This window comes from Primulina eburnea, chromosome 15 (assembly GCF_022965805.1).
Source record: "Primulina eburnea isolate SZY01 chromosome 15, ASM2296580v1, whole genome shotgun sequence".
Lineage (NCBI taxonomy): Eukaryota > Viridiplantae > Streptophyta > Magnoliopsida > Lamiales > Gesneriaceae > Primulina > Primulina eburnea.
The window spans coordinates 24,194,019-24,266,107 of NC_133115.1; the positions used below are offsets into that span (position 1 = coordinate 24,194,019).

A 72,089-nucleotide genomic window follows, 5' to 3' on the forward strand; every position below is an offset into this window, starting at 1 on the left:
CAGAACTGTGTCTTCAAGTTGTTGTACATCTTTCGGCCACCAGGGTGAATGCTAAACCGACTACAATGTGCTTCTGATAAAATCTGATGTTTCAAATCTGAAACATCTGGCACGACAAGACGGTTATTCACATACAGCACATAATCACGTACCTGGTATTCTGATAAATGCCCTGATCTGACCATCTGAATCGATTTCTGCACATTCGGATCCATTCTTTGTGCTTCTTTAATCCTCCAAATCAAATAAGGTTCAACATGAATGGAAGCAAGTCGTAGTGGCCTACGTTCTGTATCAAATTCTAATCAAGACATATAGCAATTTTCAACTAATTTTGTAACACCTATCGTCGATAAAGATAGGGAACAAACCTTTCGACTCAAGGCGTCCGCTGCTGCATTTGACTTCCCTGGATAGTATTTGATCTCGCAATCAAATTCTTTCAGCAGATCAAGCCATCTACGCTGCCTCATGTTCAGTTCTGATTGAGAAAATAGATATTTCAGGCTTTTGTGATCGGAGTAAATCTCAAATTTCTCGCCATAGAGATAATGACGCCAGATCTTTAATGCAAATACGATAGCCGCCAATTCAAGATCGTGAATGGGTTATCGAACTTCATGTGGCTTCAGTTGTCTCGAGGCGTATGCGACCACATGATCTCGCTGCATAAGAACACATCCCAAACCTCTGTGAGAGGCATCACAATATACAACAAAATCACCCGTACCTGAAGGTATCGTCAATACTGGAGCACTAGTCAACTTCTTCTTCAATTCCACAAAGCTAGACTCACAATCCTCAGACCATATAAATGGCACATTCTTTTGTGTCAAATGGGTGATTGGTTTTGCAATACTGGAGAAATCTTTAATAAATCGTCTATAATATCCTGCCAGACCCATGAAACTGCGTATTTCTGGCACAGAAGTCGGTCTTGGCCAGCTGATCACAGCTTCCACTTTACTTGGATCTACAGCAATACCATCTCCAGATATGATATGTCCCAAAAAGACAACTCGATTCAACCAAAACTCGCACTTAGACAATTTAGCATACAACCTTTCATTCCTCAATGTCTGCAACACAATTCTAAGATGCTCTGCATGCTCATTTCTGTTCTTTGAATACACCAGAATGTCATCAATAAAGACAATCACAAAATCATCTAAATACCTCTGAAAGATTCGGTTCATCAAGCTCATAAATACCGCTGGAGCATTTGTTAAACCAAAAGGCATGACAATAAATTCGTAATGTCCATACCTGGTTCGAAATGCTGTCTTCGGTATATCTACATCTCGAACTCTGAGCTGATGATATCCGGATCGCAAATCGATCTTAGAATAAACAGAGGATCCTTGTAATTGATCAAATAGATCGTCGATGCGCGGCAATGGATATTTATTATTCACTGTCGCCTTGTTCAATTGCCGATAATCTATACACAATCGCATCGATCCATCTTTCTTCCGCACAAAGAGTACTGGTGCACCCCAAGGAGATACACTAGGTCGGATATATCCCTTGGCTAGAAGATCTTCCAACTGTGCTTTCAGTTCTTTCAGTTCAATAGGCGCCATCCTATACGGGGCTCGGGATATAGGGACAGCACCTGGCATAAGATCTATGCTAAAATCTACCTCTCGCACTGGAGGTAATCCTAGGATCTCCTCTGAAAACACATTTGCAAACTCCCGTACTACTGGTAAATCTGCCAATGCCGGGCTCGATTTCTGTACATCTACAGCATACACAAGGAACCCATCTGCTCCTTTCTGCAACAGCTTATTCATAGTCAAAGCCGAAATCAAGTGAATCCGAGATCTGGAACCCTTCCCGTAGAATTTCCACTCTTCTGCCATTTCTGGTCTGAATCTGACAATCTTGTGGAAACAATTCACGGTGGCTTTGTACTTAGTTAACATGTTAATCCCAACAATGTAATCAAAATCATCTAACCCCAATACTATGCAATCTAGATCAATTTCATGACCCTAAAATTGTAAGATGCAATGTCTAACCGTGGTCACAGCTATCAAACCACTTCCCAACGGAGAAATAATAGATACTACATCCGACAAAGACTCAACAGGCAGGGAATGCAATAATGCAAATTGTTCTGAGATGAATGTATGCGATCCACCCGTATCTATCAATATATAAGCAGGATAACCGCAAAGAGAACAGTTACCTGCTATGACATCATCTGGGGCATCCTGTGCTTGCTCCTCTGTCAATGCAAACACCTGAGCCTGTTGTCGAGGGGGTTGGCTCACGGTCTGGCTACCTCTGGCTCTGGGCTGCGTCTGTGTCTGTGGTGGCTGGAAGGAATGGACCGATGATGCTTGTCTTTCCAGCTGAGGTGCTGAACCAGATGCTCATCCACTTTGCATTTTCTGTAGACCTTTCTGTGGACAGACTTTGGCAAAGTGGCCTGGTTGCCTACAAAAATTACATCGGCCCGTGACTCCTTGGCACTGTTCAGTCGCATGTCTACCTCCACAAGAATTACAGTAGACACCTGTATATCTTGTACTCTGATCAAAACCATTCTGTCTGGATCCACTGGAGCTCGACGAACTGCTCCCAGGTCTTTTGAACTGCTTCCCCTTCGTTTCAACTGATCTCTTCGCCCGCTACTGCTACTACCGCCGCCATCAAATCGAGAAGAAGGTTGTACTGGAGGTAGTGGCGGTCTCGGACTCGGGACAATATACGGAACACTCCGTTGCCTAAGCAATCCTGCCTCTGCTCCTTTGGCACGGTTCAATGCCTCAGCGAAATTGTTGGGTCTTCCAGTATTTACCAACGTAAAGATATCGGGATTTAAGCCGTTTATAAACTGATCTGCTACGGCCTCATCACTACCTGAAACATGAGGTGCAAAGCGAAGCAAGGAAGAAAATTTAGCGACGTACTCTTCGATGTTCAATTGCCCTTGCCTCAAATTTGCAAACTCAGCGCCTTTATCTTTACGGTAGGATATCGGAAAGAATCGCTGATAAAACTCTGTCTTGAACACTTTCCATGTAATCTCCGTGCCACTCTTTTCCAACTCTTTTGATGTTCAACCGCCAATTCTTAGCCACGTCTTGCAGTTGATGGCCAATGAGTTTCACTCTTTTCTCATCACTGTATTCTAGAGACTCGAACAACATCTCAATATCCTCCAACCAGCTTTAACATTCGATGGCGTTTTCTGTACCTTTTAAGGTAAGGGGTCTGAAGGACTGGAATCGTTTTAACAGAGTCTCCATGGATGTGGCCGTAACGTCCATTGGATCCCCGGATGTGCTACCCTGCTCTGGTGCGGTGGGTCGCAATGGCACTGCTGCTCTTCTAGGAGGCATGTATCTGCTATTCAACAAATTAGTATACAATTATACAAACAGTCTCAGCCCTCCTCTGATCATTTACTTCTGATCCAGAATTGGTTCTGATTCAGTCTTTACTCATACATACTGTAATTCAAGTCAGATAACAGTACAACGTGCAATAATGAAAGCAATAAATCATGCTAGCACATCATCAAGCAAGGAAGAAGACTCGATCTACCCCGCTCATTCTATCTTATCTTAATCTAAAGGATCTATCGCTCTGATACTACCTGTTGTGGGGACTCGGGCTCTAACTCTTTTCTTTGGGATTAAATGGATCATTAATATAAAAAGTGGGTCAAATTTTTTGCTTTACAACATTAATTCTAATGTATGTACACAAGCACAAGTTCTTTATTTATATTACATCATACAAACATATCTTGTTCTAGTACATTCATCTAACTAGTGTTTAATACAACACAGTAAAAACAGATAGTCCAAGTCTACTAAAAACCACTAGTCCTCTGCTGCGCCCGTAGTCTCCACGCTATATCAATCTCGTCTCTGTCTCGACCCAGATCCTGCCCCACCTGTTGTTATGCACACATACAGACATAACAACAGTCGGAAACTCCGGTGAGAACAAATCCCAGTATAAACATGTATACATGCATATAAATAATCTAAAACATGAAACATGCTATTATGAATGACATCCATATAAACATGCAATGCGAATCAAACCATGTCTGGACTCGACTCGACTCGACTATAACTCTAGGAATCTCGGTGTGAATAAGACGATCTATCACCTACCCTCCCAATCGGGGTGACGGTACGTCTTATTCCTAGACTTCGGCCTGATCTATATCCACATCTACAATAGGAGACTGATCTTCCCCTACGCTGTGATATACCGAACGTCTAGAAGTTTGACTGTTCTGTCAAGACTCCCTATCTTAAATGCAATGATTAACAATCTGTAAACAATGCATAATCAATTCAAAAGATTTGAATACAAATTCTATAAACAAATCACAATCATAATTCAAGATAAACAATAAATCTAGTATGTGATTTTGGTTGGGAAACTCAAATGAGATCTCATTTGAGTTGTATCTCCCCAAACAAAACATGCATTATACCTTTCGTTGCACAACTCGGTCGTAGTCGAAGTCTCGAAGACGAATCTTACCGATATCAATCTGAAATGGCAATGTTGATACATATTCTATCAATCTCTAACTCAACCAAGACATTTATACCATCTATATCTAGTCTTGATACAAGTTGACGGCATAACAACGTGTTCTCGTGATACTAACAAATTCGAATCTCAACATATATCAACACATTATCAATCTAAACTCATCAACTCATAATCATCATTAGAGGCACATGATATTACTCAAAATCTGAATATTTTACTTCTAAAAATGCTAGAAAATAGCAACAATAGCATATGACATCCGTTCTTTGATCCGTTTGCGAATATATCATGTTCAATATGTCAAGAACACAATATAACTATCATATTACAATTCCCTAATCCATAAAATCTGAATCATAGTGGAATTGAAGGAAACTTACATCACTTTGAAGCTCTTACTGCAAGGATCAATAATCTAAGCTCGGATTTGAAATCAGATAACTAAATCTTGCACAATCTAATTTTTACGCTATGAAAACTTAAAGCTCTTTCATGGACTTCTCGGTTCTCTCTTGCTGGAATGAAGCACTGGCCGAGTCATGCACCAAATATATATATATATGCCATGTGTCAAGTTAAGAAGAGATGGTGGATTTCTCGCATGCATCACCGCGGGTGCGGTCTCTGCAGCACCGCGGGTGCGCTCCTGTTTCGGCAACCCTAACATTTTCACAAAATAGCGACCGCAGGTGCGGTCTCTGTAAGACCCCGGGTGCGGTCTTGTCACCGCGGGTGCGGTCTTCCTGCACCGCGGGTGCGGTCTTCCTGCACCGCGGGTGCGGTGATGTTACGAATAAAATTTGCCAACTTTCTGTCCATGCACCGCGGGTGCGGTCTTGGTTGCACCGCGGGTGCGGTGTAGCTTCGGCTTTTCTTGTTAAAATCTACAATTGCATGACCGCGGGTGCACTCCCGTTCTGGGCGCGGGTGCGGTCTTGCAAAACCCTAATTCTCATGTCTTTTCTCCTCTTCGTGCACGTCATGCATTTCCATATCTTCCGGGTATCATTTTAATGAAAACTAATAATCTCGAGCCTTACAGATGCTGAACCTAGTTAGATAGATATCTGTAGTACATACGTTATACTTTTGTACTGACATGCATATTAAATAGATTACATTACATTTCCGCATTTAGAATTTAAAAAGAAATTTTTAGTCCCACTTTTCGTAATTGTTATTTGACCTTAATAATTATTAAGACATGAATTAGCGTCCGGGTCCCCACTGTTAGTTGGACTTTTCGAACATTTCATCACCAAGGCACGCCCGAAAACCTTCGTTTCATCATTTTAATCGATCTTGCATGCCATATTATAGATTACTGATATACAATTGTTCCACATGGTTTATCCATGAAAATATTTTTTCCCCACTTGCCTTGCACGTTTCTTTGACATGGTTGAAGGGTTGCCAGGTTGTCAATTAGTAGACGATCTACTGCAGGTTTATCATGGATTTAGGTGCAAACATCCGAGCTGGAACACGTTCTTGTAAGTGGCTGATTGGATCTTCATGTTTTGAGAAAAGGGTTGGCTCGATCAGATGATATGAGGGGTGCAGTGGTGGAAGGGTCGTTCCAGGCCTTGGATTAGACCCTGGGGGTCTGATACGTGACCTAGGGTGGCTCGTGCACAGCTGGTCATGGGCTAGGAGTAGATCGAGGAAGCTAGGCGTGGTTGTGGCTCGGTTTTGGGGTGTTCGAGTGAATTGCGCACGACCGCGTGCATGGGGCTAGGAGCCACAGTTAGTTCTGTAGAGCCCAAAATCAGTACATGTAAACCCATGCATTTATTAAATGGTTAAATTATTTATTTAATTTTAAAATGAATTTAACGATGCATGATTTATGATTTTGCATTATTTTAACTTATTACATGTTTATTTGATGCATGTTAAAATGTTTTCTTGAGTTTTATATTTAAGACGAATATTCGATACGGGATCGCGAAAAAGAGACCGAAAACGATTTAGGTGATATCTGTTATTGTGGTATTTTATTTCACGTCAAGAAATTTAGTATTTTAAAAGATTTATGAAATTTTGAGTATTTTAAAGCCTGATTTAATTTATTATTTTATTTTAGGATTTTAACGTTTTCAAAAATACTAATTTGAATAGTTGGAGATTTTAAATCTTGAAAATTTGGCACAAGTGTATTTTATTAAAATAAAAGGTTCTAGTAAATTAGTGGGTGATAATATTTTAATTATCATGTTAATTAGTTATTTGTATTTTTATTTAACTAATTAACCCTTAATTATCTCCCTAATCAACACACACACATACCCCTACATGTTTCTACACACTCTCACACACACTTGTCATTCTTTATTTTTATTAAGTAACTAGGATTCTTATTATTCAGCAGCAGCCACCCCTTCCCTTACAAATTTATGGGGATTTACATTCATTTTCTAATAAGAAATCATGTAGCAAGCGTCTTCAGGTCATCTCCCATAATCCATCGTGTTGGTATTCGTTATCTTCGAGCGTTTAGACGCAAAGGCATGTATATTCTTTCGTTTATGTATCAATCTTGTCATATTATATGTTTTGATGTTTATTGTGTACAAAAATCCATGTATGTTATGCAAAGTTTGAGCAAAAAATGGTTAGATTGATTTTTAAACGATTTTTAGATCTCAAAAACCGAGTTTGCTGTCATTTTGATTAATGTCAATTTTTGGTTGATTTTCTCTGAACACTTTCAACATATAAAATGTTATACTTTTTGATATCTTTGATTTGACCGTAAATTCGTAATTTTCCGACAAGAAACGAGTGAGTTATGATTATTTTCGTGTGATTGCTCGAACTGTGTAAAAATGTGTTTTTTTTTTGGATTTTCGAGCCCAACTGGTTGGGCGGCGCCTGAGCGGTAAGATTTTACCGCCCGCGAGCCAAGCTTTTCGGGGGAAAAAAAATATATGTTTTTTTAAAAAAATTTGTCTTGGGCAGGCATGCATAATGTATTAGTATGTTCGACGTGCAAAGAAAATATTTTATGATTTTGAGGTATACTACTTGTCTGGTGACCAAATATGAAAGGGTTTGGAAGCTGAAAAACGTGTCCGGGGACCTCTCCACCTCGGTGAAGTATGACCGGGTTTTCATCAAGATTGGAAAGCGGTAAAGTATGAACATAGACCAGTCCACCAAGTAAAGTATGACCGGGGATCTTATGTATGCGGTATTGGACATCCCTGCCAGCCCAGTACTGTGATTTAGTCTGATCAGGCGCACTATGTTATGGGTCAATTACTTTGAAACATATCTCTACGTAAAATGATGATGATTATACATGTTTAAATATGTACGATACAGGCACGTTTATGAAAATATTTTTGAAATGATGGCACGTCTATGCTTATATAAGTACGTTTATGTAAGTATGTTCAGAGTTTAAGTATGTATGGGATACTTTAAAATGAATGTGGTTTTATCACTACAAGAAAATAGGCATTCAACAACACATAAAAGACAACGGTTTTAATATGTGTTTTTCTTTTAATAATGGTTTCATAAAAAACCATTGTCGTAGCCTAAAAAACCCCCTTATAGAATTTTTTTTTTAAATCCGTTGTCTTTAATGTGACTACGACAACGGTTTTTTAAAAACCGTTGTCTTTTAGCTTTTTTTGGAGGTCAAAGATAACGGTTTATACGTGTTTTTTTTGGAAAAATGGTACCGTTGTGGATTTTTTTTGGATAAACGAAAACTGTTTTAGTGAACCGTTGTGAATTAGCGTGTTTTTTTCGGTTTTAGTGAACCGTTGTTAAAATAGCGACGGTTTAAACAAAAACAATCGCTATTATGTCGCTAATAGCGACGGTCACTAATTTAAAATTGTGACGATGCAAATTTTAAATTAGCGACGGTTAAACAAAAACCTTCGCCAATAACGACAGTATTTTCTTATTATTGACGGTTTAATAAACAAACATTGCTAATAGCGACGGTTTTACCAAAAACCGTCGTAAATTGTCTATAAATGCTCACACTTTTGGTCCATTTTCTTTCACACCTTCCACATCTACAATACATTTTCCTCTCTTATACGATTTTAGTTTCGATTTAGGGAATGTTTTTTTTTTTTGTTTCAATTCTCCAAGTGTAATTTAAGATTATGAATTTTATTAGCTTATAAAGATAGTAAGTTTTTTTTGTTAGTAAAACCGTTGTCGTAGAACGCACTTTCAACAACACTGACAATTACAATTTTTTTAAATGGCTTACGACAACGGATTTTATCCTTCATCGTTTAGCGTTTTTGTTGTAGTGTATTATGTATTACTTGCTATTCTCAATTTATACATATTGAATCTTTAGACTAACTAGACTTGATCGATGCAGGTAAGGACGAGTTTGAGGAGACGAGAGGCGGGGATCAGTGAGTTGGCTCGGATTGTGCAGAGGCCTAACCGAGGACCGTTTCAGTTTCAAGAGTTTTATGCATGATAAAATTGTTTACTCTGATTTTTATTGAAATTACTTTATGTTGTTTTAAACAAGTACTCATTGCAAGTTTGTTTACATTTCAAATATTTGTTGCATTTTATTTTTATGGCATTTTAGAGGAGAATTACTTATTTAAGAAATAAAAATTATTTCCGCAAATTTTAAGTATGTTTAAAAATACGGTACATTACAAGTTCACTCCAGGAGGGTCCAGTGCTGCACTAGGAAGGGCTGGTGAGAGTCTGGTTCAAGCCGGTTGGTCTAAGGTCGAGAGTTTGAGGCTAGGGCAATGCTGGGGTTAAAGCACTTTAAGGTTAGAAAATTCCAGAAACTTCCAAGTTAATTTTGAAGGTCTTAAAAGGTTTTGTCTAGGTGGTTTAAGGTCTGGTAGGGCGTGGTTAAGCCATGGTTTAATTTTGGAAAGTTTGGTTGTGTTTCTGTCTGATTCAGATTGAAACCGATTCTGGTCCAAGTTTTAAAACAAATTATAGAATTTAATGCATGTTCCTGAGTTTACGTCTAATAAACGATTGTAAGTATTTTTCAAGGTCTTTTAAACAGTTTGGATGGATTCGGATCAAAATATTAAGGTTTGGGGGTAAAACGGTCAAATTAGGGTTTCAGGAGCAAAGCAGTCATTTTGCACTCGAGTTGAGTTAGCAGCTCTGGTAGTGCCCTGAAAACTGAAAATACATGTTTAAAATGTTCATTTTATATGAATATGGAATTTAAATGAAAATGCTGAAAATACGTAGCATGCTTGTTTTCAAGAAAAATTATGTATATGCATGAAATTTTATTAAGTGATGAATATGATGATATGTTTGAAGGAGGTGACTTGGTTGTGACTAATACGAATACGAACACGAACACGAAACAAGTAAGGCCAAGGCTCAGTTGACGGGTGAGAGTGTCGCTGATGGATTTATCGAACAACAGCTGATAAAAAAGTCATAACTAATGATCTGAATTCAATAAAGAAAAAAAGAAAACGTATATGATGACGTGATTTGAATATGTTTATGTTCTTGGTTATGTGTAAGTTCATGCTTTTGAAGATCATGAAAGTTATTTTAATTACAGTACAATTCATTGTCGCTTGACATGTATACGTACTTGTTATTACGGTTCAGGTGTGTTGAGTCTTCATACTCATTATGTGTGCTTGATGCAGGTGACTAGTTTGCTGATGAGGAGACTGGAGGTGCTGAGGACTGAGTGGATTGGCTTGGTGGCACACTGGAAGCCCGAGGACCTTGTGTTTTTCCGCATTTCATGATTTTAAGAGGACATGTTTAAACATTTTTAAAAAGTTGAGGATTTTTGTGCGTTGAGGATTTTTGGTAAATTTTATTATGCTTGGTATTTTACGTTTATCAGTAAATTTCAGCCGATTACACTTTTGGAATTTTTTAACCGCGATTATTTTATTCAGTAGTTGGGTTGTTTGGCTAGTCGAGTGGCACGAATTTATATATATATATATATATATATATATATATATATATATATATATATATATATATAATTCGACCAAGGCTTTTACTTTTAAAAAATAAAAATAAAAAAATTCAGTAATATTCTAACAGTAGACGTTTCATATTTGTTGTCTAGTGAACAAGGGTTATTAAATATCTATAAATATACATTGATCACTAGGAGTTTCAGTTTGACACTGATAAATCATAATTGAAGTGAGTTGTTACAAAGATGTTGTAAATCCAAAGTCTTTTAATGAAATATTCCCAAGTGGAAGAAGTGGTGGAAGTTTTATTTTCGAACATCCATAAAATACTTGTGTTATTATATTATGCACTTTTATTCTTCTAAACCTCATGTCAAGTCGTTTATTGTCAAATATAATATATCACTAGTCTGCTCAGATCTTTTAATGCACTTACATATTTTAGTGGTCCAATGAATCTATTAGTTCAATAATATTTTTTTAACAGTCTAAAAATTGTTAAAAACACTTCTAAAAATTGTTAAAAACACTTCAAATCAAATAAATTAAAAAAAAATATTCATACACCTAAACTTCAACTCGATTCCAACGAAAACAAAATCAACGGCAGCCAATTTCGCTCCTTTACCGATCTTGGATGCCCAATAATACAAGTGACTTGCCTCCAAAAAAGCCCTTGGTAATCACGAATCACTGCCATACTAAACACAACCATAATACATACGTTATAATGCAAACAGTCCCATAGGAAAAAAGACAAATTGAACACGTATGATGCCACCTCGAAAAACCCCAGTTATCGGCTTTGCATATTTCAACATAAAAAATATCCCAATTTGTGGCTGAAAGAGCCAATTGGGATTCTTGAGTGGCACGTGGCAAAGCCTGTGGGAGAGAATCTGAGGAGATATCTAAATCCCACGTACGAGCCAATAACCAAGTGCCTATGTGTAGATATTGCAATCCACAATTCCATCATAATTTCATGTATAAATAAACAAGCAAAACTCCGACTCGAACATCCGTACCCGCAAACTCCAAGCACCTCAAAGAATGGCAACTTCTGCAATCCAACAGGCCGCAGCCTTGAAACCTCAGAATGAGCTTGTCCGAAAGGTCGGAAACGCTGCCGGAAACGGCGTCGGGCGCTACACCATGAGGCGTACTGTCAAAAGCACTCCTCCCAGTATCTGGTATATATACTTTTTCTTGATTGAATTTAACTGAGTTTCAAGTGCTTTTCTATTATGTTTATTGTTATTGGTCAGCTTTTTATAATTATGTGAATAATGTTATAAATATTTTTTATATGTAAATTAATAGAGCGAATACTTTTAATAATAAATTTTAATTATTATCTGGACAAAATATTTTCAATCTGGTGCAATAACTACATAATTCGATGCATCAAAATAAAATCATTCCAATCGATTTGGAAATATTTTTAAATTACTCTTTGACGATAAATGGGAGTCTAAAATTGCTTATTCAATTTTGTTATTTATTTTTAAATGATTTATTAATCAAGTTATATTGTGTTATAATGTTTTTGAAACTGGAATTAGTGGAGTTTGAATGTGGAAATAGGTACGGACCAGACAGGCCTAAGTACTTGGGCCCATTCTCAAGCCAGACCCCATCATATCTGACGGGCGAGTACCCCGGCGACTACGGCTGGGACACCGCCGGCCTCTCGGCTGACCCCGAGACATACGCCAGGAACCGCGAGCTTGAAGTGATCCACTCCCGCTGGGCCATGCTGGGCGCCCTAGGCTGCGTCACTCCCGAACTCCTCGCCAGGAACGGCGTCAAATTCGGTGAAAGTGTCTGGTTCAAAGCTGGATCCCAGATCTTCTCCGAGGGCGGGCTCAACTACCTCGGCAACCCCAACCTCATCCATGCCCAGAGCATTCTCGCCATTTGGGCCTCCCAGGTTGGATTAATTTTTGGAGTCACCTGTTGCACACTCTAAAATAAAAAAAATAAATAGAGCAAGTTTGGAGAGAATTTCATCCTCCATAAGGACGATTGGAGATGTCCTTACACATTTATTTTTCAAATTAATACTTAGACATTTATTGTTCCTTTTACTAACGCATAACATTCTTATCTGTAGTTATGTAAAAAAATCTTTATATGTTTATAGTGGAAAAAAAAAATCTGATGAATTTCATTTTTCAAATTTATCTCTGACAGGTTGTCCTGATGGGATTCATCGAAGGGTACAGAGTTGGTGGTGGGCCGCTCGGCGAGGGGCTCGACAAGGTGTACCCTGGCGGAGCATTCGACCCGTTGGGTTTGGCCGATGACCCGGATACCTTCGCCGAGTTGAAGGTGAAGGAGCTGAAGAATGGGAGACTGGCCATGTTCTCCATGTTCGGATTCTTCGTGCAGGCAATTGTTACAGGGAAGGGCCCGATCGAGAATCTGTACGATCACCTTGCTGATCCCGTGGCTAATAATGCTTGGGCTTATGCCACAAACTTTACTCCCGGAAAGTGAGTGAGGATTCGAGTGTTGTAAATTGTAATGGTCTGAGTTTGATGTAAGGATCGATATGAAACTTCAAATAATTAAAGTCTGTTGTTTTGAGTAATAAGCAAATTCAGCTTCTGCTGAAAATGGAAGTAATCAAATTGGAATATTTTAAAAATTGGTTTTAGTATTCATTGAAATTTATAAACTAAAAATTGAAATATTTAATTCATACGAGGGAACAATAATTTAACAATTATTACTAATTTTTTCAACAAAAAAAAAAAGATTGAGCTTTGATCAAATTGGTTCGAGTTTAATGTAACTAACGCTTTTTATTAGTTTTTACAAAAAATTATTCTCTAATCTGACTCAATATTCATTTGAAACCTTTGCTTCTTGTATTGTTCATCATTTACGAAAAGTTCATTTTCGGAGCAACATACCACTTTCATGTTGATTATTTACTTTAAAATTATGTAAATCGCATTTGAAATAATGTGGAAGAAAAAAAATATAATGATGAGAAATGCAAAATTGGATGACGTTGTTGAGTAAAAATGGTAAGAGAGACAAGTTGGGAGAGAGAAGAATAAATATTGAAAATAAAATCAAAAGTGCACACATGATTTAAAATTTAAATCAATATGATGAAGATGATTAGGAGTTAATAATATAATACTAATTATAATTATGAGAAAAAAAATTCATATCTTCCAAAATATTAGAAATAGAATATGGATATTATAGTAGTTCCACACATTAGTATATTTTAATAATTTAAAAATATTTGTCATGTCATGATTCTAATCTGGATATCATTGTAGTTCCACTTAAAATCAGAACTCTAACACATTAACAAAAAGAAGACATACTACTAAGATAATGGATTCGACATAATTGGAATTTAAATTTTAAAAAGAAGGGTGATACCCATAAGTGCTCGGATCATGGATGACTTGAAAAATTAAATGGATAGCCCAAATCAGAGTCAATATGCAGAGTGATTTTTTTTTTCAGCAGCCAGGCAAGGAGATGCTCAGGATATTTTCTACCCGTACAATCATGAGCTCGGCCTCTCATGCAAGCTCCTTGTAACTCTTTGTCCGGACTACCTCGAGAAGCACACCACACTCGAGTGTATCCGAATGAGCTATCTTATGCTTGGCAATCATTATGGTCAGAACTACATGGGTTTTACATGTCAGAGAAGTCATTAAAAGCAGGGTATGAGCAGCCATATTACCATACTTAACAGGTGGGCACTGAAAACAAGGTAATCATGAGATTTTATCCTATAAATAACAGGTATTCATCTCATTTACAGGAGCTGGAATTCTGAACTTTCAAACACTAACGTAAATTCATACATATACAGCAATTTTACCCTTCTTCTTCACCTGATTACTTAAGCATCAGAGTTGCTACGTCAGACACTCATCCGACACTCATTCACGAGTTCATCTTTTGTATGCAGGTCATAATGGAAGCCACATCTCAAAAATATATCACTTGCTCATTTCCTTCAACACATCACTTATATCATCATCCGGTGGATTGCCTCGACTCAGCTCACCCAATTCACCAGGATCACATCATTGGCGCCGTCTGTGGAAAATTGATCTTAAGACGTTGATATGGCTTAAACAAAAAGAACTAATCAAGATACTTCCCGAGTTCCAGGAGATGATGCACTTGTTTCTGGACAAGGCGGTCTTCTGCCCACAGGACCTCCACCAGTCATTACTTTATCCCTAGAGGAGTTGGCTCTTATTATATCCGATGTGGTGGAGAAAGCTGTGGCCCGAAGAGACCCTTCTCATCATGCTACATAGCCGTGAGGAGAGGAGGAGAGAGAGCAGGAGGTCGAGTAGGAGGAAGCAAGGATGGAAGAGAGGGAACCTAGTGCCGGCTCCAAGTCCCCGACAGATAGAGGGTCGAAGTCATTCCCGGGTAATCGTCAAAAGATGCCCATTTGCTGAAGTTGTTATCCGGGAACCTCTTCCTGGAAACTTTAAGTTTGCCAAAGTCAAGGATTATGATGGACATGCAGACCCCGAGGAACATTTGGCTAGGTTCGAGAAGATGGCCATGTTGCACTGTTATTCTGACAGGATCAAGTGCAAAGTGTTCTTGACCACCTTGGTTGACTCGACTCAGAGGTGGTTTGAGGGATTGGCACCTCAGAGTATCTATTCTTTTGAGGATTTTGAGAAGGTTTTTCTGCACCATTTTAGTAGCAGCAAGAAGTACAAAAAGACTGTAGTTAGTCTTTTTGAAGTCAAACAAAGCCTGGAAGAGAGTTTGAGGGCTTATATCCGAAAATTTAACAGAGTTGCTTTGGATGTCCACTCTTGTGCCCCCGAGACTAAGATTACTGCATTCACCCAAGGGATGAGGGAGAGTGAATTTTTTCGATAACTGACAAAGAAGACGCCCGGAGATTTTGAAGATTTGCTAGCCCGGCAGAAAAGTTTATTAATATAGAGGAGGCGTAGAAACATAAGAGGGAGACTGTGAAGAGAGAGATGGGAGACCAGACATCTAGACCCGAGGAGAGAGGGCAGAGGAGGGGTAACCCAGGGTATTTTTCTCATTATGTGCCTTTGAAAATTGCCCGGGACTGGGATGTCCAAGAATGTAGCAGGGACATGCCCCCACCTCAACAATTTACCAAGCCTGAGAGGGATTTTGTACCCTTCACAAAGTGTGTTACCACAACACAGAGGACTGCAAAACGCTAAAAAGAGAGTATGTCCCACCAGCTGTCAGGGATATAATCAACCAAGCAAGAAGCCGAGATTGCCACCTTGGGCAGCTCGGCAGCTTGGTCCCAGTACCAGGGAATATTCGAGAAGTGCCCCGAGGGGGGAAAAGAAATCCGAAGCCCAAAAGGAAGAAGTCTCCACCCCTTGTCTTGGGGGTACTTAAAATGATTTCCGGAGGATCTACTGATGGAGACTCCAATCGGGCTCAGAAGTCCAGGAGTAGGAGGGATTGTATGGAAGTGGAGGGAATGAGGAAAAATGAGGCAGTCATTAGCTTTGGCCGGGAGGATATTAAAGGCGTCAATCTTCCTCACAATGATGCCCTGGTAATTCAAGCCACGGTAGCAAATTATGACATCATGAGGGTCTTTGTCGAATCGGGAAGCTTTGTAAATCTCATTCTTAAGGATTCCCATGTACAGATAAATTTACAGGGGTACCAGTTGGAGACAGTGGAGACATCACTTTATGGCTTTGCTGGCCACGGTGTCTATCCGGAGGGGGAGAATGTCATGCCCTTAACTTTGGGCATTCGGGAGTTGAAGAAAACTGTGATGACCACTTTCACTATTTTGGATGCCCCATTACCATATAATATCATCCTGGTGCGGCTGGCCATGAACGAATTAAGAGCCGTGGCATCTACCTATGACCAAAAGATAAAGTTTGTAGTGGGAGGTCAAGTGGGAGAAGTCCGAGGAGATCAACCTTCTTCCTGAAAATGCTATGTGTAGGCGGTCCGGGTAGACCGGAAGAAGGCCTGGAAAGTTGAGAAAAGAGCTAGTGGAGGGGAGGAGGCGTAGAGGATAGTAGAGAAGGGAGATGTTCAATTTGTGGCAGAGAAAGAGCAAGAGGTGGTGGAGATCGGGCCATGCAAAGAGATTCGATTGGCTCGAGACCTTGACTTACACACCCCAGTCAGTTTGATAAACTTTTTGAAAACTAATCTTAATGTTTTTGCCTGGTCCCAGCAGGAATTGATAGGGATCTCACCCCTGATAGCTGAGCATCACTTGAACATCCTCCTGGGATCTCAACCTGTGAAGCAGAAGAAGACACACTTTTGTCCAGAGAAAGACCAAGTAATTGATGTACCAGTTTGAGATATGCTGAAAGTCGGTCACATTCTGGAAATACACTTTCCTACCTGGCTCTCGAATGTATCTACCAAGAAGTGGATGACGTGTGTCGATTTCAGATATCTCAACAAAGTCTTGCCCCAAAGTCCATTATCTCCTGCCCAGAATTGATCAGTTGGTAGATTCCACCTCTGGCTATGAACTGCTTAGTTTCATGGATTCTTACCAGGGGTATCATCAAATTCTCCTGGCCAAGAATGATAAAGATAAGGCCACCTTCATCACTTCAGGAGGCACATTTTGCTATGTTGTCATGCCTTTTCTTCTTGTATTGTTCATGATTTACCAAAACTTCATTTTTGGAGCAACATACCACATTCATTTATTTGGTTAATTATTTAAACGTTTTATATATAAGTAATGATGTGATGGGTATTTTGTTTTTTAATCTTGGTCAACTATTTATTTTACAAATTTCTCCTAGTGACAGATACACACGCTATTAGATATTTCATAAATTTCTTAATCAATTTATAAAATGAACTTCGATTATTAACCCAATGTTTCAGTGTAGGATAAAAATTTAAAAAGTTAGATAGTTTCTTTTTTGAATCTTAGTATTGGAATATGATGCTGTATAATTTAGAAATAAAAAAAATATGAATAGTTCTTTTAAAATTATGTGAATTGCATTTGAAATGAGTGGAAGAAAAAAATATAATGATGAGAAATGAAAAATGGAAGAAGTTGTTGAGTAAAAATGGTAAGAGAGACAAATTGGAAGAGAGAAGAACAAGTATTGAATATAAAATCAAAAGTGCCCACATGATTTAAAATTTAAATCAATATGATGAAGATGATCATTAGGAGTTAATAATATAATCCTAATTATAATTATGAGAAAAAAAAATTCATATCTTCCAAAACATTAGAAATCGAATATGGATATTATAGTAGTTCCACACATTAGTATATTTTAATAATAATAAAAAATTTAATATATTTACATTAGAGTCAATGAAGCTCATGCTACAAGTTGGCTCGCTGGACACAACTCTAACACAATATTCCTTTGAAATTTAACAGTGGTAACAGTTAGCGGCAAATTTCAGCTAAGACACACCATGTGAAGGCCCGAAAATCCTTGTTTGAAAATTTGGGGAAAATTAAAAATTTTTCTTTTTAAATAATTAAAATGCCTCATTCATAATTAAACCGATAAACAAAGTTTGATATCCAAGATGGCAGCGGAAGAAAATATTTGTTTGCGAAATAACAATTTAAGAATATCCAACAACTGATAAAAATTGTTTGCGGAATAAAATAATAAATGCTGAACTGAGGTCCTCGAGTGCCACTACTGCCGACCCAAGCTGGCTCACTGGTCCCCGCCCTCGGCCCTGACCTCATCGGTGCCTACAACAATCAAGTCTAGTGAGCCTAAAGACTCAGCATGCATATATCGTAGGTAACGAGTAAATATAATTTGCATGGATAAAATATCATGTCATGAGGCATACTGAAAATAACTTGTACTGAGCAATTATAATACGTGCATAACTGAACTGAAAGTCATAGTAAAAATGTTTGCTCATTGAAACCCTGTACTGAAATAACTGGTAATAATTTTCTGTTGAGATTATGGTCTACGCCTGTGGCCCCTGCACTGAACTGAACTGATCGGTAACTGGCTACCGGGGGAGTATCAAACTGAACTGAACTGACCGGTCACTGGCGACCGGGTGGTACCAAACTGAACTGATCGGTCACTGGCGACCGAGTAAAATAGTGCTCCCATAATAGTGAATTGACCACAAGCAATATCGCATAAATCTAAAAAATAATCATTTTCTAATTTCATGCACGTAATATAATTAAAAGGCATAATGAAAATATCCTGTATATTTTACCAACTGGATTGGATCGCTCCCAGGCTCGCTACAACCTAAATACGTCATGAAAAATATGCAATAGATTTTACTTGACGAAACTATGCAATTAAGTTTGAAAATGCGACAATTACGTCTAACGACTTCGTATTTAATCATGACTCTAAACCAACCCGAACCAACACTGAACCTACGTATAGTCATGATTAAAATACGCTTAAAATTATGAACTAATGCTCCTAAAATGATGAAGGTCGAAATCTAGGTGAAATGGAGGTCAAAACAAGAAACGCTCTTTCGAGAGTCAATTTGGCACATCGCACCGTAAATTCTCGTACGACTTCAAAAATTATCCGAATGACAAACGGCCAAAAACATGACCTTCCTAACTTGATTAGGCACTGTCCAGTCCAAGTCCATGGGCTAAAAGCCAACCGAGAACTCGAACAACCCCTCTGAACCGCGACATGCTTGCTGTCAAGAAAATTACAGCAGCTGCGTCTCTCTTTTGTTGCGTCGTTTTCGAGACTAGCGGCCATTGGGGCTTGAACCACCGATCAGAGACTCTTACCAACATCCCAAGGAATGATTTGAACCATGGCTAAGGGCCCTAGGCCAGCCACAATTCGAAATATTCCAGCAACCACTCGAAGGGTCCAACCGAGAACACAAAATCTGCTCGTCGGGCATTGTTCTTGTTTTTCTGTCCCGGATCGTTCCAGTGGCCATTTGATTGACCATGACACAATCTAGGCATCTAGGGGCATGGTATGAACCGTGGCTAAAGGCCCTAGGCCAACCAAGATCCATACCACTCCACAAACTCGAAACACAAGTGCTAAAAAATGGAAGGGGCGAAGGGGAGTAGGGGCTGCTCTTGCGTGTTAATTAAAAATCGATTCACCATGGATCAAGCCACCAAAAAGGGCAACTTATTCATGTCATAGACATTCTAGGGAAGTGATCTAACCATGGCTATAGGCTCTTAGGGCAGCCAAGATCAGATCCTTTTCTCTTGACAGAAAACAGAATTTTCGAAGCACAAAAATGGCAACGATGGTGAGTTGCTGTCATCTTCGGTTTCTGTCATGAATGGGGGCTGAAATAATGGACCAAAGTGGTCCTAATCCATCCTAGAACATGTCTAGATGTAGCCTTGGGAGCCTGGGACCGAACCAATTCCTGAAACTCACAAAACCAATGGAACCGTGAAGCTTGTCATGAAACCGAAATCTGCATGTTTTTGTTTTTCTGAAAATTTCTTGCCATGTTTCGGTTTTTGCATATAAAAGATGATCATGTAATGTTAAATAAATGATAATAGGACTTGATTTAGGTTTGAAAGAAATATGGACATGCCTTGGTTTTCGTTTGAAAGAAAAACGAAAAGAAGAGACGATGCGGCGCGGAGGAGGTGGAGCGCTTTCTTTTCTACCTTTCTTCACACTGGATTTTTCTCTCCTATCTCCCACTGAATTCTCACGTTTTTTACACTCTGAAATGGCTCTGATTTTGAGATTAGGGAGAGGGGAAATTGGTTAGGGGAGTGAGGGAAGTGGGTGCAAAATATAGGGAACAAATCAATATCAAGTCTCCCTTTTTGAATTTTGAATTTTTGTTGCTAACAAATATATCTTGGAGGGATCTAGAATGTGGTGGCCGAATACTCATGCCAACCTAGACTAGGATTATGCTTATTAATTAATTAATTAAGGGTGGTTAATAATCAAAAAGGTTGGCATGTTAAAATAACAAAGAATGAGTCAAAAGGGTGAGTTGGCAAAGAAATGTTGCATCTCCAAGGGGTGGCCGAATTCAACAAATAATTGGAGGGTAAATATTAATTATTTAGTAAATTTATAACCCTTAAAAGCCTTACCTATCTTTTAAATAATTTAGTGAATTAATTCCTTAATTAAGAAACTTAAATGAATTTATTTTCTACTCACCTCAAGTAACTTAAATAATTATCTAAACCTCCTTTTCACTTAAATTAGCTTATTTTCTAGCTAAAATAAACTCTGGAAATATTTTCTAAATCTTAAATTTTAACTCTAAACTCCGACTCCAGTCCGGCCTCACTGAATTAACTGAAAAGAAACAAAATTTAAACTGCTGGCTAAAATAATTAACTTCAAAGAAATGCATTTAAATAATCATGCAATGAAGTCAATTTAATTTAAAATACTAGAATTATGCATGGCTTATACGTAGACTGAGTTACGGGTTCTACAATCCTTCCCCCCTTAAAAGAAATTCCGTCCTCGAAATTAAAATTCATCGAATAACTCGGGGTAACGATCTCTCATCTCAGGCTCAGACTCCCATGTAGCTTCCTCCTCTGAATGGTTGAGCCATTTGACTTTGACTCGCTTAACTAGCTTGCTCCGAAGTTTCTTCTCCTGTCTGTCTAAGATCTGCACTGGTCTCTCCTCATAAGACATGTTCGGAGTAAGTTGTAACGGCTCAAAATTCAGCACATGCGAAGGATTTGCCATGTACTTCCTCAGCATGGAGACGTGGAACACATTGTGTACTCCAGCCAGATTCGGCGGAAGAGCAACACGATAAGCTAGCGTCCCAACTCTGTCAAGGATCTCAAAGGGTCCAATGAATCTCGGACTGAGCTTCCCTTTCTTCCCAAATCTCATGACACCCTTCATAGGTGCCACTTTCACAAAAACATGGTCACCGACCGCAAACTCTAGGTCTCTCCTCCTCTGATCTGCATAGCTCTTCTGTCGACTCTGAGCAGTCCTCATCCTATCACGGATCTTGACTACTACATCGGTAGCCTGCTGAATAATCTCTGGACCCAACCCTGCTCTCTCTCCTACTTCATCCCAATGAACAGGAGATCTATACTTACGGCCATACAATGCTTCATACGGAGCCATACCTATAGACGACTGGAAACTGTTGTTATAGGTGAACTCTACCAATGGCAAGTTCGACTCCCAACTCCCAGAGAAATCAATGACGCAAGCACGGAGAAGATCCTCCAAAATCTGAATGACTCGCTCTGACTGTCCATCTGTCTGCGGATGGAAAGCTGTGCTAAACAGCAGCTTCGTACCCACTGCCGAATGCAAACTCTTCCAGAATGCGGAAGTGAATCTAGGGTCTCTGTCAGATACGATAGAAACTGGAATACCATGAAGTCGGACTATCTCCCGGATATATAACTCTGCATACTGAACCATGGTGAAAGTCGTCTTAATAGGCAAGAAGTGCGCTGACTTGGTAAGACGATCTACAATCACCCAGATGGCATTCGATCCTCTGGTTGACCTCGGCAATCCGGTCACAAAGTCCATGGTAACATTCTCCCACTTCCACTTGGGAATGGGAAGAGGCTTGAGCAAACCTGCTGGTCTCTGATGCTCGACCTTCGCTAACTGGCAAGTCAGACACTCGGATACAAATTGCCTGATGTCTTTCTTCATACCAGGTCCACCAATACAACAACTGCAGATATTTGTACATCTTCGTACTCCCAGGGTGAATAGAGTACGGGGACATGTGGGCCTCTGTTAGAATATCTGATCGGATAGAACCACTGTTAGGAACCCACATCCTGTCTCGGTATCTCACAATACCGTCGGTGACTGTATACAAGACACTGCTCTTGGCTTCATCTCTCTTCTTCCACTGTGCCAATTGCTCATCTGCTGACTGACCACTGCGAATACGGTCAAGAAGAGAGGACTGAATCGTCAAAGTAGATAGACGATGAACTCTACCTTGAGGATATGACTCTAGATCAAACCTCTGAATCTCAAGCTGAAGAGGTCTCTGAATCGTCAAATGAGCCATCACTGCGACTTTTCTGTTCAGTGCATCTGCAACTACATTAGCTTTACCCGGGTGGCAGCTAATGTCACACTCATAGTCTTTCACAAGCTCCAACCAACGCCTCTGACGCATGTTCAGCTCCTTCTGCGTAAAGAAATACTTAAGGCTCTTGTGGTCGGTAAAGATCTGGCACTTCTCTCCATACAAATAATGCCTCCAGATCTTCAGGGCGAATACTACGGCTGCCAACTCTAGATCATGGGTGGGGTAGTTATTCTCGTGGATTTTCAGCTGTCGAGAAGCATATGCTATCGCTCTCCCATGCTGTATCAATACTGCGCCAAGACCGAGCTTCGAAGCATCGGTATACAGAACAAACTCGCCGGGTCCTGACGGTGTGGCCAAAACTGGTGCTGAAATAAGAGCTTGCTTCAAAGTATCGAAGCTCTTCTGGCACTCATCGCTCCACACAAACTTCACATTCTTCTTTGTCAATGATGTGAGTGGAACAACAATGGAGGAGAATCCCTGGATGAACTTCCTGTAATATCCTGCTAGCCCTAGAAAACTGCGGATCTCAGATGCATTCTGCGGCACAACTCAATCTCTGACTGCAGCGACTTTCGCTGGGTCTACCTCAATGCCACTGCTAGAAACAATGTGGCCTAAGAACGCCACCTTCTCTAACCAGAATTCGCACTTGCTGAACTTCGCGAACAACTTATGCTTCTGCAAGGTCTGCAACACTGTGTTCAGATGTCTGCTGTGATCCTCCTGATTCTTGTAGTAGACGAGAATGTCGTCTATGAATACTATCACAAACTGATCGAGATACAGCTGAAATACGCGATTCATGAGATCCATGAAGATCGCCGGCGCATTCGTCAGACCGAACGGCATCACAAGGAACTCGTAGTGGCCATAACGAGTCCTGAAAGCTGTCTTTGAAACATCAGCATCTCTTACCCTCAACTAGTGATAATCAGAGAGCAGATCAATCTTGGAGAAAATCGAAGCTCCCTGTAACTGGTCAAACAGGTCCTCAATCCTCGGAAGTGGGTATTTGTTCTTCACTGTAACCCTGTTCAACTCCCGGTAGTCAATGCAAAGCCTCATAGAGCCATCCTTCTTCTTTACAAATAAGACTGGCGCGCCCCATGGAGAAAAACTCGGGCGAATGAACTCCTTGTCGAGAAGTTCCTGAATCTGCTTCTTAAGCTCTGCCATCTCTGTCGGTGCTAATCGGTACGGTGTTTTGGAGATCGGAGCCTGTACCTGGCATAAGCTCAATGGAGAACTCCACCTCTCTCTCGGGTGGCATACCAGAGACGTTTTCCGGAAAAACATCTAAGAAATCTCTGACAATCGGAACATCTGAGGCTGACTGGTTGGGTTCCTCGAGGACAGATACAAAGGTTGCTAGAAACGCCCGACACCCTCTATGCATGAGCTTCCTAGCCTGAACATATGGAATAATGCGCGGTAAAGGAAAGTACCTGTCCGGCTCAAATAAGAACTGCCTCATTCCAGGCGGTCGGACTAGAATTGATCTCCGCTGGAAGTCTATCAACAACTCTGTTCCTCAATAGCCAGTCCATCCCTAGGATGATGTCAAATTCTGGCATCGGTAGCACAATCAAATCCGCATAAACAAGATTACCGTAGCAGCTTAAGGTCTATATCTCGGATAACATTGGTAGCTGCCATCTCCTCGCCTGACGACAACACTACTGAAAAGGCTATGTCTAGCCCAATGGTCTTGATCTTGAGAAAATTCGCAAAGACCTCCGAAATAAACGAGTGAGTGGCCCCTGAGTCTATCAAGGCCTTGGTAGCGGAACCAGATATAAAAATTCTCCCTGAAAGATCGGTAACTCTAAGTTGAACCCAATAGTTACAAGAACTAAATTTATAGACATGCAAAGGTCAAAGTTTTTCTAACTTAAATCTCAAAAATAATTCTGTGTAGAGCATGCAATCCTATCGTGGTTCTAAGTTCAAATCTTAATCCCGATTCCCAAAACACAGAAATTCAAATAATAACTTAAAGCTTAAAGGTACATGTCAACAACATAGTCTCCGGGTTTGTTTCCGCGGCATGGAGAGCAAAAACTCTGCCTTGAGTAGGCAGATTCCTCTGAGGGCACTGTAGCAACATGTGGTCGGGACTGCCACACTTAAAACACTTCCCTGAGCCAGACATACATGCTCCAGGATGGCGGCGTGAGCACCTCAAACGGACTGGGTTCTCAAAAGTCTCCTCGGGGCTGGGCGTCCCCGCTGTTGCTGCGGCTGCTGGACTCTGTTCCTAGGCGGCCCATGAAATGGCCTCTTGTTTTGCTGCTGATGCTGATGAGGAGGAGGACGGTGTGGTACCTGGACTGGGGCTTGCCCTGGCGATCCCTCTCGATATCCTGCAGATCCTGCTCTGCGGCTAGAGCTTTGGAGACTGCGACCTCATAAGTAGTAGGGTCAGACACCCTAACATCCCGACGCAAGATCGACTGTAGACCCACCAGGAAATGCATCATCTTGGCTTTAGCATCGTTCGCAATCAGGGGCACAAAATGACAGCCCCTCTCGAACTTACGGATGAACTCCGTAACCGTCATATCACCCTGTCTCAAGCTCATGAACTCGGTGGTCAACCTGGTGCGCACTTCCTCAGCAAAATACTTGGAGTAGAAAACCTCCGCGAAGCGTATCCAAGTCAGTGTAGCCAAGTTCAGGGCTACTGCTGCTCCTTCCCACCATAAGCGGGCATCTCCAGTGAACAGATAGGTGGCGCATCGGACTCTGTATGCATCTCCCAGCTCCATAAACTCGAAGATGATCTCGAGGGATTTGATCCATCCCTCGGCAATCATGGGGTCAGACGTCCCAGAAAACTCCTTCGGACGCATCTTCATAAACCTCTCATAGACAGCCTCAGGCCCTGTCGGCCTGGCAGCGGCAGCGGCAACGGCATTATTCCCCGCAAACTGTGCGAAGAATTACGTCATCCCAGCTAGCATCTGGGCATTCATATCCGGCGGAGGAGGAGGAGGAGGAGGAGGAGATCCTTGCCTCTCTTGTCTCTGATCATCACCGTCCTCGCGACGGTGCTCGCCACCACCTCTCGGGCGTCCGACTTGACGTCTAGGGGGAATACTATTCCAACATAACCCATACGTAACTAACATGCATAATTCCATAATTTATTTTAAATGAACACTGAAATACTGAAAATCTGATCGAAACTATTTCATGGAAGCATGCTGTCAAAATAATTCATGCTTTAAAAAAAATGCTGAAATGTAAAACTTACAGACCGAAGACGTGGCTTCGTGAGCTTCTCGTGGTCAGTAGTAGTGTAAACCTTTACAAGAACATAGGCTCTGATACCAACTGTGAAGGCCCGAAAATCCTTGCTTGAAAATTTGGGAAAATTAAAAATTTTCTTTTTAAATAATTAAAATGCCTCATTCATAATTAAACCGATAAACAAAGTTTGATATCCAAGATGGCAGAGGAAAAAAATATTTGTTTGCGAAATAACAATTTAAGAATATCCAACAACTGATAAAAATTGTCTGCGAATAAAATAATAAATGCTGAACTGAGGTCCTCGGATGCCAGTACTGCCGACCCAAGCTGGCTCATTGGTCCCCGCCCTCGGCCCTGACCTCATCGGTATCTACAACAATCAAGTCTAGTGAGCCTAAAGACTCAGCATGCATATATCGTAGGTAACGAGTAAAATATAATTTGCATGGATAAAATATCATGTCATGAGGCATACTGAAAATAACTTGTACTGAGCAATTATAATACGTGCATAACTGAACTGAAAGTCATAGTAAAAATGTTTGCTCCTTGGAGCCCTGTACTGAAATAACTGGTAATAATTTTCTGTTGAGATTATGGTCTACGCCTGTGGCCCCTGCAGTGAACTGAACTGATCGGTAACTGGCTACCAGGGGAGTATCAAACTGAACTGAACTGACCGGTCACTGGCGACCGGGGGGCACCAAACTGAACTGATCGGTCACTGGCGACCGAGTAAAATAGTGCTCCCATAACAGTGAATTGACCACAAGCAATATCACATAAATCTCAAAAATAATCATTTTCTAATTTCATGCACGTAATATAATTAAACGGCATAATGAAAATATCCTATATATTTTACCAACTGGATTGGATCGCTCCCAGGCTTGCTGCAACCTAAATACGTCATGAAAAATACGCAATAGATTTTACTTGACGAAACTATGCAATTAAGTTTGAAAATGCGACAATTACGTCTAACGACTTCGTATTTAATCATGACTCCGAACCAACCCGAACCAACACTGAACCTACGTATAGTCATGATTAAAATACGCTTAAAATTATGAACTAATGCTCCTAAAATGATGAGGGTCGAAATCTAGGTGAAATGGAGGTCAAAACAAGAAACGCTCTTTCGAGAGTCAATTTGGCACATCGCACCGTAAATTCTCGTACGACTTCAAAAATGATCCTAATGACAAACGGCAAAAAACATGACCTTCCTAACTTGATTAGGCACTGTCCAGTCCAAGGCCATGGGCTAAAAGCCAACCGAGAACTCGAACAACGCCTCTGAACCGCGACATGCTTGCTGTCAAGAAAATTACAGCAGCTGCGTCTCTCTTTTGTTGCATCGTTTTCGAGACTACTGGCCATTGGGGCTTGAACCACCGACCAGAGACTCTTACCAACATCCCAAGGAATGATTTGAACCATGGCTAAGGGCCCTAGGCCAGCCACAATTCGAAATATTCCAAAAACCACTCGAAGGGTCCAACCGAGAACACAAAATCTGCTCGTCTGGCATTGTTCTTGTTTTTCTGTCCCGGATCGTTCCAGTGGCCATTTGATTGACCATGACACGATCTAGGCATCTAGGGGCATGGTATGAACCGTGGCTAAAGGCCCTAGGCCAACCAAGATCCATACCACTCCACAAACTCGAAACACAAGTGCTAAAAAATGGAAGGGGCGAAGGGGAGTAGGGGCTGCTCTTGCGTGTTAATTAAAAATCGATTCACCATGGATCTAAGCCACCAAAAAGGGCAACTTAGTCACGTCTTAGACATTCTAGGGAAGTGATCTAACCATGTCTATAGGCTCTTAGGGCAGCCAAGATCAGATCCTTTTCTCTTGACAGAAAACAGAATTTTCGAAGCACAAAAATGGCAACGATGGTGAGTTGCTGTCATCTTCGGTTTCTGTCATGAATGGGGGCTGAAATAATGGACCAAAGTGGTCCTAATCCATCCTAGAACATGTCTAGATGTAGCGTTGGGAGCCTGGGACCGAACCAATTCCTGAAACTCACAAAACCAATGAAACCGTGAAGCTTGTCATGAAACCGAAATCTGCATGTTTTTGTTTTTCTGAAAATTTCTTGCCATGTTTCGGTTTTTGCATATAAAAGATGATCATGTAATGTTAAATAAATGATAATAGGACTTGATTTAGGTTTGAAAGAAATATAGACATGCCTTGGTTTTCGTTTGAAAGAAAAACGAAAAGAAGAGACGATGCGGCGCGGAGGAGGTGGAGTGCTTTCTTTTCTACCTTTCTTCACACTGGATTTCTCTCTCCTATCTCCCACTGAATTCTCACGTTTTTTACACTCTGAAATGGCTCTGATTTCGAGATTAGGGAGAGGGGAAATTGGTTAGGGGAGTGAGGGAAGTGGGTGCAAAATATAGGGAACAAATCAATATCAAGTCTCCCTTTTTGAATTTTGAATTTTTGTTGCTAACAAATATATCTTGGAGGGATCTAGAATGTGGTGGCCGAATACTCATGCCAACCTAGACTAGGATTATGCTTATTAATTAATTAATTAAGGGTGGTTAATAATCAAAAAGGTTGACATGTTACAATAACAAAGAATGAGTCAAAAGGGTGAGTTGGAATAGAAATGTTGCATCTCCAAGGGGTGGCCGAATTTCAACAAATAATTGGAGGGGAAATATTAATTATTTAGTAAATTTATAACCCTTAAAAGCCTTACCTATCTTTTAAATAATTTAGTGAATTAATTCCTTAATTAAGAAACTTAAATGAATTTATTTTCTACTCACCTCAAGTAACTTAAATAATTATCTAAACCTCCTTTTCACTTAAATTAGCTTATTTGCTAGCTAAAATAAACTCTGGAAATATTTTCTAAATCTTAAATTTTAACTCTAAACTCCGACTCCAGTCCGGCCTCACTGAATTAACTGAAAAGAAACAAAATTTAAACTGCTGGCTAAAATAATTAACTTCAAATAAATGCATTTAAATAATCATGCAATGAAGTCAATTTAATTTAAAATACTAGAATTATGCATGGCTTATACGTAGACTGAGTTACGGGTTCTACACACCAAATCTTTCCATTATTTGAGCTAACAAATTATAACAGTACTTCTCACCCAGTCGAACAGACACTACAAGAAAAATGCTTTTCCGCGGCACGTCATCAACAGCATGCATTAAAAGCACGCTGCGAATATTACCTTTAACGACGTGCACCAAATGTGCGCTGTTAATATTTTTGCACTTGACAGAAATAAAGGCATTCATTAAAAGCACGCTGCGGATAGTTATATCCGCAACGTTCATTTATGTGTGCTGTTAATAACCTATGCAATAACGGTGTGCATTAAAAGCACGCTGCAGATAGTAATATTATATACTATCCGCAGCCTGCATTTATGTGTGTTGTTAATAACCTATGCAGTAACGATGTGCATTTAAAGCACGCTGCGGATATTAATATTATATGAGAAGTTAATACCGGCCGAGCGGCTTCACGAGATCTTAGTCTTTTGAAGCCTGAATTTATAGACCAAAATCAGGGGGACGTTGTTGTAAAGAAGACACTATCATCTTCCTTTCAAGTAAGTATTAATTCACTGTTATTGACCAAAATCAGTAAGTAGTATCATGATTTACAATTTAGTTTTGAAAGATTGTGTTTGTGTTATTTAACTTGTAATTTCTTATTATTTTCTCCAATGTTAAGCTATTTTAGAAGTATGTTTTTAAAAATTGTCATTATATTCTCGTTGTAATGCCCGAGACTTAATTACTATAATCAGACGTTGATTAATTGACATGATTGAGGTTATACGAACTTAAATGAAGAAGCCGGACATCGTTACATTATAAGCCAAGATACTGAACCGAACATCTCAAGATGTTGGGCCGAACATCTCAAACGGCCGGCGCACATGCGCGAGGAAACACGCGCATATGCGCGAGGGGTCCAGAAGAACTCGCGCATATGCGCGAGATAAAGCGCGCATATGCGCGAGTTGTTAAAATTGTCATCACCGAGACCAGTAGGTCTCGCGCATATGCACGGGTTGTGTCGCGCATATGCGCGAGACGTGTTATGTGAAGGAGTGCGCCAATATATATATATATACCATGCATGCAGCAAGGAAAGTGGCGCCTATATATATATATATATATATATATATATATATAATACCATGCATGCAGCAAGGCAAGTGGCGCACTCCTTCACATAACACGCCTCGGTGATGACAATTTTAACATGTTTATCCTTCGGACTATTCAAAAGAAAATCGAGAGTTTGGGGAGAAGTTTTAATTCGTGATTTTAGAATTTAATTTACGAAGAATCCGTCCGTTCGATTTCAAATATGACTTCAGTATTGTGTTCCTATTAACGCAGGCTACAACTGGACGTAAGTTTTGTTACGTTTAGACATGATTTGAATTTATGATGTTGTCAAAATTGAATACGAATCAGATATGATGTTTCTGCTACATTAGGCGTTGTATAATTGAAGTCAGATTAAAGAACAGACTGTTTATACAATTGTTATGATTTTCAGAGTTGAATTAATTGAGATTTGATATCAGAGTGTGTTATTACTGATTTTAAGTATACCGATATTGAGATTATGAATTGTACTGATACTGATTATGAATTTTGGTAGTATATCTGTGAGGTTGAGATTGACGGGATATCGAAATTGTATTGTTATGCCGTCGAAACATCAGTTGATTTAGATTGATCAGATTCAGTAATGATTTTCGATTGTATCGTGATATCGTGGATATGAATTGGATTGTACATTGTTCCGATATGAATCAGATTATGTATTGATCAGAGTATATTTCGATTTGAATATTGATAAGAACAGGTATTGAATTGAATTGTATACTGATATTGTATCTATGCGATTATCATTGCCAGATTTGAGTATGGACCGATTGGAATACAAGACTTCGTCTTCATCAGACCGGAAAGATAAAGGTATAAATAAATGTTGATTCGGGATTGCACAACTCAAGTTAGGTTTGACTTGAGTTTCCCTAAATCACATACTCTATTTTATTGCATTGACATTTGCAAATTATCAGATTGATACGTTTAGACTATTGAATTATAGTAGAGCAAGAATTTGAGTCTAGGACAGATCAGCCTAGCTAGGGCAGAACCGCCGAATCTTTGTCAGAACCGCTAAGACTCTAGACTTACAGTGTATCGATGAGCTTAGATGTAGAACGACTTCTATTGTATACATTCGATACAGCATGCCGAAGTCTAAATTAGATCGGGATCCCTAGGTTAGAAATAAGTTGAGATAAGATAACAAGTCATTGACTTAAATACAAATTCGTATTGATTCATGTAGTCAGATTGGATACATGTTTTAATAATTGTTTATGCTTTTATATATATTTATATTAAATGCATATGTATACATTGTTTATACTGGGATATGTATATCTCACCGGAGTTATCTGGCTGTTGTCGTGTTTGTATGTGTGCATGAAAACAGGTGGGTCAAGATCAGGGTCAAGAGGATGATGAGAGATCGAGATTAGAGTGGTGATTCCGGACTTGGATGTAGACTTGGTTTAATACTTGAAATTTAGTAGTTGAACCTTAGATTAGTTTGAATAATTGTTGTACATTATTGTACTTTTATACTGAGATGTATATTAGTTAAATTCCATTACGTTCCGCACTTATATTTTAAAAAGAAAAAATTTTAGACCCTGTTTATCTTAATTGATAATTAAATCCCAAAGATGATTAAGAAGATGATTAGCGTCCGGGTCCCCACACTCGTCATGGTAGGTTATAATATCTATAGATGTAGATTTTTCTCTAACATATATTATCTGTTGATGGATATGGAGATTTTGGTTCCCTCTTATATGTTTGTGTGACTGTTGGCTAGAATAATAAATTTGCTAAGTGGTGAAAGGATGAGAAAGCGGAAACTAGAGTTGATGTATGAGGAAAACATAATCCAATTGGTTTGATATATGAGAAAAACAGAAGCTACTGTCATATCTTTCTCATGATGTTGGTAGTAAATTATCTTGATTGCTTAGATGAAAATGATTAGCATATTTTCTTCTGTAGCTATTTAAATTTTATATTTTGAAACTACCGTGATAATCAATGACTTCTTAGGAACCTATCACACTCAAAGTTACTGTTACAGCATGTTCGATTAGATTATTATGTTTTGAAGCTACTAAATAGAGTTAAGTCTGTGATATATATATATATATATATATATATATATATATATATATATATATATATATATATACTAGGAAGATGCACGTGTGATAATAAGGGAAACGAATTTTTTTTAAGACATTAGAACAAAATATTTTATAACTAATTATATTATATGAGATGTTGAATTCATTCCAATAAGACAAAAAGTAGTTAAGAAAAAGTGAAATGAGTACTATTAAAAAGTTAAATGAGTGTTGATAACACAAAAAGAAATCTCATAACGTCTTCTTCATTTGGTCGCCATAGAAGCAGTGTTTGTTTTTCTGCATGAAGTCCGTCGTTTAATTCGTTTTGTATACTCCTTAAGAAGCTCGTCGTCCTCACATTCTTTATTGATGTTGTGTGATTCTCTTGTAACTGGAACGTTTCTCTTCGAAGATGTGGAAGCGCAGCTCTTTGCTTTATCTTTGCTTGCATTATTTAGCCGTATTAACGATCTCTGTTTTTTTGTAGGGATATTTTTGGAGTGGATCGGGCGTGGTTTTTGAACACTTTCAGCAATTATTGAAACCATGTCTTCACTATTTGTGACAGTCCTATCCAGTTTGAACAGAAATCTATGGCTTTCTGTGTTAGGAGTGATGATATCATCGATTTCCTGCACCATATGTGAGATTTATAAACATTAGATTATATACTTGCAAATGATATGATGAGGTGAAAATGTTTTTTTTTTCCTTTCTAATAAGTAGTAAACGTATTTTTATACGTATTATTTCCTACCTTATTGCGGGTTTTGATGAATTCTTCAACAGGACAGCCAATGAACATTGTAACAATTTCTCCAAACATAGTTATTTTTGCGATGCCAGTTCCATCTTCAATCAACACACTAAGTTTATACCTGAGATCGTATATAATAGGCGCATCATTGTATGTAGTAATCAGGATATATTTAACGAAGAATGAAAGTAGAGTTAATTAAAACCTTGGAACTATTTCAATGGGCATATTTGTACAGTCAAGGCAAGACATTCCACTTGTTGTCTTTGTGGCATATTTGTTACAATGGTTGCACGCATCATAAAATAGAGATGAGTTGTTTTCGAGCTTCTTTATTCTTCCCTCAACACAGTAGTAGTTGTTCTAAAAAAAGAAAAAAACAGAGAGCAGATTTAGTTATTTTGTTCATATATTTTTTTATGATGTTTTATATTTTCATGCATAATATTTCGAGAGTACAAAGTTTATATAAGTGAACAAGGGTTATCATAAACGTTGAAGAATTAATGAAAGTATGTAGAAATTTGGTTCTTATTCTTGGTGATTTATAATGTATTTTAAATAGTTAAAATAGAATTGATAAAGACAAGTATATCAAAAATGAGATAGACCAAGTCATTAGCTGAATTTCCCCGCTGCTTCGTACAAACTCGTCAACATATTTTTATTCTTTATGTGCAATAATGTAGTTGTAGTATTTGTTGATTTCATAGTTAAGATATAAGAAGTGGTTAATATGATGCAATGAATCTGAAACAAATAATACCTCAGTCAGCGTGTTCCTTTTTTTGGAAAGTTGTTCTAGAGTTACTTCGACTGCTTCAGCAAACATTTTCTTGGTCCAAAGTTCATTCACTCCATGTATAGTGTCAGTCGCGTGCAACCTGATATTTATATCCGGTTATGTAATAACATAAATGAAGACCGGGAATATATCATTAAGTAATAAAATATAAATGTTCTAAATCTTCTACATAACATGCGAAAGAATAATTTATTTTAGATAAATATATTAGATCGGCCCAAAAGATAATGAGCTTGAAACATAGCTAAAAATAGATGCAATGCTTCACGATGAAGAGATATTAAAAGTGATCTTACCATTCGGTAAGTTCAATTGATCTGGAGCGTTGTGGATTGAGTATAACATATGTGTTGGTGTAGATTTCAACTGAGAAACATCTAACATCGAGAGCAGAAATGAAAGTTATTATTTGTAAGCATGATGAAACAATAAAGAGGGTTGATGGTTAGTATAACTATTGTGTGTTTGCATTCTGAGGTTGCATATAGCCGCAATAGGTGCAAGATACTCATTTTTTTTCATCAACTGGCCTTCATTGACAGCTAAATCATCCCACAAGCCAATATCTATAGTTTCGTACCTGTTGAAAATATAACCATTAAAAGTGTGCACTTAAAAATGGGTAAAGAACAGTAGCAAAGAAAATGATTTTTGTAGGTGTATTTAGTCATCGTTTATCATCAATAACCGTTCATTCATGAGGACAATATCTCTTAAATGTCCAATTGTTCCGGTCTTCGGCCTCGTTAAATTACGAAGTGGTCGAACGTTTTTGACAAAACCAATTAAATCTGCAAAGTTAGCACAAAGTTAATGAAGCATTTTTTTTTAAAACAATTTGAAATAATTTTCAAAGATGAATCTTACGTTGGTCTTCATTTGCATTAAGCTTAGGAGAGATTTCATTAAATCTCTTGAAGTTGATACCCATTGGCAGCGTGGGTCGAATAGCTTGAAATTCAGTAATCACAGACCTTGTTTGGATAGTAAGTTCGATGCTCGGGTTGACATTAACATAGTTGAAGTTTATTTTTTTCACCAGTGGATTACATATCAAGTATGTTTTATTGGTGTGCAACAAGGTCTTAAATTGGGATATCACATTCGAGAACATTATAGCGTAAATCATATTTCCCTACAAATAAACAGAAAGCAAAGGATAACACAAGTAAAGGATAAAGTATGGTACCATAAATATATATTAAGATGACGTTGATTTCAGTTAAGCGAAGATGAAAAAAAATTGTGAAGATGGTCCTATTTTGATATAGGCGACGATATTACGATGCGTGCTCGGAATAATATTCAAATTACATACCTGCTTGTCAATGAGTATCGACTTTCTGATTCTTATGGAACTTTTATTTGTTTCGGTTTCATAGCCTTGTCGAATAACGAGAGCTTCGATGACGACATCAGATTGATTTTCCTTAAGATCTTTAATCATGACAACGTTGGGTGTAGCCATATGAGTTTCTTGTGTGTGTTTGAAGCTGTTGGGTTTCACCATTTGGGAATAAATTGGATGTTTGCAATGAATAGAATGGGATGCTGTAATTGGTTCCATCATACAATTTCTATTTATATGTAGCATGGTTACGAAGGTTAATCAATTCCACAAAATAAATTATTATAAATGTATTATTATGTAAATAAACGTTTTCTACATAACGTTTAAAATTGAATGTAATACATATATTTATTGATTGTTGGGACCTTTCAATTCCAATTATTGAGAAACGGTTGAAAAAAAAATTCCAAAGGGCAATGGTTTTAAGTAAACTTCATTCATTATTTGGTTTTGCATCCAAGTGTCCCATAATTTTTGTTTAATGTTTTGAATATGTATTATTTTTCTACATAAGTATCGTTTATATATAGGATGTGAATAGACATTATATTGAAGTAGAGGTTATGCATAATTTATTTTTAATTAGTATAAAATATAGGTTTTAAAAGAAGGGTAATAAAAATGAAAGGGAAAAAAAAAAGAAGGGACGTTAAAGTAAGCAAGTAATCGAGATGAGCTGAACCGAGGTTTATAATGTATGAGCTTGATTCATTTATAAGCTTTCTGAAGTAAAAGTTTGTTTTGAGAATATATCATGGGTCCAAATGAGCTTAAGAAATTACTTAAAAAAAGAATAAAACTAAAATTGAACTTCTTTGTTAAAATTGAACGTGATTTGTCCATAGAGGTAGATTCACTGTCCATAATATATATATATATATATATATATATATATATATATATATATATATATATATAATAATGTTTAATTTAGTGAAACACATAAAAAAAGATAAATTATAATTTTTTTTTTATGTGATTGATCATTTGAAAGTTCAAAATGAAGATAAAGATAAAATAATATTGCATCAAGATATGATAGTTATAGATTTTAAGAAAAATAATTTGTATAGATATTTTGATAATTAAAGCTCCTTAAAAAAAATAAAAAAATAATAAAACATCATATATATATATATAATAGAGTTGATATATACACTCCATTTATGAATAAATTTGACAAATATTTTACATATGAAGTGGAACAAAAAAACATTTAATGAAATATAAATATCAACTTTGTATATATGTACATACATACATTTTTATTTATGGATGGATAGAAACAAGGACAATGTAAAGGAGCCGACAGGTCTTTCTACTAAATTTTTTTACTGCAATCTATAAATAATGATGAAAATCTTGCACAAAATACATCAATAATAATTTATATTAAATTTGAAAGTTATAGACTGTGTTAATTACTTATTTGTAACAACATGTAATCAATTTTAACTCCAGACTGCAATGTCACATTAATATTTTGAAAAAATTAAAATAAAAAAATACAAATTAGTAGGATTAAATTATTAATTGATCCATCAATTTTTTTTTTTGTTTGAAGTAAAAAAATGTTAATTTCCTTATATTTATATTTTATTATATATCTCAAATTAATATTATCTTTAATTTAAATTAAATTATATAAGTATGTAACCAAAATAATAATATGTCTAGACCCTTCCAAGTTGGAAGGTGAATCATAAGCTAACAAAAATACAGAGAACTTCACCCCAGACTCAACTTCTCCATATGCTTGTATAATGATCGCCATCATTATAAGACCTTTTAAAGTGAAAATAGCTAAATCAATCGAGGGATCGGTTGTCACTAAAACGCTGCGAACAGGCCATACGCTGCTATATTTCAATTTAAAAACAAGATATCTGTAGCACCATTTGCTATTCCCTTATGTTTTTGTTTTTAATTTTTGTTTACTGGTTTCGTAGTGGGAATTAGACAACGAAATATTTTGACACTTTAAAAAAATTTCTAGCTGTCATATTCCCATTAGCGTGTGATCAGTTCTGTTGTATATTTGGTGTCAAGGTTTTGTAGCGGAACATAGAAAAGGAAATATTTTGTTACTTCAAAAAAATTAATGCATTAATATTATTGTTAACATAGTTGCGTCATATGTGTCATAACATAAGTTTGTACAAATCAAAATAAATTACATCATAGACCACGAGCTAACGCTCTTATCAGAGATATAGTCTAATTGTCTAAAATTTCTCCTTCTCCCTCCGCTTCATCTTCCATAAGATCTTCTTGAGGCTATTCCTCGGGATCATCAACCAAGGTGGCCAACGCATACTGAAGATCATTAACATGGTTGTGCAACTGGTTGTTTTGAGTAGTCAAGGCTTGCACTGAACTCTGCAGCCCTTGGATGGTTTCCTCATCTTGCTGACGGCGTTGGTTTTCTGTCAGCACAAGATGTTTAATTTGGTTCTGGAGTGAATGGGCTTCCTTTACCATCTGCTCACGTAATTTATATAGTTCATTGACTGTTGTTTGGGCAGCGTGTAGTTCGTTCTTGGTCATCTTGTACGTCAGCTTGAAGATGGTCCTTAAGTTCTTTTAACTCAAGTTTCTCCTTCTTTAAGTCTTCATATGCCAAGTCTTTGCCCAACAATTGCTCTTGATGTTCTTGTTTTTCTTCACAGAGTTGAGCTCTAAGGTTTGCTATCACAATGTCGTGTTCGATGAGAGCGAGATCGTGCATACGTTGTGGAATTCCAGCACGAGTACGGAGAGTCAATTCCTTAAATTAAAAAAAAGGGAAGGCTTAGCAAAGTAGAAAGAGATCAATAATGATAAAAACAATATTTTTATACAAGATACGAGTTAGGAGAGTGTTTTGGAGAAATTTTCAAATAAAAGAAAGTTCGGGAATTTTTTTAGCCGAAACCAAAAATACAAATAAGCGTAGTTCAGAGATTGACGTTTACAGAGATTGAGTTGTTCTTAAGCGTCTCAAATAATTTTCATCCAATAATCACTTGATAAAAAGAAAAAATGGAAACACATTTTCACCGAAATTTGGGTTAGCTTTCAGGAATTTTCGGAAAAATACAACACTCGGTTTGAACCCAAAAAGGTCGCCTACCACAGAAGATAAATATAAGATAAAACACATATGCTCCATAGATTGTTTTCTTTATCTTATGACTTGTGTAAAACTTCTATTGCAACAAGGTTTTAAGTTGGGAGATCACATTCAAGAAAAAAGAGAGTAAATCATATTTCCATACAAATATATAATAGAAAGCAACGGGTAACCTATATGAAGTCTAACGTAGGAGTATTCCAAATATATATGAAGCTGATGTTGATTACATCTCAGTGAAGCAATATAAAAAATTGTGAAGATCGTCCTATTTTGATATAAGTGACGATATTACGATGCTTGGTCGGAATAAGATATAAATTACATACATGATTGTCAATGAGTGTCGACTTCTTGATTGTTATGGAATCTGTATCTGTTCGGGTTTCATATCCTTGTCGAAGAACGGGAGCATCGATGACGACATCCGATTGATTTTCCTTAAAACCTTTAATGATGTCAACGTAGGCTGTAGCAATCTCAGTTTCTCGGTTGTGTGTGAGGCTCCTTGGTTTATCCATGTCAGAATATATTCGATGTTTGCAATGTTTCAAAGGGGTTGCTGTAATTCGTGCTGACTTGTACCTGTTATTTATATGAAGCAAAGTTTACACGGTGAAGCTTGTGTAAATCAATTCCAAGAAATGAAGTAACATAAATGTGTTGATTAATTAAAAAACGTTTACTGCATATATAACGGTATGAATTGAAGGGAATGTAATACATGTTTCTATTAATATTTGAAACCGTCCATTCTTCAGTAACTTTCATATACAGTATTTGAAAGGGCAATTATTTTAAGTAAATCTCATTCATTGTTTGGTTTCGCATCACCGTCCCACTATTTTTTATTACCGTTTTGAATATGTACCAATCTTTTGCATAAATAACATTTTTATATACGATGTGAAAAGAAATTAAATTGAAGTACATATTATGCATATTTTATTTAAATCAGTATCAAATATAGGTTTTAAAATAAGAGTTGATAAAACTGAAATGATAAAAAAAAAATTAATTGTGCCACGTGAATGTAGGCAAGTAATCGATATTCATTTATAATCATGCAGAGGTCAAATTTTGTTTTACGAAAACATAATGGCTCAAAATGAGCATAAGAAATATAAAGCACAAATTTTAATAGCTATTTATTTTTATTAAAGCTGAAAGATGTTGTTGCAAAAAACTGTAGTATTTTTATTTCAATTCGTATTTTTATTAAAATAAATTTACTTGATTCCTGTATATTTTTTTGATAAATTTATAAATAAATTATTATTATTAGTTTTATCTAATACTTGGATCTTGAGATAAAAGCGAACATGTGAACAATCATATATAGATTTTAACAGAAGAGGTAAAAGATTAACAAATAAAGCATCAAACAAGTAGGGCAAGTAATAAAATATTTCTACCTGAAATCTTGAATATATGATTTTGACGCATTATAATCGAGTCGAACTGAAGCTTTATTTAAAGAATATATTCATTACTTAGGAGTTTATTCAGATTTTATCGAGTATGAATTAGCTTAACAAGAATAAGGCAAAATTTTAAATAGCTATTAAAATTTGAATTAAAAGCAGGGAAAATAGTATTCTTAGTTAAATGCATAATTTTAATATAATAAATTATTTTTAAAATTAATTTATAATTGTTATAAATAAAAGTGTAAAAAATATTAAATATATATATAAATTATTTTATAATTGTTATAAATAAAAGTTTAAAATATATATATATATATATATATATATATATATATATATATATATATATATATATCTAATCTAACATATGATATATATATATCTAATCTAATATATCATATATATATATATATATATATATCTAATCTAACATATGATATATATATATCTAATCTAACATATGTCTAATCTAACATATGATATATATATATCTAATCTAATATATCATATATATATATATATATATATATATCTAATCTAACATATGATATATATATATCTAATCTAACATATGATATATATATATATATATATATATATATATCATATGTTATATATATATATATATATATATATATCATATGTTATATATATATATATATATATATATATATATATATATATATATATATATATATATATATATATATATATATAATCTAACATATGATTAATTAGACTACGAATGAACCATTGAAGGATAAAATATAAGTATTAGAAAAGAGAATAATAAATAATAAATAAAAGCACATACAAGTAGGCAAGTAATCGAGGTGAGTTGAGCCGAAATGAATTATCGATTATTTGAGTTGGATGTGTTTATAATCAAGACGATCTCATTTTTTTTAAATAATATATTCATGGCTCGCGAGTTTGTTTTAGTTGTTGTCAAGCCTAAATGAGATTAAGAAATATAAATCATAATATATATATAATCATAATATAAATTGTCATCTAATATTTAAATTTTATATTATATATTTAGAAAAAAAATATTGTATTCTTTTTAAATTCGTAAATTATTTATAATAAATAAACTTAATATTTTTTGATATTTGTTATAAGTAAAAGTGTGAAATATATAAAGTAAATATGAAAACTATCATTATTTTGTAATAGTTGACACATGAGCCTATTAACAGACATATTGGTGATAAAATATACATTTTAAAAGAAGATGAAGAAATAGATAAATAAAGCCACATACAAGTAGGTAAGTAATCGAGCTTAGCCGAGCAAATTCTGGAGTATTTGAATTTGATGTGTTTATAATCGAGATGAGCTAAAAAAATTTAATATATTCATGGCTCATTAAAATTGTATTATAATTCTAGAGAAAAAATATATATTCTTATTATTTGTAAATTTATTATAATATATGAATTTAATATATTCATCTATAATTTAGATGATTTCTTTTTTCATATAAAAGATGTGTGTGTGGTATGAAATAGAAACTTTATTTGTTTATACATTTTTTAAAAAAAATATTGTATTATATAATTTAAAAATCGTTTTTTCGTTAAACATTTAGTCAAAGATAAGTTTTCAGTTGAATCAATAATAATAAGCATATATAGAAAATCCAGCTTAAAATATTTAAATCTTATGTTATATAATAGATTTATTTATCATACATCTATAATGGGAAAATATAAATATAAACAAAGTAATTGGAATTTCCAAAATAACTAAAATTATTTGTTTAAAACATACGTATATACTAATGCAACTTTTATTGGTTAAAGTAAATAAAATTTTATGTATTTTTTCATCAATGTAAAACTTATAGTTTCACGATATTTTTAATAAATCCACTACAAAAAAAACTTATGTTTAACGATGGTTTAAATCGTTGAGGAATCTTCACAAGATTAAAATTAATCATAGTATAGGGATGATATTTTTTAATGGTGTATTTTGTCTCTTACTTGTCTGACATTTTGTTTGTAAATCGTTGTTGAAATAAACAACAAATTCAAAAGTTCGTTTTTTTTTTTTGTCGAAAAAATGGATAAGCATTCGTTTTTTATTATCGAAAAAACTGAATACGCAACCGGGCGGTAAACCGACAAAAGTTTAGGCAATTTAGTAGTTAGTTATTTGGAGCATGCCAGACAAACAAGGCTGGTGCAAAAGGTTTCAGTGGTCGACGTAAACTGCTGTTAGCGTGCAATGACGGATTCATGTGAAAACAATTGTTAATTGTTGCTACGATTTATCATTAAAATGCAATTAAAGCTAGCAACAGTGTTTTATACATAACCGTTTCTAATTATAGCAACAATTTATAAAATAACGGTTGATACATTTGATGACATTTTTCTTAAACCGTAATTAAATTTTTAAAAATGAAAGTTTATATTATACACAAAGTTTAAAATTGAACACGATATTATAATCTGGTATTTGGAAACAAACAGAATGACAACGAACTAAAAAATTTATAAATAAAAACATGCATCGACATAAAATTGAACACATCAACTACTCAATGGGGTATGATTCAAATATATTGTATGGTAAAAACATATTGGACTATACATTCTAATTTTATAAAATATGTATAATTTGTTTTTTTTTTTAAAATAAATTCGTTAGAGAATTTAGTTTATAGGGATTTTCTTTTAGGACATTGAGGTTCCATAAATTATGAGGTGTAACAAGTTTTAGAAAACAAATAATAAATATGTTCACGCTAGTACGTTTTTTTAAAAAAAATTATATCGTTTTCAAATGTATATTGTTAACTTTGAATATATTGTTTGTACAATGATTTTTAAGTATCTATTACTGTTGAATCGATATTTATTAGTGTCTGTATAATTTTCCAACAACATAGGACTAAGAAGTTAGACTTAAACGTAATTTATTGACACAAAGGGAAAATAAAAATAAAAAAATGAAAAAATAGAAACATGCTCAAATATTAACAAGAAGATGACAAAGAGGTAAAAACATAATTAGTTAACGACTTCTATACAAAAAAACAGTCTCAAGTAGATCTTTGTAAACAACATTTTTTGTTCGTGATTCATCAATACCACTGGCAATGTCTGGTTTGATTAGCACATGAGTATTCTTCATCGAGATCCCTCTAGATAGAGCAACATAAAGTTGTCCATGTGAGAAAACAGGTTCTGGTAAATAAACTCCAACAACTGGAATTGTTTGACCTTGTGATTTGTTTATTGTCATTGCAAAACATAAGCGAATCGGAAATTGCTTCCGTTTGAATTGGAATGGGTACCCTTCGTTTTCTGCTGGAGATAGAGGTATCCGAGGTATAAATACCATTTTTCCAGCATGTTGTCCAACCGAAATCTCTGCATGGATGACATTACCAGAAAATGCTCGGCATACCATTCTAGTACCATTGCACATGCCATCAGATGGATCTAAATTTGTGAGTAACATTATAGGACAATGCTTTTTAAGGACCAGTCGGTGACGAGGCAAACCGTTAGGCGTTAAACCATTCAAGAACTCCTCTGGATATGAATTATGCGTGTCATCAATTGCTTCATCAAAGCTAAGGAAATGTATGGCTTCTCCAGGAAACACCGATATAATTTTTTCATTCAACGCATCGACATAGGTATTTTTCGTCGATAGAATTGCTCTTTCAGTCATGTAAGTTGATGAAAGATAGTTATTATTATCGTATAACCCTTGGTATACATTTTCAATCAATGTATTTTCTGACAACTCAATACTTCCTTCACACACTTTAGTTATCATATGTGATGGGATTTTGATATTCCCATTTCCATCAACAGGCTCCATCCCTGTACCCACTTTGAGCAAAAAATCGCAAAAATCAGGATCATTTTTCGCACGCATGTTTTCATGTAGAAGAATGATTTTATTACACGGAAACAAATGCGATCGAATAAAGCTTCCATCGATAGTTTCTTCAATTGTTGCTTTAGGAATAACAAGAAGAATTTGCATAAAATCTCCTCCTAATAATACGATTTTTCCACCAAACGGTTCTTTGTTGACAACAAGGTCTTGCAAAGTTCGATCAACAGCTTCGATTGCGTAGTGTCTACACATCGGAGCTTCATCCCAAACAATAAGCCTAGTCAAACGTAGCAGATCAGCGAGCCCACTTTGTTTCGAGATAGAACAGTAACTATTTTCATGTAGCTCAATTGGGATCTTAAAGCGCGAATGTGCCGTTCGACCGTCTGGTAGAATGGAAGCTGCGACACCAGATGTAGCAGTGGCAAGGGCAATCATTCCTCGTGAGCGAACTGTTGCAAGTACAGCACGATACAAGTACGTCTTGCCGGTTCCCCCAGGTCCATTAACAAAAAATACTCCACCGGAGTTTCGATCAATACAATCCATGATCATGCTGTATGCTATCGCTTGATCAGTATTAAGATATTGGTGAGCAAGCAGGTCACTTGAAGGTATTGGAACAGACTTTTCATCCATTATTTCTCTGGATTCGACCATATCACGTTGTCTTGATATCGATGGAAATTTCGGCAAATCATACATATCTGCATGTTTTCCCATGCTTTCCAAAAAATTACTCACAGATCGGAGTGTCTCACACATTATCTCAACTTCATCTATGAGGTTACCCCTTACAAAATCTTCAGACAAAGATCAGTAAAAAGTGTCCCATAAGTTACGGACATCAGCTGGTTGGCAGTGCACAAGTATTGTTGCAAATAATCTATGCAAAGCATAAGGCATGTGGAAATCAACGGCTTCATTAAGACATTGGAAACTACTTTCATCGCATTCTAATAGCCCTCTGACCTGGGCTGATTCTTTGAACGTGCAACAAAGTCTTGTGCCAACAGTTAATAAATCATCAAAAGATGTAGGGCCTCGAACGTGAAGCAACAAAAGACGTAAATAATATTTCTCACCCTCTACTGGGTTAGCAGCATTTACCCTACCAATTACCTTCTTTTGCTTTCTTCTATTCCATACTCTCTTCCCACTATCCCACACAAAATAACGAGGGAACTCTGAATACAAGTACTGCCTTGCATCAATGTCTGCATAACAAGTCCAAAAATACTCAGTTAGCATAGTTTTCTGCACATGTTCAGAATCCAACACGTTTATCAAGTTTTGATTGTTCCAAAACGTAACACATTGTTGATTGGGTAGATGCAAAGGCAAATTAATAACTGGAGGAGAAACATCATTTAAACTGAACTCAAAAATTCTCCACATTGCCTCGGGAGCAGAAACCCATCGAGCATCCTGAAAGCTCTTGATTTCGTCAATATACGTATCCGAGCCAGAAGGAGAGACATGGACAGATATCTTGTCATGTCCTTTATAGATGTACTTGTATAGATATTTCACTGCTGTAAGGCCTGAGCAAACTTCAACATTGATATGACAATCATAACGATACAACAAGTAGGGATTATAAGGGACAACCCATTGGGAGTTTAGTGGGCAACCTCTTACCTCAACGAAAAGGCCATTGTCTCTTCTTCGATATATTGGGTATCCATCGTGCCCTTGTATTGTCTGATTTGAGTGAGCTCGAGGATAGTGATGTTTGCATCTTCCATTAAGCATGCAAGGACACCTCCTATTCAAACTTCCACAGGGACCATGCATCATATGACGTGAAACCAAGTCGAATAAGCGTGGGAAGGAATCCTTGTTGGGAAGTTCTGCAGAAACATATCTATCATACATATCCGGTGAAGCAATTTTACACCCAGAGTCCAATATAACAAGAAAATGGCAGTGCGGCAGACCTCTCTTTTGGAATTCGATTACATAAACATATGCTGCAACAGAACCAAATATCTTTTTCTTAATTATTTGATCTTTCAGATCAACCAACTTCGCACGAAATACACGTGAAACCAAATCAGGTCGGTCGTTGGAAGTTTGACCACAAAACAAGTTATTCTTAATCTCGGGCCATTCAGGGTTACAAGTCATTGTAATGAATAAATCAGGTTTTCCGAAATACCTTACTAACGCCATCGCATCAAGATACCGCTTACGCATATCCCTTGGGCCCCCAATGAAAGAAGAAGGAAGTACCACACGATGACCAACTTCCCGACCACGTGTTTCGCCATTTACCACACTATCAACAATGCCTTGATATAGTTCTGATCTAATTTCTGCTTGATTTCGCCTGTAGTAATCAAGTCTAGTAGTTTCCAGCTTAATATACATGTCGACAACAAACTGTTGCAATAACCGGCCACCATACAACAACAATGAAGATGAATTTTCTCGAATTTGAAGCCTGTAACAATAATACTCCCGACATGATACCATCCTAACATTTTTCCCACGAACGACTGGAAAAATGAAAAATAATAACAAAAATACATTAAAACGATGTACATGATACACTCATTTTTGGGAAAATCATAATTACATAAAACCAAACCTTACCATGACTTTCGCGTGCAACAATTTGATCAAATGAAGAAAAACCTTCAGATGGCAACATAGCTGCCCCCGTAAATGTATTGTGCAAGTCTCCTGAAAATTTTAGAATATGTTGTTGCCAGCCACAATCACCATAAGGGAAAAAAAGAGGATATTGTAGTGGATCGTAACAACCAAAATAGGGTCTGATTTGATGGGTCTCACCATCATTCGATCGCACAACTATATCTCTATCATAAGGGATATTAGTGTTATCATTGCCCTCAACCCAAATCGCCGCAACCTGATCAGCTGAAGGACAATTATAACACCTCTGATCAACAGGAACGTTCTTGCTTATGTGCAGTCGGATATCTCGAATAGAAGCACATTCATTTATTCTTCTAAGAAGCTCTGCATAAGGATTATGTTTCATAATATGCATCAATAATATCATAGTGGCCTCATCAACAGCATCCTCATTTACCGCAGACATTCTATTATGTAACTCATTATCATTATCCCAGAAATAAAGCTGAAAATACTTAGGTCTTCCCTCTTGAGGCACAAGTGGAGGCAATGCATGAAACACTTGTCCAGCAGCTCGGAAGGTGTACACCCCATGATTAAGAGATGCTAGACTTTTGTCAATCCGTATACCGAATGATGTAAATGAAAATATACTATTATACAAGCGTATTTTACGACGGAATGATACAGCCATCGGAGAAGAAGGATCGACGAAAGGATTAACCAAATCCACTGGTGCAATAGGTGAAACAAGACGAATTTTACCACGGTCACAGCAGAATGTAGGGGGTTCATGCGGAAATCTGAATGCCCCACAAAATTTACATGTTGGAATTGCAGATAGTGTATTAACATAATTTAATTGCAACTCTGTGACTGAAATAAAACAAGAGAAATTAAACGAATAGATTGACTTTAGAAATAGAGATCAGAAAAGATAAATGATCTTTAAAGAGAAGCTTGCACAACAAATTACTCACAAACAGGTAAGCAAGCCACCCGCAACAAGGCATCGGAAGCAACACCTGACACCATAAATATTCAATTAAAAGCTAGCTACACTATTATTTCTTCTTACAGGATGACATGAAACTATTAATGTTGTGGACAAAACGGTTGGTCCATATAATTTATGACTAAATTGTTTGTATTTCAAATTTTTACGTTTAGTATATTTTCACCCTATATTTTTTCTTTAAACGACACATGATGAGAAATAATCATCAAGTCACTGCTAAGTTTAAATCTTTATCTAAGTTGGCACGAGATTTAAAGTATGCAGATAATCATAATATTATATTTATATTGAATTAAAACATAACTACAATGGTGATGATATAAATAAGTTTAAAAAAATATACACGTAATTTATTATTTTATTTTACTTAAAAAATAATATATTATATTATTATAAGCATTTATATGACAACATCCATTAACTTTAAAATTAAACATACTAATTTTCAATGGTTCCATATACGTGCAATTGTCAACTGATCTTATTCATAAGTTAAATAATATGAGCGTTCAATATTTTCTCTTATGATAAGGAACATAAATATGAGCGAAAAAAATTTAACCAATACAATTTTTTTTAATGTGGCGTATAGCTTATAACCACAATTTATGTGTGATAAAACGATTTTTTAATTTGTGGGTTGTTTTGTTTTATTATTTAGACTAATTAGAACCGATTATTCAAATTTATTATACTATGAAGGAAATGTAAGATAGACATATGTTTCGAATAATGAATATATAATTTTATATTTAGTTGTCATGAATGTAAGTCTTATGCAAGTATCTGAGTATGTATATATAATTTTCAAAAGTAATAGTTTTGTTCCCTAATAAATTTAAAATTTTAAATAAATTATATTTCACCATATCTGAATCGGTACAATTAGAAGTAGTTAGCAAGTTAATGTTAATATCAACAATTTGAATGTAGAAAATTTTGTCCCTCAAAAGTTTAGTGTTCAAAGTATTACGTCCAATATTTAATTGACTAAAATTAAGACACAATTTATACTATTATTATATAGCTAATAATATATATGACATTAATTATAATTTTCTTTAAAAGCACCAAATTTTTTTGAAAGCTCAACCGATCCACAATGTAAATTTTTGCAATAAAAACAAAAAAGAAAAAAATTTCTTATTTTCAAGATTTTAAAACAAACTTACTGTTTAATCCAAAACAAAAAAAAAACAAATTCTTTTTCAATACAACTAATAAATAGAATAATTCTCACAAAAGCATAATCGGAAAAATTGAACTCTAAAAAAGATAGTAAGAGTAAAAATAAACAAGTTAACTCACCTACGGAGATAGAAACAGGACCGATCGCCATGTGCATCACCAGACCCAACAACGTCACAGCTGCTACAATCATTAAACTCACTGATAACACCATATAATCGAAGTCGACACCCATAGATGAACAACATTAATTAAACACATACCTTGCAACAAATGCGGAAATTGCAGAGGAACGCCGACCACGCATTACAAAGCGTGATCAATGACCCTGACTCACAAATACACTATATACCGAGAGGAAAAAATGTAGTCCTACGGGAAAACAAAAATTCTTGAATGGCACCGATTGAGCAATGTCCACCGACAAAACATTAGAAAATATGTTATTCATATCAATAAACTATCAATTTATTATCCCTATATCATAGATCATTATCATCCCATTCCATGAACCAAGAGGTGCCTTAAGAGAACATCTAAAGAAGATACCAAAATATCTTACACTCGTATTTATCTTTCATTAAAGACTTCTTCGAATGGTTCAACTATTGAGCAACGTGGTTCCACTATTCTACCGCATTTGAAAACATTACCTTAATTATCTTAGTTTTCTGCTTCCCCTTGAACAGAACAACTCGAGAAAACAAAATCTTCTAATTCTGTTTCTAATATATCAAGGACGACTCAGAAATGCACCATTCAAGGAAAAACAACCCAAATTCAAAACCGAAATCACAAAAACGATCCTTATGTAATCAAAACAGCATGTTAAAGAATATATAAAACTAAAAGCACATCAAAAATCTAGCTAGAAATAAGCCAAAAAAAGCAATGGAGTAGAGATTCAGAGACACAGACCTTCTCGTCCTGGCGAAGGACAATATAGATATGGACTTTATCAATGGCTCGTAAAATAAGGCAAGTGCCACAAAGATTGAACGACACATTTCACCTTTGTATGAAAGGACATATATAAATAGGGGGCCAATGTTGATATTAAATGACAAAAATTCATAATTAATAAGGGTCAAGAGAACAAAACAACCATGTTCTTGTGAGTAACGGAAGAATAAAAAACGACACAAAGATTGAATGACCATATGTACATATCACCCTTGGTACTAAATGACATAAATAAATAATAAGGGTGCCAAAGTTGGTATTAAATTAAAGAACATAAATTCATAATTAATAAGGGTGTCAAAGTAATTTCACAATAGAAGTGACATATTTATATATATAATAATAGATAATAGATATATATATATATATATGAGGATATGAGGATAAAACAAGACTACAATCACACAATGAGCCAGAGAGGTTATGCACGTTTGGCCCACGTGATGGTAAATATTATTATTTATAAAAAAATTCATCTAGTTTTTTTAAAAAAGTTTTCATATTTAAGTAATGATGCATCTTTTAAATTTGTTTTCTAATGACTTTTTATACATTTTATATGTTTCTTTGTTAAGGGAGAAAAAATTCCTGCAGAAGCACCAGTTACAAGATCAAAAGTTTGGATTGAGGCTCATAAGAAAAAAAATGGGCAACCTAGCAGTCAAGGTGTTGGAGAGAAAATGATAATAAATCTATGTTATCTTTGTTATTTGTAGAAAGTTAGAAAATTTTTTTATTTACTCAAAATATATCTTTGTTATATTTTGTAGAGAGAAATAGAAGAATGTCCACCCAAATCTGTAAATACAATTAACATTGCCGATGATGCAATTAGCCTTGTATTTGGCAAGGAAGCTCGAGGAAGAGTGCGTGGGATGGGCTTTGGAGTTACATCATCGAAAGTTGGTGCTTGTATTCAACAAAATGGAACTATTAAACAGCTTCAAAGTATGATGAATAACTTTAAACAAGAAATGCAAGAAATGAGGTCCATATTTCTCCAAAGTATGAGTCAACAAAATGATCAAGAACAGGTTAGTAGTTAACCAATATTAGATAAAATAATTTAAGTATGTACAGTTAAATTCTTGGATTTACATTGTGACATTAATTGACATAATTTTTGTGTCAAAATTAGGTTGCTAGTGGTGGCATTAGTAGTGGCATTGGCAATGATATTGGCAGTAGTAGTGATATCAACGGTGTAAAAAAAAATTGGTAAAGTTAATAATGTTATGCAAAATGTAGCAATTGCTCAGGTAAATATCTTTAAGTTGTTTTGACTTCAAAACCAAATTTGTTGCTTAAGTAAAATGAAATAAGTAATAATTTTTTATTGTTTAATTATATGCAGACAAAATTTAAGAATGTGAATAATGAAGGTATCCATGATAATACTAAATGTAAGTTACTTCATTGGTGTGGTGATGAAGTTGTTGCAGAAGGTCGAGTTGCATCAAAAGAGCCAAAAGCAAAAGTGCATCACATTCCTCTTGGAGGGTCTTGCTGGAAAGTTTGGGTTGATAAAGTTTTGATGGAGAAGGTAGACTTGATACGCCCAAATGATGAAATGCTTTATCTCGACGATGCAATAGGTAGCACAATCGCATGGATGTCTAAACTTATAGTTTTGTGTGACTGATATAGATTCTACTGATTGGAAAGATCTACATTTTTTTTTTGATAACAATCATGTTACTAAGTGAACTATTGTTATGTTTTAAAATTTTTATTCTTATATTAGAAAATGTATAATAGACATTATTCCTCTTGGATGATCATGTTATGATAATTATTTGCGTTTAGATTTTTTCATTTCACTTTTATTCATAATATTAATGCATTAACAACCTATGCAATTTGCAAGTCGTGAATAAACCTTAATGAAACGTGTAGCACTCATCGTGAATAACTTAATACAAACACCTCAATAGCACGCATCTCGCATGTCATGAAAAATCTTAATACAAACCCCTCATGAGCAGCATATACTTTTTGTTGTGAATAACTTTAACTGCAGCGTGCAAATTGCACGCTGTGAATGATCTGAATATAAACATCAATAACAGCACACGTTGTCCGCCGTGAATAATACTAAATGCAGCGCGCATTGCGCGCCGTGGTAAACTACTAATGACAGCATGCATAGAACACCGCAAATAATACAAATCGCAGCGCGCATTGCAGGCCGCCAAAATTATTAATTGCCGCGCGCGATAAAACGCCGCAAATAATATTAATCGTAGCGCGCATTGCACGCCGCCAAAAGTATTAATTGCCGCGCGCGATACACGCCATTGTTATCTTCAAACTTTCAACAGCTTATAGTTATGCAGGGTACATTGTACGCTGCGAATAGCATATATGCGCACCGCGAAAACTCATATTTGTTGTAGTGAGACAACAGATCATATCTAGCATAAATGGATACAAATTCTGAAATGCTTGAGGATAAATGGAGATACTCACATCTCTGCTTATTGAATCCTTATAATTACTCCATAAAAAAGCAAAACCACTATAATTTGGATATCACTTCTTTGCTTCTTCAAAAAAATATATCTAGAGATAAACCAAATTGTAAACCAAAAATTAACATGAACCAAAGAAATTGCAAAAGATTACCCCCTTCGCCAAAACTATAATATATAAGTGGCATTCTGCTTGTTATTGGAATTTGGGTGCATGGTTTAATTGTAAAATCATGCTTGTTTTTGCAAATAAAGTTCATGAAATGCATCAAAACCTTTGGAAGACCATTTGCATTTCCTTTGTACAACTCATCCCACTGACTTCAGTATTAACGGTATCAGAACAGTGAAATACCATGGAAAGCTTGGAATTATAAGATATCTACCAGACCAAACAGTATGATCGACCTATGCAATCAACAGACGGCAGATCATACCTAGCATAAATGAATGCAAACAGTGAAATGCTTGAGGAAAAATGGAGAAACTCACCTTTCCGCCGATTGAATCCTCTAAGTTACTCCATAAAAATGTAAAGCCACTACAATTTAGATATCACATGGTTACTTCTTCAAAAAAAAAAAGTGAAATAAATCGATAGATAAACTAAACTACAATCCTGATTGCCTAATGTACCAAAATGCAAAATAAAACATTGAATTTTTTAGTTATAAAGTATTTCTGTTAGTTATTAAAGTCTGTATTTTGGAAGTGGCAATTATATTCTAAGTTGTTATGATCAAAAGGTTTCATTTAGTTTGTTTTTGGATCAGATGCTATGTATCTCAGAAGAGTATTTCTGGCTGTGACTTGAAATTACTTTAGTTTAGGAGGATATAGGATCTATCATACATTGACTGAATCACATGTTTAGTATTGGAAAAAGTATGATTAGTATTATTAATTTCCAGATAGTTTTTATTTTTTAATATAAATTATGTAAAACTGTTTGTTAAATTACAATATTATGATGAGATTTTTTTTTAAAAAAATAGTATGTTTGATTAAAATATAATAACACAACGTAAGAGTATTCTTCGAAATAAAAAATTCATACATTATTTGTATAAATTACAAATATTTTTAATATAATGCACAATTTATGTTATTTTTAAATAAAAATCACACATTACATAATCAGTAGTTAAAAACTACACGAAAATAATAACAAATATTTTCAGTATAATTGTTTGTAATTTTGTTTAAAATTTAAATCGATTCCAAAACTAATTATATATCCAAAAAAAACATTTACAATTAAATCGGGGCCATGTTCATTTGGTTTCAAGAAATATTAATTATTGTTCTTAGACGACAAATATTGGAACAATATATGATAATGTGGAAGGACAAGATGATACATCACAACCCTACCTTATATTCTACCAAAACCATCCTTCCAATCGCTAAATCCATCCACTTTTTGGCCTTTTTCCTTTATCGTTTTGCCTCTTTTGCCTTCCCAAACACTCATTTCAGCCACCCCTCCATATTCTTCCATTTGCCTCTCGAACGTATCCTCTAGGATTTTTGCACCAAAGTCGTCTCATTCTCGTCTTGTTAATTGCATCACTGATATCTAAATTGATTCGGGGTCGTAAAATTCGTAAACCTGTGGCCAAAACATTATTATTCTTCCCAATATCTATATATATATATATATATATATATATATATATATATATATATATATATATATATATCTATCAAGACATCCAAGGACTTACACGCAAAACTCCAAGAAAGCCCGTTCATGTTTCTTGAAATCCCAGGAAAATAATTATTTTCATCATCTATTATAGAATAAATGGGGAGGCAAAACAAAGATCAGGAAACAGGAGCGGTGTTTGGTTCATCGATTTTGCTTTTACAAGAAAGATTTAGGCAGTTGCAAAGATTGAAAGAGATGAGAAAAGAGAGACAACCGATCATGTTTCCTAGAGTAACAGAAACTGTTGACCGTGCAGACAAGTTTATGACGACATCAACGACGGAATTTGAGGATCGGCCTCTCGCACTCGGGCTCAACTCAAACATGAACCAAATTGCACGTTTTCGAGCGGGGAAGCGACAACATGATGAGTTTCCTCATACTGATGCACCTAGGGGGAGGACTCTTGATTTATTCGAAAAATATGCAGATGATTACGTTGATACTTCTCTTCATCTTTAGTTGTTTATGATGGCTTTTGTGACTCTTTTGTTTCTCTATATATGTAAAGATAGTTTATGTAATAAGAGAGAATCTTGCATAGATAATTAACGTCCAAAAATTTGTTAGAGTAGATGTCCTGTAAGCTAACTGTTGGCAAGTGAATTTATTGACTCAGATTTAATAAAAAATCTTTATTATAATATAATTCATTATTTCATGTTTTGTTATTTCTTTATGTGTATACCCATGTGATCAACATAGAATCGTAATACTTTAATACAAATGAATCGTAATTCGTTGTGGAAACTCATTTGTAAACACTGTATAATCTAAATTCATTCCTCGTCGATTCAGCCGCCTAAAACATGGATAAATGTCGCTTGAGCTCGAGACTAGCATATGTGATGTTGTGTACCACGTTTCTTGGTAAGGGCATAAAGATGTCCAAACATGCAGATAGGGTAATCATATGATGATTATACCGAACTACCATCCCTCGGACTTTCCAAGTGGTTATCATTCATCGAAAGGATATGTCCGTGGTTATGATTGTATATCATTAGTCCTTACGACCCGAGACAACACTGAGGCTCTATATATGCTAGGGATGTGCTTTGACTCGTTTACCGAACCCAGGAAGGTCATCAGGTGGCGAGATTAGGTACAGTTGCGAGACATGTAGGAGCCAGTGCATTGTAGTCAAGAATTCACCGCTCAGTCTTATGTGATCTGATGAAATATTAGTGCATGGAATCTCTGGCCAGAGTATGAGATGTAGTTAGAGAAGAAGTTCACCAATTGTACATGTGATGCTACTATTTATTCTCAAAGATGTGTCACATAGTTATCGAATTATTATGCAACCCTCGATGAACCAATGATTGCAAATTCGATCGGGATATATGAGATGAAGGGACCGTACTGTATGTTAATCATAACCGACTAGTTCTTGCAGGCACTATCAGTGATACCTATGGGAATCATGAGGCGATACTACTAGACGCTCTTACCATAATTCGATGGGTTTAATCAGAAATATGATTTCTGACATTCTTATGATCAATTGTTGATACATAGAATGAGGCAAATTAGGGTAAGCCCGAATAAAAGATTATGTCCTGAATCACAAGGTGTTGTGAACCCACAGGCTAGCTGTATCCCTAAATCATTGAGGGTCACACAAGCACTGGATCATTTGTTCTCGTTGAGAGAATAAATTCAAGAAGTTGAATTTATATTGTAGTAAGTTCAAGGAGTTAAATTTATGATAAATAAATTTGAGAAAATAAATTCAAGGAGTTAATTTATGAGATAGTAAATTCAAGAAGTTGAATTTATAAATTTAGAGATAATAAATTCAAAGAGCTGAATTTATAAAATTTGAGAATTTAATTTATTAAACTCAAAAGTTGAGTTTATTAAATATTAAATTTTGGAGGTGATAATTCAAGAGTTGAATTTATAATTTAAATATTAAATTCAAATGTTGAATTTATAACAGATTTAAATAAAATATAATGGGTGCATGTATTATGGTCTTGTAGTAGTACAAGATCAACATAGAAATTATTAAGGTTCTTAATGGATTTAAAAAATTAATTAATTAATTAAACTAGTTGGGCTAGAGTAATTAATTGATTAAGCTCATTAAGTATTTGATTTAATCAATGGTCCCTAAGTTTATATATGTGTATCAGGTTTGAGGTTAAATAATTCCACTCATAATTTTTGAAAACACTTAACCTCCACATGACATGATTTTCAAAAATACCTCTCCAATTTTCCTCTCAAATTTCGGCCTCCATCAAAGTTATTGAAGGGACCGAAGTGTGCTAGTGCCTTCGAAGACACTTCGAACACTACATTCTTCAATGAGTTTCAATAGTTCGTGTTCTAAGAATATTAACATCGATGAATTAAATCGAGTTTGATTTTAAACTAAGCGGAAGAACTCGAAGTAATCCTTCACAAAGAAAACTAAAATGTTAGAAAATATTTTAACGTATGTAAACTGGCTAACCGAAAGAACACAGATTAGTTTTTGCATTCTTTTATTTCAGTTATGGTGACAACTGAACACACGAACACTCCAACTGATCGAAACAATTTTAAAACGATAGTTAATCCGTTAAGTACACAAGATATGTTTATGGATGTTCGGAGACTTCAACTGCTCCTAACCCCTTCTACCTCCACGGGTAGGATCCACTAGAAGAATTTGATTTATACAAACAGTTGTACAAACCCACTCAGCTAGGACTTACACTACTGCCTAAACTGAACTCCTAGCTACGACTGAAGGTAGCACCTTCCAGCCAACACTTCTTTAACGTCTATGTGTCAAAGACTACATACACAAGTTTAACGTCTTTGTGCAAGATTGTGTTTGAGTGGTTTTGTGAGTGAGTGTGTGTGTGAGAACTGAACAAAGAATGTTCTCACACACCGAGGGACGATTGCTTTTAAACTAAGCTGATACAACAGTAATGAAATCTCTATGGGCTATATAAGCTGATTTGCATCTGAGCGTGTCTTTATCTATATTTCTTTTTCACTCACTCCTTCTTCTTATCGTCATATATTTGAGTCTTCACTGATATCTTCTTTATATAGACAGGAGAGAACTGATCTTACAGTGAAACTAAATTATTATATTCGTTGCATTTTTAATCGACTTCTTGGACTTTGTGTCTCGACTTTTTGTCTGCCCTTCTGAAGCGTTTTGTCGTTAATGCTCTGATGCAACGACAATTATTGTCCTTTGACTGAACAAAGGTTTGTACCTTTACGCACAGCTGGAATCCATTAGCTGTAAGCTTGTCTTGATCGGCAACTGAAAGGTTATGACTGATGCTTCAGTTTGGTCAGCTTGAATGATCTTCAGTTGGGCTAGCTAAATCAGTTGACTCGTCAGTTGAACTGATTTAGCTCCTTCAGTTGAATTGGTTAGTTGGGTTCATCGTCAGTTGGACACATCATCGGCTGGCCAAGCTTTTGAGGTCTTCCTGTTGAATCACCTATCAGCTGGACTACCAACTAAACTGCTTGCTTGAAGAACCAGTTGGACTGATTTGGTTTCGGCGATCAGTTGGTATCTTCGATAGCTTCAGTTATGGCTTCGTAAACTTGATTAGATCTGTTTAAGCTATTTGTGCACTAAGGTAGATTATTAGTAACACAATAATGAGTTTTGTTATCATCAAAATCAAGATTGAGAACTAGAAAAGTTCCAACATTCTCCCCCTTTTTGATAATTACAAAACTCGAACAGTTAAGCACGATATATTCAGTTTAAGGGTTAGTACATTCAAACTCTGTTAAAAGCTCCCCCTTAACAACTGAATCAAAGAAATTTTAAAGACAAAAGAAAAACTCCCCCTTTTAAAACTGAGTAGAAAGATAAGGAGAATTTAAAACAATATTTATCAGTTGACTGAGAGAGTAACTAGATTTTAATACAAATTTTCAGTTAAAAAAAAGATGCTCCCCCTCAGAAACTGAATAAAATCCTGCATTTGAGAAATATTTAATTAGTCGTTTAATCATTCAAGCATTGTAGGCAAGATAACTGAGAATATCTATTCAATCACAACGAAACATAACTGAATAAACATGATGTTTTATTTGAATAAATTTCTAAGAATTTACATCTGAGTGCATACATCAGTAGGAAAAACAAAAAAAGAAAGTTGCTACAACAATAGCATATTTTAAGCAACATCAGATATCAGTCGGTTTCTTTGACAGAACTGGATATACCATTAGTTAGTTGTCTTGACTGCTTGAACTGCTGCATCAGTTGTGAGTTCAATTTGCTAGAGAAACAAGTAAAACTGCTTTGAACTTGTCCTCTGTGCTAACCCAACTGGTCGAGCAGACTCTGACTAGGCTCATGTGGAGTTCAGTTAGTGATTAAATCGACTAACATCTCAACATAAATGAGTTTCGTCTGAAGAGCAACTGACTTGGTAGGTTCGCAACTGAGTTCTTCGTTCAGTGAGCAATTCAGCTTTTCATCTTTGCCGATGTTCCTCAGTCCCCTGCAGCCTGATTAAAAACTCTGAAGTTAGGAAATTGGAGAAGTGGCCGTAACGAAGATTGCAGGACCAATTCTCTCAACTCTTTACTAAGGAGAGACATATAAATATTTTCAAATAGTTTTGAAAATAATTTGAAATACTTTTAAATATCTTTTAACACTATTTTCAAGTAAAGCATTTTAAAACACAGTTTTCTTCAAATGTTCTTCTTAGAACAACTTGCTCTGATACCAATTGAAGGGACTGAAGTGTGCTAGTGCCTTCGAATACACTTTGAACACTACATTCTTCAGTGAGCTTCAATAGCTCGTGTTCTAAGAATATTAATACTGATGAATTAAATCGAGTTTGGTTTTAAACCAAGCGGAAGAAACTCGAAGTAATCCTTCGTAAAGAAAACTGAAATGTTAGAAAATATTTTAACTTATGTAAACTGACTAAACGAAAGAACACAAATTAGTTTTTGCATTCTTGTATTTCAGTTATGATGACAACTGAACACACGAACACTCCAACTGATCGAAACAATTTTAAAACGATAGTTAATCAGTTAAGTACACAAGATATATTTATGGATGTTCGGAGACTTCAACTGCTCTTACGTTACCCCTTCTACCTCCACGGGTAGGATCCACTAGAAAACTTTGATTTATACAAATAGTTGTACAAACCCACTCAGCTAGGACTTACACTACTGCCCAAACTGAACTCCTAGCTACGACTGAAGGCAGCACCTTCCAGCTAACACTTCTTTAAACGTCTATATGTCAAAGACTACATACACAAGTTTAACGTATTTGTGCAAGACGGTGTTTGAGTGGTTTTGTGAGTAAGTGTGTGTGTGAGAACTGAACAAATAATGTTCTCACACACTGAGGGACGATTGCTTCTAAACTAAGCTGATACAACAGTAATGAAATCCCTATGGGCTATATAAGCTGATTTGCAACTGAGCGTGTCCTTCTCTATATTTCTTTTTCACTCACTCCTTCTTCTTATCGTCGTATATTTGAGTCTTCATTGATATCTTATTTATATAGACAGGAGAGAACTGATCGTACATTGAGACTTAATTATTGTATCCGTTGCATTTTGAATCGGCTTCTTGGGCTTTGTGTCTTGATGTTTTGTCTGCCCTTCTGAAGCGTTTTGTCGTTAATGCTCTGATGCAACGACCATTATTGTCCTTTGACTGAACAAAGGTATGTACCTTTACGGACAACTGGAATCCATTAGCTATAAGCTTGTCTTGATCCGCAATTGAAAGGTTCTGACTGATGCTTCTATACATATATGAATTGTGTTAGATATTCTAAGAGACATGCTAGAGACGTATATGGGTCATAAAAGATTCTTTTAATGGTGGAACGTAGGAGGGAACGTGCATGGCAAAGCGAGAGTCAAACCTAGGGTTTCTATGTTATTCCATGGGTTCTTTTGTGGCTAAGGCAGCGGCTAGACAAGGGCTTGATCAGGAAGGGTCATGGTGCTGTGGAGGTTGCGTCCTAGGGCTAGGAGGAGTCCTAGCATGGCTAGACTCATGGACAGGCGAAGGAGCCGCAAGCCATAGGGTTTCCTATGCATGTGTGTGCGCGACTAGGAGGCAGGACATCTGGGATTTGGCTTGCTTGGTGTTGGTCAGGAGAGGTCCTGGAAGGGTCCTACATGGGTTCTTAGGTAGCTGGGTTTTGTGGTAGACGAGCAGGGTGAAAGCCGCAAACCCTAGGGAAATAGGAGCTGTGTGATGCTTGTCTTAGGCCCGAGAGCTGGTGCGCTAGTCTAGGGAGTTCAAGTAGGGTCTAGGAGGGTTCGCCAGGTCCGGGGCATGTGCTGGTCCATGGTTGGCTCGAGAATGGCACGGGTAGTGTCAGGGTGTGGCTGGGTTTGGGGAATTAGGGATCGATTTTGGGCTAGGAAGGAAAGTGGCTCAAACCGTGGTTCACGGGGTGTGGTTCATGGCTCATGGGGGTAATTTTGATATGAAAAGCTTAAGTTTAAAATTTGGAAAGAAAATATTAAGTTTGGAATTAATTCTGGTTTAAAATGTTTAATAGTTTATTTATTAAGTAATTAAATCGAAAGGGTCGAGTTTACGTCTAAAAAAAATTTTAGAAGTCAAATTTAAGCTTATATGATGATTTGGTATAGCTCGGGTCAATAAAAGTAATAAAAGTCAAAATCGAGGATTTTGGAGTTCCAAGGGTAAAATGATCATTTTACGTCCCAGTAGTACGAAATGTCTATTTTAAAATGCTTATGATTAAAATATGATATTTTTACGATATGTGCTAAAGCTGTACGATTTTTCTTGGAAAAATACTATTTTATGAGTTTCAAGGATACAATATTTTATAAATAAAAAGAAATGAGAATATTTGGAAAGATGTGAATTGATTGTGATAAATATGATATGATATGATTGAGGATATCGTGAGGGAAAAAGCACAGAGGGAGCCCGTTTATGGGAGAAGACCCTAGAGGGCGCCCGACGATCGTATTTCCATATTTGGCAACGACCCAGTGACGAAAGTTGCTGACGCCTCGTCCCCATGTACAATGGTAAGCTAAGACTTATTATTCGACCACATGATGATACGATTACAGTTAGTCACTTTGAAGAATCAAACTTTACCCAAAATGATATATGATGATGGAAAGCTTTACGGTTTAAGATTTATTTATGTAAGGTCTAGGAAATTAAAGCTACATAACCTAAATGCATGCAATCTATGGTTTTATATAAAATATGTGTTTAAGGATTTTTATGCATTTAATGCATGGTTGCTGCATCAATAAGGTTTATTTCATGATTATTTTTAAGTTTCACGCATTAGGGTTCTAAGTTGCATTTCGCGCTCGAACGAGTAACGGAGACCGGGGATAATTATGAAAAATATTTTTATAAAATAACTAAATTTAATTATTTAACATAAGGTGTTTTAATGGTTTTTTCGAAAAATGGGCCTCGGTGGGTATTTTTACTCACCGGTCGTATTTTTAACAATTAAGCAAATTTTATCGAATCGGGGGACTTTTTGAGGGTTCGAGAAATATTTTCAACAATATACGTAAACAAAATATTTTTCGAGTGCTATTGGGCTTGACAGGTTTGTTTTAATGCTAAATAGGCTCAAAACCCTTTTAATTTTTAAATACCCATTAGTGGAATAATATTGTCACACCCTTACTCTATACTTGACATGATTACCATAATCAGAATAGAATTTGAATGATATATCTATATTATGAAGCAATTTAAACAAGAGGCATAAATATGACGGTTTATAAAATTTTGGTATGATGTCTCTATATTTTGAATAGACCAACAATCAAGCAACATTAACAATATGTAATACACTAACACTCAAGCAACAATAACAATATGTACATATAATCTTATCTTTATATACAAACATATTCTGTATCATTATACACATAAACATACACCTTGTAAAACTTGTTTCAAACCCTGATATTAAATTCATTATAATACATATGCGGAAGCTATACAATAAGACATCCCGGTTCTTATCGAGGTGAGGAACGTCACTAACACCCATTGTCGAACCAGCATCCTATATATCTTCATTACCTGATCTTGTAATACATGAGCTTCTTGAGTTTATAAAACTCAATAAGTTGGCATTTATACGTATCAATATGCGTAGAAGGAACATACATTTCAAGTTGTGATCAACAATGAATCTTTAAACCATGTCATACTATAGCATATATTTATGTTCATTTTTGTACTTGAACCTCATTAGTTGACCTGTACTACCGTGCTTGGTTTATTATATAGCTATTACTGTGTTGGACGTCAGGGAGCACCTTTGGCAACCCCACGCCCCATGAACATATATTGGCTAATAGTTTTGGTGGACTTAAAACCACCCATGATGTCAACAAGCTCTATATCATGTAAAAATCAGTCCTTTTCTTTTCATGTTCATGTTCATGTTCATGTTCATGTCATAGCACCCATCTTCAATATTCACGAGTTTCTTTCATATTTAATACATAACAATGGAATATGGTACTATGTTTTCATCAATAAACATACTAACAATGTACATATAACAATAATCAATGGGAAGCATTTTAAATAAAAAATATTACTCATGTATTGCTTCAAGAACATGCCAACTTAAAGTCCAAGTGTACAACTATTAGTTTGAAACTATGTTTCTCGCTTCTATACTGTCAAATACATCAATAAACCAAATCACTATGTATAAACTAGGGGAAAATCATTCCTTTATTGTCCTCTACATGTATAATAACTAAAAGATAAGAAAACTTACACCCTTAGGAAGTTGTTGTGATGGAGAACTTAATTATAACTTGAAAAGGATGAAAGGAACGAAGAATGAAGCTTTTGGAAGGAAGAAATCTTGTTTCCTTCGTGTTTTGCTGGTAAAGAGGTGAAGAAATGGTTGGATTAGCTTAGAAAGTCGAAAGTATCGTTTTATACATGAGGCGGCGCCCGGGCGGACGTCTTTTACCGCCCGGGCCCGAGCGAGTAACTCTCGGCAAAATGTTTGAGTAGGTCCGCTCGGGCGGTCATTCTCTTCGGCCCGGGCGAGCAGCTTTCGGCTGTGCACAATATTTCATCAAAAATCGCTCCACAAACTTTCTTCCTTTCATAATTTGAAAAAGTGGTAAATCTGAGAGTCGTAGCCATATGTCTTGGCTTGAATATCCAACTAGGTTCATGTAATTTGGAGGTCTGAGTAAAACGTTATGCTTATTCTCCCAACATGTGTCAGTGAAGGAATGACAATATACACGACACACTTCGGGGCACTTTTGGCTTGTTTTCCACAATGATTTTGACAAAACCCAAAACATGAAAGTTGTAGCATTACATCTTAGCTTTCTAATAGTTATGGCCTCACATAATTTAGATAAATATTCTAATAATTATGCTAAAACCCGTAAAAAACGTCATATTTTCATCTCATTTCTTACAAATTTGATTATACTACTTCTACCTACACATCTTAATATCATTATTTAGACACATATTCATTCTCAATACATCATGGACAATCTAGAAATCATATTCAATCTCAATATCGATACCTAAATCAACATGTAAAACATAATGAGCTAAATAACTACATATTAGATGACATAAACGCATTATTATCATTTGTACGAGTAACCGGGTATTACAATTCTCTCCTCCTTCGAAGAATTTTGTCCTCGAAATTTTACATACCATATAGTTCAGGATATCTCTTTTGAATCTCGTCTTCTCGCTCCCAAGTTTTTCTTCAATGGCATGATTGCGCCATAACAGTTTTACCAAGGGTATTTCCTTGCCTTGTAACACTTTTGATTTCCTATCGAGGATTTGGACCGTCCGTTCTTCACACGAGAGATTTGATGCAAGCTCCAATGGTTCGTAATTAAGAACGTGAGAAGGATTGGCCAAATATTTCCGTAGCTAGGAAACATGAAAAACGTTATGAACATTTGATAAGTTCGGTGGTAAAACAACTCGTTAGGCTTTGTCTCCTATTCTTTCCAAGATTTCAAATTGACCGATATATCTTGGACTTAATTTTCCCTTCTTGCTGAAACGCAAAATGCCCTTCAATGGTGATATCTTTACAAATACATGGTCACCAACCTTAAATTCCAATCGACGACGTCTCACATCAGCAAAGCTTTTCTGTCAACTCTGGGCAGTGTGCATTCTTTCTCTGATCTTAGTTACCAATTCAGCTGTCTGTTGTACCAATTCAGGCCTTAATAATTTTCTTTCTCCTACTTCATCCCAATGTATTGGTGAGCGACATTTTCTACCATATAACGCAGCATATGGTGCCATTCCAATGCTTGACTGATAGCTATTGTTATATGTAATCCAACGGTATTTTACTGTCCCAACTGCATGGAAAATCAATAGTACATGCCCTCAACATATATTCCAATATCTGATTCACTCATTCTGATTGTCCATGAGTTTGAGGATAGAACGCCGTACTAAATGACAATCGAGTTCCCATAGCATGATGTAAACTCTTCCAAAATGCAGACGTAAATTTGGGATCTCTATCAGATACAATGGACACTGGAATGCCATGAAGCCTCTGTTGGAAACTAAATTTCAGTGATTTAACAAACTAAGCATCGAATTTATTTGACTAACTGATCAAGTAACCAGGCTTCGCAAATCAACTATCAGTTGCCTAACTGAAGATTAATGTGCATAATATTAAAGGCAACTGATACCAGCTAAACTGAATTTACAACTGACTGATCAGTTGGAAACTGATAAGTTGAGCGAAACTGAATTTTCAAGTCAATTGACTGATCAGTCGTAAATCAATCAGTCAAAAATTTAGTCGAGAGCACACAAGCTATTGCAACACGTCATCAGTTGAAAAGGACATTCAACCGACAATAGTACAAAGCAGACTGCAACTCGGAGTGGAACGCCGCATTTCAGAATTTACAGTGTACGAATGTCAGATAATATTGACGTGGCAATCAACGGATATATGGATTCAAATTATATTTATTGTTACTGTTGGAAGAGAAGCCTATAAATAGGTGAAGAGGGCAGCTGAAAAATAGAATCAAGAATAAACAACTATTCTATTCAAACTTGCTGTTACGCTGCTAGAATCACTACTTGTATTCAAATATCAAAATCCCACTCTTATCAGATTTATCAGTAGCAATCAAGGCTACATTTACAAGCTTGTCAGCACTTTGAAATCTTTGATAGATTCATTCAGTTGTGTTAAATTCAGTCACACACTGTAAGTTTTTGTGAACTAAGAGTTTCAGTATTGGCAGTTTTAAGTCCAAAATGAATTGGGTCAGTACAACTCTTGTATTCGATCAAAGTCTTTTAGTGGATATCCTATCTTCGTGATATAAGGGGCGACGAAGGAGTTCTTCTATTCTCCGAACATCCAGAAACAAACCGTGTGCAATGTATTTCAGTTATTGTTTTCAGTCAGTTATTCTATCTCTCAGTCAGTTTACTTCCGCAACTGCTTTTTTCAGTTTACTTCCGCAATTGTTTTTTTAAGTTAAACTGATTTTTATCGACTGACGAGATACCAAGTGTCAGTTTTTCACTAAACCGAACCCAATCATCGAAAAATATATATAATCCGTGAGTGTTTATTCAACCCCCACCCCTTTCTAAAAACGTATCACCTTCTAACCGATCCTTTCAAGTGATATCAGAGCAGTTGTATCTCATCTCAGAATATTTCTACTCAAATTGTTTATCATGGCCTCTTTTAATAAAATCCCTTTGTTTTCCAGGGAAGGCTTCGATGATTGGAAAATCAGGATGCAGGCTCACTTAGCTGCACAAGATGATGACATGTGGTATGTCATCACTGAAGGTCCGATGAAAATATTGAAAGCCAACACAACAGTTGCAATCATCGATGGGGCACTTCATAGAATTGAAAAGCCCAGAGATGAATGGAATGCTGAGGATAAAAGAAAGTAAATTTGGACAATGTGGAAAAGGATATACTGTACAAAACGATGGATAAAGTAACTTTCAGCAAAAGCAAAATGTGTAAGACAGCTAAAGAGATTTGGGAAAAACTGATCCAGCTTTGTGAAGGAAATGAACAAACCAAAGAGAGTAAATTTTTGTTGCTGTTCAGAAGTTTGACAACATCAAGATAAGAGCTGGAGAATCGATGCATGATTATGATGAAAGAGTCAGTTGTATCATCAATGAGCTAAATGCACTTAGAAAAGTATATACCAACAAAGAAGTTGTATTAAAAGTGATTAGAGGTCTTCCTAGGGAGTGAGAAGTCAAGAGCATGGCAATGAGGGAGTCCAAAGATCTAAACAAGGTTGAGCTTCATGACCTATTTGCTGATCTGAAGGCCTATGAGTTTGAGCTGCAAACTCGAGAAGGAGAACCTTCTACTCCAGCAACCACAACTGCCTTAGCTGCTGTCAGAACAGAACCACCTGGTTCAGTCGAGAAGGTTTCTGATCTTTGATGCTATGTCATTGTTCATCAAAAAATTTGGAAGGTTTATGAGGAAAAATCAAGGGAACTTCCAGAAATATTATCAAAGAAACAATTCTAAAGAGGAATCAAATGCTTGCTACAACTGTGGCAAACCTGGTCACTTCATTGCTCACTGTCCCAAACCTAAGAATGACAGTCAAGGCTCGACTGAAAGAAGGAATTAGTCATATGAGCACAAAAGGAGACCCAAGGATGATAAGAAGTCTTCCAAGAAGAAGCATGAGGTGCTCTTAGCTGAAGAAAGTAAATCTAAATGGGCAGAAACTGACAGAGAAGAGTTAGATCCAGAAACCTCATGCAGTTCCAGTGATGGTGAAGAGGGAGTGAAGTGTCTATTGGCTGGTGATACAGAAGTGGAGTTAAGCAGTCAACAGGTATTTGACTTCAGTTCAACTGATTTCACTAGAGAAGAACTCATTTAAACTCTTCATGACATAGTTAATGAGTACCACAAGCTTGCCTTATATTTTGAAAAGGCCAGAGCAAAGAAAACTGATCCCATAGACAATAAAAATAAAACAGATGAATCAGTTGTTGTGTTGAGTCTAAAAAGGGATATTGCTGAGATCAATGCTGAAAGAAGCAGGAATCAATCAGTGATTCAGAAGTCGATGCTTGAAAATTCAAATCAAACTGAGCTTATTCAGGCTTGAAACAAATCATCTGCTGCATTAACAGAAATACAGAACTCACAGAAATCAGTTACTGATAAAACTGGTTTAGGGTTCGATAACCAAGACGAAATGTCTTCCAATGATACTCGACCAAAACTGAATATGGATAAAGGGAAATAGATTCACTTTGTCAAATCAGTTGTAGTACAAGAACAAACTGAGCCAAGTAAACTGGTTGAACAGCCTATTGAAAGTACGAACAAGGCTAGAAGATATGGTATTGGTTATAGCCCAAAAATTTTAACTGACTCACGCAGTCAGTCGTCAAAAAGATTCAACAGGAATTATTCAAATGGCTACTGCAATTACTATAACAACAAGCCAGTTCAATAAAGATATCGCCTGAACAATTAGTTGAACAAAGCTAAATCACATGTTGTCTCATCTGCACACTACACACCAAGCACACACAAATCGAGAAAGACCATCTGGGATTCAACAACTGGACAGTCAGTCAGTGTGGGGACCCGGACGCCAATTCATTTTCTTAATCGTTATTAATATTAAACTTAACAATTAAATAATGTGGGACATAAAATTTTTTTTTAATTACAAATGCGGAAACGTAATGTAATCAGTCTGATATACATATCAACCTAAAAGTACAAGTCTTGTACTAAATACATTCCTTTCAAACTAGGGTTCAACTACTATATATCAAGTGCTGAATCCTAATCTACTTCTGGGCCCGCATCTCCGCGCTAACTTTAATCTCTCATCCTCTTCTTGTTCATGATCATGTCCCACCTGTTGTTATGCACACATACAAACACAACAACAGCCGGATAACTCCGGTGAGAATTACATTCCCAATATAAACAACGTATACACTGTAAATCAAACTCTGACTCATAATCTTTGGCTCGATTCTTTCCTAATCTAGGGATCCCAATCTGAATAAGAACGTAACAAATCTCCCATCTACTCTCTCGATCGTGGTGGCGGTACGTTCTTATTTACGGACTTTGGTCCTGTCCATATCGAATCTCGACCATAGATGTCGCTCTACTTCTAGGCAACATCGATATGACCAAACGTCCGGTGTCTTGGCACCTGTGCCAAATACTTGCCATCTCTGCCAAATATCAGGCACCTCAGCCCAAAGACTAGGCACATCCGCCCATGACTCTGTACATAACATATGCTTAACTATAAATCAATAGAATAAACATATCAATCTCAGACATTACAACATATCGAGATAATGACAATTAAGTATGTGATTTTGGGAAACTCAAGTTAAATCAAACTCGATTTTTGCAATCCTGGATCAACATTGATTTATACCTTTCTCTTCTCGGTCTGACGAAGTCGAAGTCTCTAATTCAAATCTGTCCATACTCAATCTGGCAATGACAATATCGAATAGGCACAATATCAATATACACGCTCAAATCAATACTGGATATAATCAGAACTCAATCAAATTCTGTTTCAACGCCATAACTTCACAATACGATCTACCCAGCAATACCATATCAATCAGATATCGATCCCAACCTCTCATAATCAATAATAGTACAATTCTGAATCAAATCTCAATCAAATCAGCTCTGAAAATCATAACAATTTCATATGGTATCTGTTCTTCAATACGGTTTCGATTATTCGATGTCCACTATATCAAAAACATCATATATCATTCATATCTGATTTTGGCAATATCATAATTTCAAATCATATAAAAAACATAAGAAACTTACATCCAGTTGAAGCTCTCGTCGATAAAAACTCAGTACTGAAGTCGGATTAAAAATCAGACGGATTTCTCGTAAATCACAAATCTCTGGTTTGAAGAACTTAAGCTTTCTCCCAGCTATTCTTTCCGTTTCCTTCCATTGAATCTGAAGAATTGCATGATTTATATATATATATATATATATAGACACGTATATACATAAATATATATTGCATGATACAAGGGCAGGTGGCTTCATCCTTATGCTGCACGTTTCGCGCATATGCACGACCTACCTCGGCGCATATGCACGAGACAATATGTCTCGGCGCGTAGCATCACAGCAACTCGCGCATATGCCCGCCCTCACTCGGCGCATGTGCGCGAGGTCCTTTGCAACTCTCTGCCAACCTCGCGCAAATGCGCGGGTCCCGGTCTGATCCGTTCCGTCTTTAATCACATCTCACTTATCAACAAATCATTTCAGATTACAATAATCAAAATCTCGGGCCTTACATTTCTCCCCCCCTAAGATCCGATTTCGTCCCCGAAATCACAGGAAATCAAATCAGATATCAGAAAGAAATGTATAACAGAAACTGAATAGAAAACTCACATCAATGCAACAACTCTGGAAATCTCTGTCTCATGACTAATTCAGTTTCCCAGGTAGCTTCTTCAATGCCATGACGATTCCACTGAACTTTCAAAAGTGGAATAATCTTCATTCTGAGCTGCTTTTCCTTCCGATCGAGAATCTGAATTGGCTTTTCGAAATATCTCAATGTCTCATCATGTTCAGCCACGTCTGGCTGAATAATATGAGATGCATCTGGAAGATACTTCTGTAATAAAGATACATGAAAGACATCATGTATTCCAGATAAAGAAGGCGGTAATGCAAGTCGATAGGCACGATCTCCTATCTTCTCGAGAATCTCATACGGCCCAATATATCGTGGAGACAACTTTCCTTTCTTGCCAAATCTGACAACGCCTCTGAAAGGTGAATTCTTCAGGACTACTCTGTCTCCTGCCTCAAATACCAATGGTCTACGTCGAACATTGGCATACTTGACCAGTATATCTTGAGCTGTCTTCATTTTCTTCTGAATCAACTTCACTTTTTCTGTCATTTCTTGAATTATATCGGCCCAATCTCAGGTACTTCAGATATATCATCGCAATACAAGGGAATCTGTACTTATTTCCGTACCACGCTGCAAACGGTGCCAACTCTATACTCGTCTGATAGCTATTGTGGTATGAAAATTAACAAAGTGGCAATGAATCCTACCAACTAGTGCTAAAATCAAGCACGATAGCTCTCAGCATATCTTCCAGTGTTTGGATAGTCCGCTCTGACTGTTCGTCGGTCTGTGGATGATTTGCGGTACTCAGATGTAAATTCGTACCTAGAGCCTGCTGTAAACTCTGCAAAAAGTACGAAGTAAACCGAGGATCATGGTCTGAAACAATCGACTTCGGCACTCCATGCAATCTGACCATCTCTCTGACATAGATCTCTGCCATCTGGTCATATCTGTATGCCATCTTGTACGGAATAAAACATTCTTATTTAGTCAATCTGTCAATAACAACTCACATCGCATCACAACCTCGAGAGGATCTCGGTAGCTTCGTTACAAAATCCATAGAAATGTAGTCCCATTTCCATTTAGGAATAGACAAGCTATGTAACAGATCTCCTGGTTTCTATCTTTCTGCTATTACCTGCTGACAATTCAGATATTTCAATACAAACTCTGCAATATCTGATTTCATCTTTTTTTCTCACAACTGTCTTTTTCAAATTATAATATATCTTTCTGTCATCAAAACGAATACTGAATCGACTACTGTAAGCTTATGACAATATCTGTCGTTTCAAATCTGAAATATTCGGCACAACAAGATAATTATTCACATACAATACATGATCACGTTCCTGATATTCTGATCGATGCCCTGCTCTGACCATCGTTATCCAGTTCTGCACATTCTAATCAACTCTCTGAGCCGCTTTAGTTCTCAAAACCAGCTCTGATTCGGTCTGCACAACATATATTCTCCACAGTCTACTATTTGTTTCAAACACGGATTCAGAACAACATTAATACTCAATCAGATTCGAAACATCAATCATCGATATTGTTCAGATCAATCGTTATACCATCTTTGGATATAATATGCCCCAACATACAATCTGTCTCAGCCAAAACTCACATTTTGCATGCAATTCTCTGCTCTAGAAATACTCAACACAATTCTCAAATGTTCAGCATAATCAGTCAAATTTATCAAAATATCATCAAAGTACTTCTGAAATACACGATTCATTAATCTCTAAACATCGGTAAATATTCATACTTCTCTTTCAACTCTTTCAATTCAATCAATACCATCTTATTCAGTATTTTAAAGTTAGGAACTATACCTGATACGCATTCAATGCTGAAATCTCTTTCTCTGACTGGAACCAATTCCGAAATCTCATCTGATAAAACATCAGCGAATTCATATACCATTGGCAAACCAGCCAATGATAGACTCGATTTCAGTATGTCAACTGAATACATAAGGAATCCCTCTATTCCTTTATGTAATAATCGAGTCATAAATATCGCAGATATCAAAGGAATTCTAGATCTAGAATCCTTATCGAAGAATTTTCCACTCTTAAGCCATATCAGATCTGAATCTCACAATCTCATGGGAAACAATCAATGATAGCTCTGTACTTGGTCAACATATCAATACTAATAATACAGTCAAACTCAGACAACTTAAGTACAATACAATCTAACTCACTCTCATGCCCGTCATACTGTAGCATACAATATCTAACAGACATCACTGATACAAAACCTCTCCCCAACGGTGAAGATATAAATACTACAGCAGATAATGACTCAATAGACAAAACATATATCAAATCAACTCATTCAAAGATAATCGTAGGGAATGCATTAGTATATATAAATACATATGCAGAATAACCACACAGGAAACCATTACCTGCAACTACATCGTCAGGTGCGTCCTGGCCTTGGCTGTGACTAAGTAAAGTTTGGTTGAAAAGAGCGAACAACCGATGATTGTCTATCAGGCTGTGCCTCTGGTCTCGATGATTCTGCTCCCTGGGATGCTTGGAAACCTCGCTGTGGACAAACTCTAGCAAAGTGTCCTGGCTGTCGACAGATACGGCAACTACCAAACACACCTCGGCAGTGCTCTGTGGGATGTCTTCCTCCACAAGTCCTGCAATAAACCCCTGTATAACTCTGGCTAGAACCACTGGAGCTAGATGAACTACTCCCTAACTTCTTAAACTGTTTCCATCGAGCTTTCAGAAAATCTTTCTTTCTACCACTACTACTGCCGCTATCAAATCCAGAAAGTGATTGCAAGAATTGAGCTAGAGATTGTTGCTGTTTCTGTGGTTGAACAATATACGACATTCCTCGCTGTTGGATCAAACTTGCCTCATCTCCCTTTGCTCTGTTCAAGACGTCAACAAAATTATGGGATTGCTCCACATTTACCAATGTAGATATCTCAGGATTCAATCCATTGATGAACTGATCAGTTACAGCTTCATCATTTCTAGCCATGTGAGGAGAAAAACGTAGCAAGGTAGAGAATTTTCCTACATATTCTTCAATATTTAGTTGGCCCTGTTTCAAATTGGCAAATTCTGTACTCTTGTCCTTTCAGTACGATCCTGGGAAAAACCTTTGATAGAATTCAGCTTTGAAGATTTCCCACGTAATTAGCGTACCACGCTGTTCTAAGGCTTCCTTGGTTGCAAGCCACCAACTCTTTGCGACCTCGTGTAACTGGTGCCCAATCAGTTTAACTCTACGTTCATCCGGGTAATCAAGTGAATCAAACAATATTTCTATATCATCTAGCCAACTCTTACAATCA

The 72,089-nt window shown here is 36.3% G+C and overlaps 4 protein-coding genes across 5 annotated transcripts; 3 read left to right on the forward strand and 1 right to left on the reverse strand.

Annotated features, from left to right (window-relative positions):
* The first annotated feature begins 11,398 nt into the window (after positions 1 to 11,398).
* Positions 11,399 to 13,113, forward strand: LOC140813772 (chlorophyll a-b binding protein 5, chloroplastic). Its single transcript, XM_073172485.1, has 3 exons — positions 11,399 to 11,653; positions 12,048 to 12,393; positions 12,657 to 13,113. The coding sequence occupies exons 1-3, from the start codon at positions 11,514 to 11,516 to the stop codon at positions 12,960 to 12,962; spliced, it is 792 nt and encodes a 263-aa protein (XP_073028586.1). The 5' UTR covers positions 11,399 to 11,513; the 3' UTR covers positions 12,963 to 13,113.
* A 1,604-nt stretch (positions 13,114 to 14,717) lies between these two features.
* LOC140815574 (uncharacterized) lies at positions 14,718 to 16,422 on the forward strand. The gene is made up of 2 exons (XM_073174653.1): positions 14,718 to 15,339; positions 15,662 to 16,422. Exons 1-2 carry the CDS (start codon positions 14,718 to 14,720, stop codon positions 16,420 to 16,422), a joined length of 1,383 nt encoding a protein of 460 aa, XP_073030754.1.
* A 12,833-nt stretch (positions 16,423 to 29,255) lies between these two features.
* On the forward strand, positions 29,256 to 50,852 carry LOC140814974 (uncharacterized). Of its 2 annotated transcripts, XM_073174067.1 has the most exons (5): positions 29,256 to 29,371; positions 49,463 to 49,555; positions 49,880 to 50,143; positions 50,248 to 50,368; positions 50,464 to 50,852. In XM_073174067.1, the coding sequence occupies exons 2-4, from the start codon at positions 49,487 to 49,489 to the stop codon at positions 50,329 to 50,331; spliced, it is 417 nt and encodes a 138-aa protein (XP_073030168.1). In that variant the 5' UTR covers positions 29,256 to 29,371; positions 49,463 to 49,486; the 3' UTR covers positions 50,332 to 50,368; positions 50,464 to 50,852. The 2 variants fall into 2 exon arrangements, 1 of the variants encoding a protein (XP_073030168.1); XR_012114227.1 differs by lacking the exons at positions 49,880 to 50,143; positions 50,248 to 50,368; positions 50,464 to 50,852 and adding an exon at positions 49,685 to 49,793.
* On the reverse strand, positions 44,651 to 47,154 carry LOC140814824 (uncharacterized). Its single transcript, XM_073173916.1, has 3 exons — positions 45,935 to 47,154; positions 45,498 to 45,837; positions 44,651 to 45,189 (listed from the first exon to the last, which is right to left on the reverse strand). The coding sequence occupies exons 1-3, from the start codon at positions 46,632 to 46,634 to the stop codon at positions 45,105 to 45,107; spliced, it is 1,125 nt and encodes a 374-aa protein (XP_073030017.1). The 5' UTR covers positions 46,635 to 47,154; the 3' UTR covers positions 44,651 to 45,104.
* Positions 50,853 to 72,089: the final 21,237 nt, after the last annotated feature.

Coding starts and splice junctions, on each gene's coding strand:
- LOC140815574 (XM_073174653.1), top strand. CDS start 14,718: ATGTGGTGGAGAAAGCTGTGGCCCGAAGAGACCCTTCTCATCATGCTA. Junction 15,340..15,661: donor CACCCAAGGGATGAGGGAGA/GTGAATTTTTTC, acceptor ACCACAACACAG/AGGACTGCAAAACGCTAAAA.
- LOC140813772 (XM_073172485.1), top strand. CDS start 11,514: ATGGCAACTTCTGCAATCCAACAGGCCGCAGCCTTGAAACCTCAGAAT. Junction 11,654..12,047: donor AGCACTCCTCCCAGTATCTG/GTATATATACTT, acceptor ATGTGGAAATAG/GTACGGACCAGACAGGCCTA. Junction 12,394..12,656: donor TCGCCATTTGGGCCTCCCAG/GTTGGATTAATT, acceptor TATCTCTGACAG/GTTGTCCTGATGGGATTCAT.
- LOC140814824 (XM_073173916.1), bottom strand. CDS start 46,634: ATGGCTGTATCATTCCGTCGTAAAATACGCTTGTATAATAGTATATTT. Junction 45,838..45,934: donor TGTTGCACGCGAAAGTCATG/GTAAGGTTTGGT, acceptor TCATTTTTCCAG/TCGTTCGTGGGAAAAATGTT. Junction 45,190..45,497: donor GATGCGATGGCGTTAGTAAG/GTATTTCGGAAA, acceptor ATGTTTCTGCAG/AACTTCCCAACAAGGATTCC.
- LOC140814974 (XM_073174067.1), top strand. CDS start 49,487: ATGAGGATAAAACAAGACTACAATCACACAATGAGCCAGAGAGGTTAT. Junction 49,556..49,879: donor CACGTTTGGCCCACGTGATG/GTAAATATTATT, acceptor TATATTTTGTAG/AGAGAAATAGAAGAATGTCC. Junction 50,144..50,247: donor AACAAAATGATCAAGAACAG/GTTAGTAGTTAA, acceptor TGTCAAAATTAG/GTTGCTAGTGGTGGCATTAG.